Source organism: Brassica napus, chromosome C4, assembly GCF_020379485.1.
Source record: "Brassica napus cultivar Da-Ae chromosome C4, Da-Ae, whole genome shotgun sequence".
Classification (NCBI taxonomy): Eukaryota; Viridiplantae; Streptophyta; class Magnoliopsida; order Brassicales; family Brassicaceae; genus Brassica; species Brassica napus.
This window is the reverse complement of record NC_063447.1, coordinates 42391349-42462421: the sequence shown is the minus strand read 5'-3', so window position 1 is coordinate 42462421 and position 71073 is coordinate 42391349. Positions and strand designations below refer to the sequence as shown.

Here is a 71073-nt window from a genome sequence, read left to right as displayed (position 1 = left end):
GGCTATAAAATCTGTGATTGAAAATGTCACACCAATATTAAATAAACTTTGTTTTGTTTAGAGAAATTGCAATGTATAACCATAAAAAATTATAATTCAACATATAACCATAGCAAGCACATGGCTAGAATATGCAATGTATATTTGTGTAATATTACTATGTAATAATGTGGGTTAATTTGCCTACTAGCCATATCTAGAGGAAATATTAACTAAATGACCATGTAATAACATGAGTGAAGGATAAGACAATTTGACACAAAATTGGATAAAATTTTCCTTCTCTGCGAGTGGGTTTGTGTTTTATGAAACATACAAATTGCATACTACACTGTATTTAATACCCAAATAGTATAGTTTAATAAATTTATATAATACGATGTGTATTATTCATTTTCTCCGTCTTGTTTTAATACTGCAAAAGATAATAAGAACAAGAAGGTCAAAGAAGAGAGTAAAGAAGATGAGATATAACAGGAAAAAGAAGAAAAAAAAAAGAAATAGAAAGAGCATGAAAAGGAGGAAAAAAAATAAGGAAAAAAAGAAGGGCAAATCTCCAAAATATCACATTTCTAAGTTTATATCACAAAAATAGCACTCAAAAACTAAAATGACCAAAATAGCACCTTTCTAAGTTTATCATTTGAAAATTTTAATTTTTTTTATTTTTCAAAATTTGAAATCTTATCCCCAAAACCTCATTTCTCAACTCTAAACCCTAAACCCTAAACTCTAAACCCTAAACCATAAACCCTAAACCATAAACCCTAAACCCTAAACTCTGAACTCTAAACCCTAAACTCTAAACCCTAAACCCTAAAATCTAAACCCTAAACCCTAAAATCTAAACCCTAAACCCTAAACTCTAAACCCTAAACCCTAAACCATAAATCCTAAACCACCCTTTAACTCTAAACCCTAAACCCTAAACCATAAATCCTAAACCACCCTTTAACTCTAAACCCTAAGTTTGTGACTTTTGATAAAACATTAAGTGCTATTTTTGTGACTTTTGACCTTGAGTGCTAGTTTGGGAACATAAACTTGATTTAGTGCTATTTTTGTCTTTTTCTCAAAATAGAATGAGGATAAAGTCAAGAAATAAACTGGAAGATGGGGAGAGGGTAAGGAGAAGATGGAGAAGTATGAGGAGGAAAATGAGAAAAAAAAAGATGAAATCAAAGAGAAGAAGGAAAATGTTATGATATACTATATTATTTTTATAAAACAAAATATTATACCATAATGTTAGTTAGAGAATTCTATGCAATGCACATGTGTAATAAAAAAGATGATAAACAAACAAAAAATAGTATTACAAATGCAAATAGACAAAATAGTGTAATATATAGATGAAATATGGTGCAAATTCTTTAACAACAATATAATTCTGAAAATACAATTACACATGTCCAAGACTATTAGATCAATATCTTCTACCCAAAATAATATTGGACACACATAAGAAAACTATACTATTCTATAACACAAATAGTATAGAATGTCCTAAACTCAATGGTTTTCTCCAATGCGTCTGTGATGTTTTCTTAAACTTTGAACACAACATACATTGATCTCAATGTCTTTTTTCTTTCAGTATCACGTCGTCCACCTCAAACTACCACCACTGTACCCTTGATTTTTCAGAAAAAAAATCGAACAAAACCTTCCTCGTAAACATTCGATCTGAACAATGTCGTGCAAATACCGTCATATACAATTTCTTTTACATCATTATTTTTCTATTCTTATTTTCCGTACTATTTCTCTTCATCAGGTTTGTTGTTTTTCTGATAGCACGTGTCTAGAGTCAAAGGCAAATTGGTCTCTTTCTTCAACTAATTCCTTATATATTAATCATGGAGTATTACAACATGTTTTCGTAGCCACATGTCATCACAAGAATGATTCTTAGAATTTTTAGAAAAATAAGTTAGCATATATAAACATATACTATGTTTTTATTAAACTAACTATAAAATTAATTGATAGTATGCAAAAGAATATTTTTTCTTTCCTTAAATAAAAGTTACGGAATTACCTAATATGGACATATATATGATAATTAATGATTATGAATAATACATATTTTATAAAAAAATTTGTGTCCTCTCTCTTTTTTTTGTTTAATTTTATATTATTGAAAGAAATTAAACAATTACATTAAAGATATAATAAAAAAAATATTTTTTCTTATATGTTATATTTTGAATTTTTTAAAACGACTATAAATTACTAAAAATGGTAAAAGTTGTACATTAAATTTTTTGTAATCAATGGTTTAACTTTTTTATTGTTTAAGCAAGATATAAATGATCATATATCATAGAGACGGGCGTTTGGATACACCTTCGGGTTCATATCGGGTATTTAGGAGTTTTGGGTATTTCAGTATAAAGGTATAGAACCCGTTCGGGTATTTTTACAGTTCGAGTTGGGTTCAAGTATTTTATGTTCGGGTTTGGATATTTTGGGTCGGTTCGAATATTTAAATTTTGAAGAAAAAATAAATAAATTATTCATTGTTTATGTTTTTTGTATTTAAAATATATATTTAACTTAATTGGTTTTCTAATTTTTAAAAAGATTTAACTTTTAATAGGTTTGAAGATAAAACTTTAAAAATAGAAAGCCACTAATTTAGTTGCTGTTTTGAAATTTTAGATGCAACTTTTGTCAATGTAAGAAACAAGAGCTTAATATGTATTTTAAGTGAGCACTAAATGATTTTGTACATAATTATATGTATATTATCTTATTTTGAGAAATGTGCATCATAAGTATAAATTATTTTGAATAAAATGAGAAAAGTAAACTAGAAAAATTGGGTTAAGTATACTTATGTTTGGTTATCTTTGGATATCCATTCGGGTTCGGATATTACCCGTTCGGGTTCTGATATTACATGTTTTGGTTCAGATATCCAATCTCTCTGAATTCAATAACCGTTCGGGTATTTTGCTACTTTAGTTCGGATCGGATTCAAATACGGGTTCAGATATCGGATAAAATGCTCATCCCTAATAAATTGTATGAATATGAAGTCCCATTAATAGATATTCATATTATATATATATATATATATATATATATATATATATATATCATTTGAAATAAATTATATACTATATAAAAATATGTCAATTTCAAAATTTGCAGTGAAAAATTATTGAGATCTGAATATTTTAATTTTGAAATTTGTATTGAAAATCTCACGTTAAAATTTTTGTGATTAACGGTTTAAATTTTTCTTACAGCAAATATACAAATGTTAAAAAATAATATGAGTAGGAAGTGTCAATAATAAATAGTTATATTAAAATATATTATATATCTATGTCAATATTAATAAATTTTAATTCATACCATATAAAGTAAATACAATGATTAATTTGATTTATTTACCAAAAACGTGATTGTAAATTAACAAAAGGTATTGGTTTTGATTTGTGTGCTTACTCTAATGTATATACTTTTATGTATACAAATTTATTTTTTAAATAGGTGGTTTCTGATATCTTATTTAATCATAAATATACTCTTATGTCAGCCGCAAAACTTAATTTTTTTTTGTGTATATGAAATCTTAAAAATAACTAAAATAAGATGTAATACATTAACTCTTCAACAACGATGATATATTTAAGAGACCAACATTTGTATTCGTCATTTTAAAATCGATAAAAATTGCAGTGTTACAAAATGTTAAAATCATTTAATGAACAAACATTATTATAATTAAAAACTCGTTCAGTGCATACGCCCGGGTTATGTATTACATCATAGCACTTGCACCGTATGGTTATTTGTTGAATTATAAAAACAATTATGGCTATAGAGTCCAATTTCTTTTTCTCTTCGTTTAACTGATGTCAAAACAAAATAAAACCATGTTATAAAATAACTTATAATTTTATAGTATTGAGGAATTTAAATAAAAGCAAAATTTTATATCCGCAGGAAGAAGATAACACTGATAATAAGAGAGAATGTGTTATAAGAAAAAAGAGAGATGAAGTGTTTACAATTGATCGAAACGATCGTTTATATAAAAATGAAAAAAGTAGGATTTACTGTGCGTGCATAGTGAAGGTGGACTCCATTCAAATTTCTTTCACACGATCATTTCAATGATCGGTGCAGCTTTTGTTGACATCTTCTTTTTCACGTTTTACAACACTCCCTCTTGGAGACCAGTGTCGCTATTATATCTTGCTTAACGTGTTTGTTGCCCAATTAAAAACCTTTCTAGAAAAACTCAATGGGAAAAACCATAGTAAGGTAAAAAGAGTACAACTACGTAAGCTCCCCCTCGAATGAGCAGTCATAGATCCTTCTGATGACGCATTCCAATGTTATGGATATGTTGTCTGAATATCGAAGTCGGAAGTGATTTTGTGAAGAGGTCAGTTGCATTGTCGCATGATCAGACATATGTTACTTCAATCTCTTTCTTCTTCACGAGCTCTTGAGAGTATGAGAAGAACTTCAGATGAATATGCTTTGTTCTATCGCTTTTGATATATCCGTCCTTTGTTTGAGCAACACATGCTGCTTTATCTTCATATAGAATAGTTGGCTCCGTATTTTCGTCAATCCCGCTGCTTGAACAGATGTGCCGGCTTATTGATCTTAGCCATACACATTCTCTACTTGCTTCATGGAGTGCAATGATCTCAACATGATTTGAAGAAGTAGCCACAAGCGTTTGTTTCTGAGAACGCCAAGATATAGCAGTGCCTCCGATCGTGAAAACGTATCATATTTGCGATCGGGCTTTGTGTTGATCTGAAAGATATCTTGTATCTGCAAAACCAACCATCTGACCTTTTGAACTTTTAGGATAAAACAAGCCTAAATCAATGGTCCCTTGGAGGTAACGAAAAACATGTTTAATCCCATTCCAATGTCTTCGAGTTGGAGATGAGCTGAATCTTGCCAAAAGATTCATATCAAATGATATATCAGGCCGTGTACAATTTTCAAGGTACATCAGCGCTCCAATTGCACTTAGATATGGTACTTCCGGACCAAGTATCTCTTCTTTCTCCTCAGGTGGTCGAAATGGATCACTTTCAATATTAAGTGACCTAACGACCATCGGGGCACTAAGAGGAGTTGATTTATCCATGTTAAATCGTTTCAACACTCTTTTAGTGTATGTGGATTGGTGCACAAATATACCATTTTGTGAATGTTCTATTTGTAGGCCAAGACAATACTGTGTATGTCCAAGATCTTTCATCTCAAATTCTACTTTGAGATAGTCTGATGTCTTTTGTATTTCCTTTTGAGTTCCGATAATGTTAAGATCATCAACATATACCGCGATTATTACAAATCCGGATATTGTTTTCTTGATGAAAACACATGGGCATATAGGATCATTCACATATCCTTTTTTTTTTGTTAAATGATCACCGAGACGATTATACCACATACGTCCAGATTGCTTTAACTCATATAGTGATCTTTGCAATTTTATTGCACATAACTCTTTAGGCTTGGAACTTAATGCTTCTGGCATTTTAAATCAATCAGGAACTTTCATGTAGATATCAGTATCTAATGATCCATATAGATAAGCCGTAACAACATCCATGAGACGCATCTCTAGATTTTTATCAGCTGCTAGACTCATCAGGAATCTAAACGTGATTGCATCCATAACTGGAGAATACGTTTCTTCATAATCGATTCCAGGTCTTTGAGAAAAACCTTGAGCCACTAGACGAGCTTTGTATCTCGTAACCTCATTTTTCTCATTTCGCTTTCGAACGAAAACCCATTTGTACCCAACTGGTCTCACATCTGCAGGTGTGAGTACAATAGATCCAAATACTTCTCGTTTATTAAGTGAATCAAGTTTGGCTTGTATTGCATCTTTCCATTGTTCCCAATCATGTCTCTTTTGACATTCATAGACAGATTTTGGTTCTGGATCATCGATTTCTTCATTTATTTCACTTGACACAATATATGAGAAAGCATCATCAAGATCATCTTGTTCATTTCTATTCCATATCTTCTTATTATGGATGTAGTTGATAGAAATTTCATGATTACTTTCCGACTCATGATGCTCAACTTTCTCAGTATCCTCATTATTTGTTTCTTCCAAAATACTTTATGCTATTTTGGATGTGTCATTAATCTTGACATCCTTCTGTTTTCTAGGATTTTTATTCTTAGAACCAGCAGGTCTGCCACGCTGCAAGCGTGTTTTAGACTCTCGTGTATCGTCTGCTTTTCCTTGCTCATTTGATATTTTGATACAAGCAGGAGCATTCACGGCTGGTATATGAGATTTAGTTACCGTCTTGGTATCCGCAAATGCATCAGGTAGCTGATTAGCTATACTCTGTAAATGCATGATTCGTCGAACTTCTAGTTTAGACTCTTTAGTAGGAGGATCAAGATATAGTACCGAAGGTACACTCCATTTGATATCATTTTCTACATTTTTGTTTTCTCCCCTAGAACTGGGAATACTTTTTCATCAAAATGACAATTGGCGAAACGTGCCGTAAAAATGTCACAAATCTGTGGTTCTAAATATTGTATAATTGATGGAGAATCACAACCAACATATATTCCCAATATTCTTTGTGGTCCCATCTTTGTACGTTGTGGTGGTGCTACAAGCACATATACCGCAAAACCAAAAATTCTAAAGTGTGAAATGTTTGGTTCTCGACCAAACGCTAACTGTAGTGGGGAATATTTATGTTATGCACTCGGTCTGATCCGAATGAGTGCTTCTGCATGCAAAATGGCATGTCCCCATACAGAGGTTGGAAGTTTTGATCTCATGATCAATGGTCTTGCGATCAATTGCAGACGCTTAATTAAAGATTCAGCCAAACAATTTTGCGTATGAACATGAGCAACCGAATGTTCAACTTCAATTCCCATTACCATACAATAGTCATTGAATGCTTGGGATGTGAATTCACCAGCGTTGTCTAGTCTAAATCTTTTAATAGTATAATCAGGAAACTGTGCTCGCAGTTTGATTATCTGAGTTAGAAATCTCGGAAATGCCACATTTCGAGATGATAATAGACAAACGTGTGATCATCTACTGGATGCGTCAATTAATACCATAAAATAGTGTAAAGATCCACAAGGTGGGTGTATAGGTCCACATATATCGCCTTGAATCCTTTCAAGGAACTTTGGTGATTCTTTATCGATTTTGGTTGGCGATGGCCTTACGACCAATTTTCCTAGAGAACATGCAACACATGTCATTTTATTCCCTTGAGAAATCTCTTGGATTTTCAGTGAATGACCATGTGAACTTTCTATGATTTTACGCATCATTGTAGTGCCTGGGTGGCCGAGGCGATCATGCCATAATGTGAACTCTTCTGGGTTCTGTTTTACTACAAGGTTTGATTCGATCTCATCGATATAAGTATGATGTAGTCCCGAAGGAAGTTCTGGAAACTTTTCCAATATGTGTTTTCTGCCACATTTCTCAGAAGTTACATACATGTATTTCTTTCCATCCTCAGTTGCAGACTGAGTATCATATCCGTGAAGATACATGTCTTTAAAACTCAACAAATTTCTTTTAGAACTTGGAGAATATAGAGCATTATTTATGGAAAATTTTGTTCCATTCGGCAACGTAAAGTTTGCTTTACCAGTCCCTTGAATCACGTCTGCAGGACCTGATATTGTATTGACGACAATTCTTGTCGGTTTTATATCGGAGAAATATCTCTTTTGTCTCAAAATAGTGTGTGTTGTTCCACTATCTGGTATGCATATTTCATGAATCCGTTTCTTGGATTTTGCTCCATTAGCATTCTGATCCATTTCTGAAATTGTCATAAATATTAATAAAAGAAAACATAAAATTCATTCATATAAGGAAAAACACAATAATTATACATTAAGGTGATGTTAAAACGTCATTATTTGTTTAAAACATGAAATGTAATAATTATACATGAAAATATTGAAAACTATTCAATAGTCTTATTATAAGCATTTTGGCTCTCTTCAGGAGTAATCTAGTCCAGCTCATTAGCGAAGTCGGAAGCATCGAGGTACGATGTCCCTTCAAAGTTTTCAGTGAGGTTCACTTCTTTAGCTTTACCTTTCGTGGACTCTTGATATAACTTACAGAGATGTGGAGGAGTACGACAGGTACTAGACCAATGTCCTTTACAACCACATCTGTAACACACTGTCTCACGCTTCTGGGTGGTATCCTCTTGAGTTTCTTTACCCTTAGAAACTTGTCCGGATCTAACCCACTTGTTAGATCCTTTCCATTTGGGATTGTAAGTTTTTCCACGTTTGTTGTTGAAACGGCGAGCATGACCTCGATTGGTCTGGTTTCTCCTTTCCGAATTTTCTATCGCCGTAGCATTCACTTCAGGAAATGCTTTGGCTCCCGTAGGTCGGGAATTGTGGTTTTTGATCAGGAGCTCATTGTTCTTTTCAGCCAACATGAGCGCAACCATCAATTCAGAAAATCTCGTGTACCCGCATTTTCTGTAAATTTCGGGCAAGAAGTGAAGCTGTTTGTGGAAAGTATTGTATGTTTTATTCATCATTTCTGTCTCAGAGACAGGGTTACCACAATACTTCAGGAGTGAGACTATCCTCAGGACAGCAGAATTGTAATCCTCAACCTTTTGAAAATCTTGAAACCTCAGACTTTTCCACTCTTCTAGAGCGTGAGGGAGGTTGATTTGTCTCTGGTTATCGAACCTTTCTTTAAAACCTTGCCACAGTTCAGCTGGGTCTTCTATGCTTGCATAGTCGTGCGCTAGATTTTCATCTAAATGCTTCTTCAGAAAGATTATCGCTTCGGCTATATGCTCGGGTGGCGATTTGTTACCGATAACAATTGTTTCGGTTATCTTTTTCATCACTATATATGGTTTCACGTTTGTGACCCATCCGACGTAATTTTCGCCAGTTATTTTCAGAGCCAGGAACTGGAGTTTCTCGATGTTTGCCATTTGTATTTCTAAAACACAAAATAATATATTTTATTAGAATTTTGTAATTTTAAAATGAACCATTTATATTAATAATACATGCAATTACAAGGAGAAACAATGCATAGAAAAGTAAACCGACATTAAGCGTAAATTCTTCAGGAGCAAATTCTCCAATAAAAAGACCGTACATAGAAGCAAAAATAAAAATTGCACATAAGACCAAAAATATGCGAATCATCTTTCTTGCAATGAAAAACCGGAATGGAGCGATTTGAAAATATTTGAGAGAAGATGAAATGTTTTGGATGAAGTAAATGAGTAAAGTATGAGTGTATTTATAGATAAAAAATACTGTTCATAGCTGTTTGAAAAGGGGAAGATTTTTGAAATTTTTCTTTGTGACCGTTAGGATTAAATCGAGTGCACCAAAAATCAGTCTGAAAATATCATATTAAACAGTCAATCAAATCTATAAAATTTGATAAAAATTAATAAATGTAAAAATTATGGCAATAGAATATTTATCATATGACAACAAATCATGCGACGGCTCTGCCAGTCAATGCAGAGTAATAAATAAATTATACGGCGGTTCGGCCGACCAATTAACAATAAATAGAATATAAGGCGGCTCGGCCGACCAATTAACAATAAATAGAATATAAGGCAGCTCGGCCGATCAATAAATTAATTAAATTACTAATAAATAATATAGGTAATATTCCGGCCATTATAATATGATACAAATAATAGTAGAGGCGGTATACCGACCATTATAGCAGGGTATAAATGATACAAATAAATTTTATCGAATCGCAGAGTGATCGTGCTGATAACGTGTTATAAAATAACTTATAATTTTATAGTATTGAGGAATTTAAATAAAAGTAAAATTTTATACTCGTAGGAAAAAGATAACACTGATAATAAAAGAGAATGGGTTATAAGAAGAAAGAGACATGTTGTGTTTACAATTGAGCGAAACATCGTTTATATGGAAAGAAAAAAAAAAAGGTAGAATTTACTATGCATACACAGTGACTGTGTACTCCATTCAAATTTCTTTCAGGCTATCATTTCAATGATCGTGCAGCTTTTGTTGACATCTTCTTTTTCACGTTTTACAACAAACCAAAGTAAAGAAAAAGATGTAAAAGACAAAAGAAGATGAAACAAATTAGTATTCAAATAGTGAGATGTAGTTGGGTGCCGGGAAGTCTTCTTTAAATGCTCCACCGTTCTATGAGATTTTCTCTCACTCTCAGTCTTCACAGCTCAAGATTTTCTTTCTTATCTTCTGAAACTGATAAGAGTTGCAAGAAATGGCCGCTCAATTGCTTCTGCCTCGTCCAAACCCATTCACCAAGTCAGCCTCAGCTAAACTTTTCTTCACAGGTAATTGTACATTTGTACTTTTAATATGAACTCGTTTGTCAAAAGGATTTCTTGTTGTTTTTATGGGACTAGATTGTTGTTGAATCTCAACTTCAAAGTTCATCTTCTGATATATAGGGATATTTTGATTTGATTTGATTAGGTGATGACTCAACTCTGAAAAGAAAGTCAAAACACCCAACAAGAGTTTCAAATGGATTTAGCTTAAGAGCAAACGCAGCTTTTAGATCTAACCATAGCTCATCTGTTGAAATTCCAAGTCAATGGTACAATATTGTTTCTGATCTCTCTGTTAAGCCTCCTCCACCATTGCATCCCAAGACTTTCGAACCCATTAAACCAGAGGATTTAGCTCATCTTTTCCCTAATGAGATAATTAAACAAGAAGCAACACTAGAGAGGTTTATCGATATACCCGAGGAAGTTCTTGAAATCTATAAGCTTTGGCGTCCAACTCCTCTAATCAGGTTCTTGATCCCTTTTTCTTCTTCTTTTGCTTTTGATTATACTTGAATGTGATATATGAATAAATTAGAATAGTATAAGGATGGAAACAAATACAGAGGATTTGTTCCTCTTTTTTTTTATAATTTAAAAAATCTGAGTCTATCAGTTTAGATGACGTTTCTTCCTTTAATTTTAGAGCAAAGAGATTGGAGAAGCTTCTCCAGACACCTGCAAGGATATACTTCAAGTATGAAGGTGGTAGCCCAGCTGGTTCACACAAACCAAACTCAGCAGTTCCACAAGCTTATTACAATGCTAAAGAAGGTGTCAAGAACCTTGTAACGGAAACCGGTGCTGGCCAGTGGGGCAGTTCTTTAGCCTTTGCTTCTAGTCTATTTGGACTTAATTGTGAAGTAAAAAAAAATATTTGATTCTTGCCGTGATATCTTGAAAATTTAGTCCTACTTGTTAAGTACTTGTTTCTTTTACGCTATAGGTGTGGCAGGTGGCCAATTCATACCATCAAAAGCCATATCGCAGGCTAATGATGCAAACTTGGGGGGCAAAGGTTCATCCGTCACCATCGGATCTCACTGAAGCAGGTAGAAGAATCCTTCAGGTCGATCCATCAAGCCCGGGAAGTTTAGGCATTGCAATATCAGAAGCTGTTGAAGTGGCAGCAAGAAACGAGGATACAAAATACTGCTTAGGGAGTGTATTGAACCATGTGTTGTTACACCAGACGGTTATTGGAGAAGAATGCATAAAGCAGATGGAAGATTTTGGCGAAACGCCTGATGTGATCATAGGATGTACTGGTGGAGGATCAAATTTTGCTGGTTTGAGTTTTCCGTATATCCGGGAGAAACTCAAAGGCAAAATCAACCCTGTTATAAGAGCTGTTGAGCCCTCAGCTTGTCCTTCCTTGACCAAAGGAGTTTATGCTTATGATTTTGGCGATACTGCTGGATTGACTCCTTTGATGAAGATGCATACTTTAGGGCATGACTTCATTCCTGATCCTATCCATTCTGGTAACAAATAAACCTTAAAATCCAAAATCTTAGACATACTGAAGTGGAAGGCTTCTCCAGCTCACTGATTCTTGATTTCTTGAATTCTTGATTCTTGGTCTTACTTTCGGCTAATTTGTTATCTATGGTTTTTAACAGGTGGATTACGGTACCATGGGATGGCCCCATTGATCTCACATGTTTATGAACAAGGTTTCATGGAAGCAATCTCAATTCCTCAAACTGAGTGTTTCCAAGGTAGTTCTTAGTCTAACCACAATTTCTCAATTTAGGTTTACTAACTTACTCCCTTTTATATTTTGCAATGAAATGTAAATCCCAACTTTACCGTTGAATTTTCTTGCAGGGGCTATTCAGTTCGCGAGAACAGAAGGGATAATACCTGCGCCAGAACCGACTCATGCCATTGCTGCAACCATAAGAGAAGCTCTCCGATGCAAAGAAACAGGAGAAGCAAAAGTGATACTAATGGCGATGTGTGGACATGGCCACTTTGACCTTACTTCTTACGACAAGTATTTAAGAGGCGAATTGATAGATTTATCATTTAGCGAAGAGAGGATTCGAGAGTCTTTGTCTAAGGTTCCTCATGTTGTTTAGCTCCAAATTATGCCCCATGTTCCGAAACAGACGTGAAATAAGTTGGGCCAATTTCATGGCCTTTCGAATAAAGAGTGAAACAGGAATTTTAATAATGGACACAGTCTTTTCTTTTCTTTTTCATCACCGGACAGACCACAAATTACCACACACTTTTAAGATGATGATTGTCCAATATACCTTTGAATCACTACACTTTTGATGAAGATTTTGGAGCAACCATGGCTTGTTTTCAGGCTGGTCTTAATAGAGACATTCAAGATCGTCTAGAAATGCAGAATTATGATGACATGGATGAATTGCTACACAAAAATATCCTTATTGATCAGCAGAATGAAAGAAAAATGTTTCCTCGAAACCCATACGTTCATCCTCTAAGCCATCCTACGCAAAAGAAGAAAATAACTTTGCCAAACCGAAAGAAGAACCAAAAACTTACGGAGTTGGCAGAGATAAAAAAGGCTAGGACCAGTGAATCGGTCTAGAGATATGAAGTGTTTTGAGTGTCACGGAATTTGCCACTATGCCAATGAATGTTCGAACAAGAAGGTGATGATCTTGCTTGAGAATTTGGAGATAGAATCAGAAGAAGAACGACCATTAGCAGAAAGATATAAGGAAGAGATGGACAATCCGGTTCATGGAGAGTTACTTGTTTCTTGGAGGTTCACTACAAGAAAACACGCCGAATTCCGACGGAGGTTCCGACGGACATCAATGTCGTCGGACATTTGTGACGGATTACTGACCAATTTTCGACCAAATCCAAAAAAATGAAGTCGTCGGAATTCCGTCGGCCATTTCCGACGGAATTCCGACGACACAAGGGTCGTCGGAATTTTCCGACGACACAAGGGTCGTCGGAATTTTCCGACGACTTTTCGACGACATTCCGATAAAAAATGTAACCGTTGTAGTCGTCGGAAGTTCGTCGGTATATTCCGACGAATTTCCGACGACATTCCGATTAACAGTAAAGTCGTCGGAATTCCGTCGGAATTTTCCGACGAATTTCCGACGAACCATGTGACCGTTGCCGACAAATATATATGACCGTTGTATAGCCGTTTGAGATTGAACAATACCGACGGAATTCCGACGGACTGCTTTATATCCGTCGGAATTTCGTCGGAAAATCGTCGGAGGACCGTAAGCAATTTCCTATAAATACAACCCTCCTCATTCAACTCATTCACACTTCATTCTCTCTTCATTCTCTTTAGTCATAACAATTCCGTGAAAATCATGTCTTCAGAAGTTTATTATCGTTCGTGGATGGATAAACCTCATTTGGATCCGAACACCAATTTGCTTACGGAAGAATACGTTCAAGGGATTTGAGAATTCATGAGGCTTGTTCAACAGCAACCAGATGCAAAAAGTGGTATGTTAAGATGTCTCTGCTCTTCTTGCAATAATAATAAGGTTATAAAAGAATTTGATGTTTGGACTCATTTGTATATGAAAGGGTTTTCACGTAATTATAAAGTTTGGTACCTTCATGGGGAAACTGGTTATGAATATGGTAGTACTAGCGAACCTCAGCCTGTTAGTGAACTTCAGCCTGATATTAGGTTAGAAGAATCTAGAACGGATATAGATTATGGTGTAGGTACTGAGCAGATGGTACATGATCATTATAGAGGGGAAGAACCAAATCCCGAATCTAGGAGATTTTTTGACATGTTGGATGCAGGAAAACAACCCTTGTATCAAAATTGTAGAGATGGTCATTCAGTCTTATCATCTGCAACTAGATTAATGGGTATTAAGACAGACTATAATTTGGCTGAAGAATGTATGAATGCGATTACTGATTTTGTCAAAGGTATTCTACCTGAGGATAACCTTGCACCGGGTTCATACTACGAGGTTCAGAAACTTGTTGCAGGTCTTCAACTACCGTATGAAGTGATAGATGTATGTATTGACAACTGCATGATCTACTGGAGAGCGGATGAGACACGGAATGTATGCAAATTTTGTGGGAAACCTCGTTATCAGGAGACGAGGGGAAGAGTTCCGATCCCATTCAAAAGAATGTGGTATTTGCCTTTGACGGAAAGATTGAAGAGGTTGTATCAGTGTGAGCGCACAGCAAAAGCAATGAGATGGCATGCAGAGCATTCCACAAATGGTGAGATTAGACATCCTTCAGATGCAAAGGCTTGGAAACATTTCCAGTCAACATATCCAGAATTTGCGGAAGAGAGAAGAAATGTTTATCTTGGATTATCTACTGATGGTTTCAGCCCATTTGGAAAGCATGGAAGACAGTATTCTCTATGACCAGTTATTGTGACACCGTACAACTTACGGCCGAGCTTGTGCATGCGACGAGAGTTTTTGTTTCTCTCAATTCTTGTCCCCGGGCCAGATCATCCTAAAAGATCACTAGATGTGTTTCTTCAACCACTAATATATGAGTTGCAACAACTATGGGCGCATGGTTTTGAGACATATGATGTTTCGTGCAAAGAAAACTTTCAGATGCGGGCAGTACTTATGTGGACAATAAGTGACTTTCCAGCATATGGTATGTTATCTGGATGGACAACACATGGGAAGCTATCATGTCCATATTGTCAAGATGACACAGATGCTTTCCAACTAAAGAACGGAAGGAAAATGTGTTGGTTTGACTGTCACAGACGATTTCTACCACCTGATCATCCATACTGCAGGAGTAAGACTTCGTTTACGAAGAACAAGCAGGTGTTTGATGGTCCACCTGAGGAAGTTACTGGGAAAGATTTGTTGAAGCAGTTTAGGTATTTTGATGCAGAAATGACGCCAGATGTAGGTGGACATGAAAACATTCGAGTCAATGCGGTTGAAGAGCTACATAACTGGCACAAAAAGAGTATTTTCTGGGATCTGCCATATTGGGAGAGTCATCTATTGCAGCATAATTTAGATGTCATGCATATTGAGAAGAACTTCTTCGATAATCTGATGAACACAGTCCTTAACATCCAAGGTAAAACGAAGGATAATTTGAAGTCAAGGTTGGATTTAGTCGATATTTGTGATCGTTCTGAACTTCACGTTGATGAGAACGGTACAGCCCCTTTTCCCATTTATCGGCTGGATGGTGCTAAAAAAGAAGAGTTCTTTGATTGAATTACAGATAAAGTGAAATTTCCTGACGGATATGCATCAAATTTGGGAACTGCGTTGATATAAGCAAAGGAAAGTTTACTGGCTTGAAGAGTCATGATTGTCATGTAATTATGCAGCGCCTCCTTCCGTTTGCTTTTTCAGCATTATTGCCACGTAATGTTCATGAAGCAATTGCAGGTATATTATATTTTTACAATTTAATTTATTTTTATATTTAACAATTATGCTTATAAAAACTTAATACTTACGAAAATTATGTCTTTTATCTATGTAGGGATTAGTGTTTTCTTCCGCGACTTATGCAGCAGAGTAATGACTGAAGAGGGTATTAATAATTTGAAGACAAACGCACCAGTCAGCATGTGCAACCTTGAGAAGATATTTCCTCCATCATTCTTTGATGTAATGGAACATCTTGCTATTCATCTCGCAAGAGAATTGGAACTTGGTGGTCCTGTGCAGTACAGATGGATGTATATTTTTGAGCGTTATATGCATCATCTGAAGAAGATGGTCAAAAATCAAAGCAGGGTGGAAGGATCTATAGTGGCACAGGTGATCAATGAAGAAACTGCAATCTTTGCTGAAAATTATTTTCCACCAGAAGTGCATACAAAACACCGAAGACCTGCTCGGCATGATGATAGAGGGGAGAGAGCAACATATCATGTTACTGTCCCAAGCATGTTCAAGGAAATAGGACGACTTAGTGGAAAATTCACGAAGCGGAGACTTACGGACACTGAGCACGCTCATTTGCAAACATATTTGCTCACCAACTGTGAAGATGTTCTACAATATGAGAGGTAAGAATATTTATTCATTTATTGTTAGATTAATATTCAATAAATTTATTTCATATTGATAATATTTTTGTATATAGTGCATATATGGCGAAGTTGCGTATGACTCACAGGCATGCAACAGAAGATGAGCTTCGACAACTTAGAGATAACGAATTTGCTGCGTGGCTTCGTAGTTATGTGAGTCATATATCATATTACCCTATGCAAATGATTAGTTTAAATTTAATATATATAAACTAATTAACTTTTCAATCATATATGTTTTTAATTTATAGGTGAATGATGGTTTGACCAGAGGTTTTGTGTTCGATGATTGGATACGCGAATTTGTGCAGGGACCAAACTATGTGGTCAAATCATATCCTAAATTTTGTACGCGAGGATATGCATTCACAAGGAAAGGTCATTCTAAGACAACATATGATGCTGGTGTTTCATCTTCTTCTGGTGACGATGTCTACTACGGCAACATAAAAGAAATATTGGAAATCCAATTTCCTGGAATGGTTGGATTGCGTTGTGTAGTATTCTATTGTGATTGGTATGACACCACCCCAGATAGAGGAGTGAAGATTGATGCGTTTGGTGTTACATCAGTTCATTCGCGGCGGAAACTTCAATATTATGATCCCTTCATTCTTGGTTCGCAAGCTGATCAGGTATGTCAATCTATTCATAATTTTTTACCAATATAATTAATTAATGTTATATATTTTACTAATACTTGTATAATTGATATGTATAGGTGTGCTACATCAGTTACCCTCGGGTGACGTACAGAGACGATCCATGGGTTACTGTAACGCAAATCAACCCAAGAGGACGAGTGGATGGAACTTCTGATGATGATGAACCATTGCAACCAGAGTCTACCAGCAACGCCCAGACAGTTGAAGATTTGGAAAATGTTCAACTCGTTGAGAATTTGACTGTGTTTGGACATGATGCTGTCGTACATTCAGAGCCAGAAGCCGAGGTTGGGGAGTTTGATGAAGATTCAGAAGATTCTGATTAGTTTTTTTTTTTTTTTTTTTTTTTATTGGTCCGTCGGAAATCCCTCGCAATATACCGACGACATAGCGACGACATTGGGTTTCATTGAAATTTGGAAAGGTCGTCGGTAATTCGTCGGAATATATCAACGACATTCCGACGAACTGGACAAGTTCGTCGGAATGTCGTCGGTATATTCCGACGAATTACCGACGACATGTGTTTCTATAAAATTTCAATCATAAAAATCTATAAATTTAGATGCCAAAACTATGAAAATAACACATAATAAGTGTTTAGTATAGTATTAGATCGCAACCGTTCAAATATAACAACTCATTAAAATATTTATGTATGCATTTCATTGTTTTCAGAACATCTCATCTTAACATTATATACTTATACAATCATATTCATATAAGCTTACACTACAAAAAATGTTGTTGTGTAAAATCGTGTTATAAAACATTTTTATTGTTAAATCTTTATGCAAATACTATATATATTATCAAAGATTTGGATTTTGCATTTATAAACTTGAAATCAACACCCTAAACATTAAGTCGTCGGAATTCCGTCGGAATATACTGACGGACACATTCCATCGGAATATACTGACGGACACATTCCGTCGGAAATTCAATTTGCCCGGGAGAACCAAACCGCTTGAAAATTTTCGCGAATCGGCATTTGGTATATTTTAATTATACCGACGGAATACCGACGAACCCGTGTCTGTCGGAATCTTCAGATATAATAACCCTCCTTCTTCCTTCTTCGTTATCTCCGCCTCTCTCTCAAAACCAACTCTCTCCGGCGATTTCTCCATCTCTCCGGCGATTCCGGCCCTTCTCCACCTCTCTTCACCGGCGAATCCTCTTCTCACCCTCATATCTCTTCCCCAAGCCCCAAATCATGTAAGAATCATCCCAAACCTTCTTTTATATCAATTGTTTAGGGTTTTGGAAGTTAGATCTCGGATTTTAGGTTGTTTGATTGAAAATTTTAGGATTAAATGGATAGTTTAGGATATATAAGTTAGGATTGTTGTTTGGATTGTTGTTTTACTTTTTTTTGGAACATTTTTTGATTTTTAAAAACATTTTTTGATTTTTAAAAACGTTTTTTGATTTTTTAAAACGTTTTTTATTTATTTTTAAAAACGTTTTTCAAGTTTCCAGTAATGAAATATATATAATAAAACGTTTTTAAAATTTTTTAAAAATATTTAACATCATTTTTCTATATTTATAAATTTTTTATAATTTTGTATACATATATATATATATATATATCATGTATAATAAAAATTTTAAAATTTTTTATAATTTTTTATAAGCTTCCACTAATAAACTATGTATAATAAAACGTTTTTTTAAAAAAAATTATAAATATTTAACAACATTTTTCTTCATTTATAAATTTTGTATAATTGTGTATACATATATATATATATATATATATATCATGTATAATAAAAAAATTTAAAATTTTTTATTAGTTTTTATAAGTTTCTAGTAATAAACTATGTATAATAAAAGGTTTAATAGTTTTTTTTAAAACGTTTATTAAACCTTTTGTAAATATATAAATGAAAACATTAAAAATAGAAATGATTTGAAATTATGTTTGATGTATTAATTTTTTTTTTAGGGCCGAGGATGAACTCCGCCCCGCAGCCCGTCTTCGACGTAGTTCGGTGAGCAGTTCCCGTGCATCGGGATCGTCTCATGACTCGGTTCCCGCATACATTCCCGCTCCAGCTCCCGCTGCCCCTCACGCTGCTGCTCAACAGGATCCGGGGGTCATGCCGGTTCATCTATTGGTTCAACAACCAGGTCGAGAGCATCTCCCGGTTCTCCAACCCAACCCACGACGAGGCCATAGCACTTGGTTAGTATTTTTTTTATTTGTACCGTTATGTTTTTTCCTTTAATTAACTTGCTAACTTGTATTTTTTTTAAAGGTTCACCAAGTCGAAAAATGGCATTAGCCGGAGCATCAACCAGATGATGTACTCCATGTAGAGGTGTCAAATGGGCGGGCCGTCCAATGGTTGCCCATGTCCATATACAAACGGGCTTAATATGGACTAACCCATTTTTCCCATTGGTTTTTATTGGACAAAATGTGGAAGACCATTAAGAAAATGGTCTTTGTTGGTTTTGGGCTTTATGGACGTGGACTGTCCAATGGTCACAAAACCTAAGGTTTCTAAAACTTAAGTTTTTCTGCTAAAATCGTAAAATCGATTTTTTCGCTTAAATTTTGATATCAAATTTTTCCGCCAGAACCAGAAAATCGAGATTTTCCGTCAGAACCGCAAAATTGAGGTTTTCTTCAAAACGCAAAATCGAATTTTCCCGCCAAAACCAGAAAATCGAATTTTCCCGCCAAAACCAGAAAATCGAATTTTCCTGCCAAAACCGCAAAATCGATTTTTCTCGCCAAAACCGAAATTGTTGTACTTATGAATTTATGGATGAATTTTAATTTTATGAACTTGTATATGTAATTGTAGGCTTATAAATTAAAATTTTCTTATATGGTCATTATGAACCCCATGGCAAAACCGAAAAATCGAGTTTCTCTGCCAAAATCAGAAAATCTAGTTTTCTGCCAAAACTGCAAAAATGAGTTTTTCCGCCAAAACTGCAAAATCGAGTTTTCCCATCAAAACTGCAAAATTAAGTTTTTCCGCCAAAACTGTAAAATTGATTTTTTCCGCCAAAACCGCAAAATCAATTTTTTCCGCCAAGACCGGAATTGTTGTACTTATGAACTTATGTATTGTTGTACTTTTAAATTTATGGATGAATTTTAATTTTATAAACTTGTTTATATAATTGTAGGCTTAAAAGTTAAAATTTAAAATTTCTTATATGGTCATTATGGACCCCATGGCAGCCCATGAAAATATGGGTGTTAGTGGGTATGGTTCTTAATGAACATGGTTACTCTCTGTCCGCAAACAATAAATGGACAAATGGATATGGGCTAATGGACATGGGCTAGCCCAGTTTACAGCTCTAACTCCATGCTCCGTTTTGGATATCCAAAGTGGAGTGTGATCCCTTCCGACGAACGAGAGTTGTTGTTTCGTCAGTTTGCGGTATAGTAACTCTTTATTTTTTTAAAGTTTTTACATTTTTTTAATATATTTACTTATTAAATTGTGTTTGTTTTGTAGCAAGAGTTCAACTGGCACTCCGATCTTACGGAAACAGTCCGTAAGAAATTCAACGAAAAGGCCATGGACTCTTATACAAAGCAGATAAACGCGTGGAAGACAGTTTGGCAGGAGAACAAGAGGCCACGGTTCATCAACGGGGCGGCGTGGGAGCAGTTTATAGCTCATTGGGAGAAGGAAGAAACTGCAGAGACGTCTTCTAGGAACTCCAAGAACCGGAAGAGCGATCGTGGCGGGAAAGGTATGTATGTGCACAACCTCGGCGCTTGCTCTATGTCTACTAAGGAGGATGAACTTGTAAGTTTTTTATTATTATTTATCTTTATATTTTTTAAATAAATATTTTATATATTTCTTGGCTAATAATGGCGGTTTTTTTAGATCGAAGCAAATGACGGTAATCCCGTTGATCTTCTCCAACTCATTAAGGTGGCTCACACTAACAAGACGACGGGTCAAATTCAGGACCCCGTGATCAAAGGTGTCGTTGATTTGGTGGAAGCTGAAATAGTTTCTCAATCTCAGCCTCTCTCTGATGACGGCGACTCTACGGGAGCTTCAACCAACTTGTCTCTATTGCAAATAAATGAGATGGTTGAAAAGGTAATTTTTTTTATTAATATATTTTTTTTATAATGTCGATTACTAACTTGTCCCTATTTACTTACTTTAAATATTTTTGTAGGCGGTTCCTAAAAGGAAAGGAGGCCGTTTAGTTGGGTTGGCCCGCCGTGCTTCTTCGTATCCGGCATCTTCTTCGCAAGCTCCGTATGCCGATCCCATGATTCTCGAGGAGCTACATGACAAAGATGAACGGATTGAGGCATTAGAGGAGCAGAACACCACTATCCTTTCGGAGAATGCCACTATCCGTTCGGAGAATGCCACTATCCTTGCTGAGTTGGCATCCCAGAAGAAGTTCAACACCGAGATAATGCAGAAGCTAGATCGCTTGATGTCTTCGAGTTCTTCTTAGTTTTTTTCGGCTTTTTTAAACTTTCGGAATGTTTTTTTTTTCTATTTCAGTTTGTATGAATTTTAAACTTTCTGAATGTTTTTTTTCTATTTCGGTTTGTATGAATTTAAATTATATAATATTATTAGTTTTCAATTTCTGATTTTTTTAATTTATTAATATAAAAAATATATAAAAATGCAAAATTAATTCGTTTTAAAAATTTATATAATTCGGTACATTCCGACGGACAATGGTCGTCGGAATATACCGACGGACAAATATCCGTCGGAATGTGCCGACGAACCAATTTTCCTCGGAATATACCGACGAACAAATATCCGTCGTTATATTCCGACGACCATTGTCCGTCGGTATATTCCGACGCCCAAGGTTCGTCGGAATACACCGAGGAATCCACTACGTCGGAATTGTCCGAGGAACGTTCTCCGTCGGTACATAATTTTTCCAATGAACTCTGGTCTCGTGTGTCCGCATCGTAATATCGTCGGAAGTTCGTCAGAATGACATTTCTCGGTATTCGTCAGAAAGTCGTCGGAAGTTCTGATGAAATTCCGACGATTTTTTTTTTTCCGACAAAATGATACCGACGGACAGGTTCGTCGGAAATTCGTCGGAATCGGTCTATTCCGACGAATTTCCGACGATTTCGGCCATCATAATCCCCCTGTTTTCTTGTAGTGGTTGTTAAGTGTTCAATCCAAACCAGAGGAGAAATATAATCGTGTGAATCTATTCCACACATGATGTCAAATGCATGATAAGTTTTGTAGTTTGATTATTAATGGAAGGAGTTGCACCAATGTGGCGAGTATGTCACTGGTCGAGAAACTCAACCTTAAGGTCCTGAAACACCCAAAGCCATATTCTCTTCAGTGGAGGAGAAATAAGGGTCAATGATCAAGTAAGGGTTCCTATCACCATTGGAAGATACGGTGATGAAGTCTTTTGTGATATTCTACCAATGGAAGTTGGAAACATTATGTTGGGTTGACATTGGCAATTGGACCGTAAGGTGATATATGATAGGTTTACAAACAAACACTAGTTTGAGCACCAAGAAAAGACGATCACTCTCGTACCTTTGTCTCTACATGAGGTACACCTCGACCAGGTTCACCACATGAGGTACACCTCAATTTTGGTCGAACCGTCTAACAATGCTACCATGGTCGAACCAGATGAGTATACAACCTTGGATGAGCCATTCAATGTCTTGTTTGAACTAGCCGTTAATGCCAACATAGACGACCCACTTGACGATGGAGCATTGGACGAGATGGGCAAGCCCGAATGGACGAAAGAAGGAGTTGGACAAGGGACAACTGGATACGATTTTGAAATGGACATAAATGGAACTAATGCTCAAGCAAACATGCATAAGAAACATTTCAAACAAGTTGGAAGTGATGTGGATCGGGTCAAAAACAAAGATGGTCGATTCAACCCAATATCTGCCCAAAAAAAAATCATTGATCAGATTGAAAAACCATTTGGTTTCTCTATTGGGCCAATGACAAGAGCAAAGACCAAATAGGTTAAGGAACCTATTTTCTGGCAGATCCATTCGGTTGAAGGCGAGGAGATGGTCTTTGGTCGAAATAAAGAAACCAAGTCAATCTTCAACATCTCGTTCTACTAACTTGCCTAGTATTTAGCTTAAGTCTTTGCCTAGTTTTCTACAATTCTTCTAAATGTTTGCATGTGTTTCTTTCTTCTACATATATTTTTGTACGAATTCTGTTTAAATTCAATCATCATTTTTATCAATCTTTCTCTTAACAAATTTGGTGTTCATTTTTTTTTGCGAATAACTTGACTGTGAACATCTATGAATCCAGAAAAATCAACAACCACTCAAGTCGGCTTGGTGTGTCATATCCACGAACAAGAAAGTTGGTGAAACAAGGACAATCCACAATCTTTGTGTGACCTAATCGATCATTCTATAAACCTAGAAGAAGCTAGTAGCTATCCGGTCATATATCTATAATCATTTGACCATCAGTCTATTAGACCATTTATTTATTTTGAATTAACCAAAAATAGAATAGCCTTTTCTAGAGAGGACTGCCTCAGTGGTAGGGCTGGTAAAAAAACTCTGAATCCTAAGAACTTAACCAAACCAAATCCTAAAAAATAGTATTGAATCCGTACTGAAATGGATTAAATATCCGTGTGGTTTCAAAATTTTTGTATCTAAAAAACCAAAACCAAATCCGACCCGAATCGAAATATATCGGATACCCGAATTTATCCGAAATAGATTTATATACCTAAATATTTTAATGACTTTTTAGATTTAATGTATATTAAAAACATCCAAAATATATAAAATACTTTTAAGTTATCCAAAATACTTGAATATATATATATATATATATATATAAATAGTCAAAATAAATGACTAAAATATACTCAAAATACTTGAAATATCTATTGATTCTCTATCTAAATATTCAAACCAAACCGATTTATATGTTAAGTTTAGGTATTTTGACATATGTTATTCATATTTATATGTAATACTCCCTCTGCTTCATATTAAATGTCATTTTAACATTTTGTTTTTGCTACAAAAAGAGTGTCATTTTAGAATTTTAATGCAACTTCCAACTTAATGTTAATTACAAATGCATTGATTTTATAAATAATTTCATTTATCTCAAATACTATTGGTTGAATATGTGTAATTAATAAGAACTTAAATGCATTTCAATCATTTTCTTAATTTGTGTGAAAAATGTTAAAGTGACATTCTTTATGAAATGAAGGAAGTATATTATTTTGTTTATATATTTTTAAAATTTTAAAGTATATAATAAATTTAAAATTTTTAAAAATAATTTAAATGAGTTATCCAAATCCGAACCGAACCCACAAAGATCCGAACCGAACCCAGACCAAAATTTCAAAATACCCGAATATGGCTGAAATCTTTGACCCCGAAAATCCGAAACCCGAATAAATCCGAACCGAACCCGGATGGGTACCCGAACGCCCACCTCTTTAGTGGTATTAGAAATGCTCTAAAACATGTGCAAAGTGTTTTTCTGGAGGTCGGTTTTTGATCATTTTAATCTATTTTTCTTACAACAAGATATTCACAGACTCATATTGACTCTGTAAACCAAATCCGTAACTCCGCATCCATGTGAACGACGTAAGACTGATCATTTTAATCTATATTATTAAAACTAAATTACTTTTTGTTACTGTTTGTAAACATAAATAACAATATAAATGAGAATTGTTTGGAAACATGAATAACATCATAAAAAAGTATAGTGTCTTTTTAATAATTTTATTAATATAATTACATTAATTGTATTTCCGCACTTCACTTAGTTTAATAATTTTATTAATTATATTAGCTTAACATTACACACATCATTAGTTATATATTACCATCATAATAATAGTGCATATTTTTATTTATTAATTAATCAACGTTAACTTTGTGTAAATTATAAAATAAAAATGTAAAATAACTGGGTTTTGCATATGGTTAAACGTTTGGTTTATTTTATTTTACTAATTTTTTTTTATTTTAGTTTTAGTCAGTGGAAAATTATGTAGCCAAAAACATAATTCAAATACATATTTTTTATGATTAAAATAATAACTTAAATCAAAATAATAAAATGTATAATATTTATTGTCACTTAATTTTTCACTTCATATAATTATTTTACTAAATATTTTTTTTTTTATATTTCACTTAATTTAGCTAAACACATAGAAAAAGTTATTTTATTAGTTTATAAAATTAATTAGCCATGAACATTGGCTATCCATTTAGGTACGGACTGTTCTTTTTGGGTACTGGTTTTTCTGTTTTAAATTAGATTTCGCTTGGATATTATAAATTTATGTGTGGATTTTGAGTTTGGTCCTTTTAGGTCTGGATGAGTTCAGTTCTGATGTATAAAAAATCTAAAAATATCTAAATAACAAATGTATCTGAAATGTGTTCGGATATTTGTATCAAAAATAATCATATTACATGATTCGGTTAAGGTCTTTGAATACAATTAGTTATATTACGACATATCTAAAATATATAATACTAATTATAAAAATAAATATTAATATATAAATATGTAAAAACCAATACTGATGGATTAATTTCTGGTTTTTATTAAAACTAGAGTGTCTACCACACTACTTCAAAACCTTATAGTTGTCTAACTAAAAATAAAATTAAATCAATCATCATCGAAACTTTTGATTTGGAAAATGAATACCCTTCTTTTATTAGAAGAGCCGTGTACCACGTCATTGTTAATCCAGCAAAAAATACAGTATATTCAAGAATTATAAACAGAGAGCAAATTTAGGAGCAAACATGCGCACAAAGTTTCAAATATCACCATGATTAGTGTGCAGAGCACATGTACACCACCATTCACAAATTCTTCTTAGAACTTTACCATGATTTTTTTACCTTTTTATTACAATATAAAAATTGTTAAAGAGTTCGGATAACTGATCTGGTAATTCAGAATCTATACGAATAAAATATAATAATTATATATAAGCATTTCTTATCAGTTCATATGCGCAAGAGCATTATCGAACCCCGGGGTTCATAATAGTTTTTTAATATTTTTTGGTGGATCCATGAATAGTTATGAACCTGTATATATTGAATCTGAAGACAGAGTTCATAGGAATAAAATAATAATATTTATATTTTTTTTAAAAAAAATCAAATTATTGAGAATACAGAAATAAAATATTAAAATATATTATAAATATTTTAAAACTTTTTATTCAATACACTAAGAGTAGATTACATAAATCGAGAACATACAAACATTATTCATCTTCATTACCAAACTTTTGCTATATATTTTCCATTAAATCAACTTTCAATCGATCATGCTTCTCTGTATCTCGAACTTCTCTGCGAATGCCTGACATATCACCGACATGGATATTTTCTCTCCTTTTCACCTTCGAACTTCTGCTTGACTCTCCTGGCTCAAACTCAGATGTATCAATTTGAGCGTATCCGTGTCGTTCGTTCTCTACTATCATATTGTGCAATATGACACAAGTTCTCATTATCTTTCCTATCTTTTCCTTGTCCCATAGTAGAGCTGGGTTTTTAACAATTGCAAACCTCGATTGCAATACTCCAAAAGCCCGTTCGACATCTTTACTGATGGATTCTTGACGTTCAGCAAATAGCTCTGCTTTAGGACCTTGAGGAAGTGGGATGGATTGGATAAATGTTGCCCAATTCGGATAAATTCCGTCTGTAAGGTAGTAGGCCATACGATAAGTGTGGTTGTTGACCTTGAACTTAACTTTAGGTGCTCGACCTTGTAAGATGTCATCAAAAACTGGTGACCGATCAAGAGCATTGATATCGTTGAGGGTACCTGGTAATCCGAAAAATGCGTGCCATATCCAAAGATCCTGTGATGCCACGACTTCTAAGACAATTGTCGGCTTTCCCGAACCACGTGTGTACTGACCTTTCCAAGCCGTTGGACAGTTTTTCCACTCCCAATGCATACAATCGATGCTTCCTATCATCCTTATAAACCCGCGTACCTCTCCAACATTGAGTAATCGTTGAAGATCGTTGAAGATCCTCAGATGTAGGTCTTCGTAGATACTCATCTCCAAACAATTGTATTATTGCATTAGTGAAATTTTGCAAACATAAACGTGATGTACTGTCACCAAGTCGGAGATATTCGTCATATGTATCTTCCGATTGACCATATGCGAGCATACGTATAGCTGCCGTACATTTTTGAAGTGCAGATAGCCCGTTCCTTCCGCAAGCATTTCGTATTTGCTGAAAGTATGGAACTTCATTACTTATACGTTCGACAATGCGAAGGAACAATGGCTTGTTCATTCGAAAACGCCTCCTAAACATTTCCGATGGGTATGTGGGATTTTCCTTGAAATAATCGTTCCATAGTTGATTGTGTCCTTGTTCTCGATCTCTCTCGATATAAGCTCGTCTCCTCGGCTTGTTGGGGTGAGGATGAATCACTGAGTCGATGAAATTATCAACTACTTGGTCGACCATTTCTTCTAAAGCTTCATCAACTTCATCACTTGATGAGGAAGACATTGGGTGGTTTTTTTTTTTTTCCTAAAATGACAAAAAGAGATTTGTAACTAAAATTTAATTAATTGTACATATTTCTATAATTCAATTATATTTTTTCATAATTTTTTTTTTCATTAGTGTATCATTTTTTATCAAAATCTATTTTTTTCCATTATTCTATCATCTTTTTTCATAATCTAAATTTTTTCACATTATATCATCTTTTATCAAATTGTAATTTTTTTTTCATTCTTCTATCATATTTTTTCATAAGCTATATTTTTTTTTTCATTCTTCTATCATATTTTTTCATAAGCTATATTTTTTTTCATTATTCTATCCTCTTTTTTCATAATCTTAATTTTTTTTTCACATTATATCATCTTTTATCATAATCTTAATTTTTTTTTTCACATTATATCATCTTTTTTCATAATCTATATTTTTTTTCACATTATATCATCTTTTATCATAATCTAATTTTTTTTTGCATTATTCTTTCATATTTTTTCATAAGCTATATTTTTTTTTCTCATTAGTGTATCATTTTGTATCAAAATCTATATTTTTTCCTTTATTCTATCATCTTTTTTCATTATCACTTACCTTGATTTGGAGCTTGAAGTTTGTTGTTGAATTCGCTACTACAAGAGAGAAGTTTGAAGCTTCAAGTTTGATGTTTGAGCACCACGATCAGCTTGCTTGAAGGGAGAGATTAGGTTTTGGATATGTGATTGTTGACAAGAGAAGAGAGGAGAGACACAAGAGAAGAGAAGAGACAAGAGAAGAGAGGTGACATTGTTTTACATCCGTGAGATTGTTTTACAAAGTGAAAGACAAAGTGAAAGACATAGTTTATATAAAGACATAGTTATATCTGTGAATCAACAGCCAAAAGACATCAAGTCCTACACATAGTACATCCGCAATAAACATATAGAAACAAACAAAATCCTTCACCTGCAACACCCCGCAACCTTCCAACCCGTGACCTGCAACACCCCGCAACCTTCCAACCCGTGACCTGCAACACAAAAGAGAACAGAATCAACAAACAAGCCAATACACTAACCAAATACACTGCTACTACTCAAAGAAAGGAAAACAGATTGAATAAACAAAAACAAGCTAATACACTAACCAAATCAAAGCATTTCAGAGATTAGCTTATTCTTAAGAGCCACTTCATGATCAGAAAGTGTGTCTATGTTTTTGGCTAAGAGGCGATCTAGGATCTTTTGTTTGGATAAGGTGTTTTTCTGAGCTAGGATGGTTTGTATTCGATCAAAAGCTGCTTCGTTTGGCTTCTTGCGTTTGGCAGCTTTGCTAGCTTTAACACCCGGAGGCCTAACCTCTTCCTCGCCAGCCACCACTTGCGGACCACCTTCCTTACTTTTCTCCTTCGGCTGAGAGCGTGATCTCCATTTCTGATCGAACCGAAGTTCCCTCCAGCAATGTTCAAGAGTGAACTTGACATTATAGTCATTGAAGAAGATGTCATGTGCAGCCTTCATGACATCATTCTCTGTTTGGCCACTCGATTGCTCCTTCAACGCACTTTCATGGCATCCCACAAACTTGCAGACCTCCGCATTCACCCTTCCCCACCTATGCTTACATTGACTCCAGTGTCTTGGAAGGGAGCCAACGAGGTGATGACTCGAATTGAAATACTCCCCTATTCTCTTCCAAAAGGATCCTAACTTCTGTTCATTACTGACAATGGGATCCTTGCTGGTGTTCAACCAAGCACTGATCAACACAATGTTTTCTTTGGTTGACCACTTTCTCCTTTCCACTGGTTTAACTAACCCGGGAGAGGTAACAGGTGCCTCAGCAGAGTCTACGTCTAGTGGTGGACTGCTCTGTGAGGCTAACAGGTTAACAAACCTGGGAGAGTGTAGGGAAAAAGAGTCCATTTTCTGTTTTGGTTTTCTTTGATGTTTAGAGGTTTTAGTGATTTTTAAGGGTGGATTGTTTGTGTTTTTATAAGTGGATTCCCTATGTTTTAAACTAGTTTCGCTTAGATTAATTACACAGCAACAACCACAGTTAATTACACAACAACTAAATTTTAATACACAACAACTTATTCACAGTTAGCATTCATTACACATCAAATCATTTTTATTTAACTAGAACAATTTTTAAACTTTAACCAACAAACACAACAATGAATGATAAAGCAAATTCAAGTACGAGTTATACTCTAGCTAGTCCAGATCATTTAAAGCTCTACTCAACCTACTTCAGTTCTAGTTAACGTCTAGCTACGAAGCAACCAAAACGCATTGTTCTAGTTCAGTTAAGATGGAGTCTAACCTTTGGTGGTTATTCGAAGCAAAGCTTCTCCAGGTCAGCTACTTGCACCGTGAGGTTATAAACCTCCGCAGTGAGGCGATCAACCTGCCGAGTGAGCCCTTTAGCCTGTGCCTGCACATGGAAACAACAATGAAAATGTCTTATTCACATAATAAGTTATTAAAAAAAATATGTAGAGAAAAATGTGACACAAAAAAAAATTTCTTTACTAACCTCTAGTGTCTCAATCTGGTTTTTCAGACTCGGTACGAACTTCATCACCTCCTCAGCCTCCTCCAAACGCTTAGTCAAGCTTTCGATCTGCTCCTGGATACCAATCACCCAAGGCTGACGATAGTGAAACCCATCAGCCTTGTTAAGAACCAAAAATATTTCAGCATACATATGTTTATAAACATAATGAATGAAAATGTTCTTCAGAGTCTTACCTCGTAGTTGGCGCAGGTGAAGAAACGCTTCCCAGGAAGAGTGTCGTACTCCTGCTTCACTCGAACCTCGTCGATGATTCTCCCACCACAGGAACACCTTCTCGGAATCCCGTATTCTGAATCGCAAGTGTATGAAAGCATGTTGATGTAGTCCTTTTGCCTCTTTGAATGCTTTCTCTCTTCTGAGAAATCCATCTGTAAAACAAATCGAATCTATTTTAGAACATTAAAATCCAAACAATATAATAAACAACCCCTATATTGAACCCTCTTGAGGATTTACAATTATTAAACGAAACCCCCGAATCAATTTAGAACCCTAACTCGAAATCCCTCTATCGATTTGAAATCTCAGAGAAACGAACCCTAAATGAAACGACCATGACGATTTACAGCAATTATTCGAAACCCAGATATCGATTTACATCCCAAACTCGAAAGCCCCAAATTGATTTGAAATCCGAGAAAACGGTTTCGAGTTTCGACCACAAAATCGACCCAATTCAACCCTCAATCTACTCGATACTCACCTGAGCAAGTGGAGAAGACACTCCATCGTCGATTAGAACGAGAAAACCTCCGGGAGACGGCGTCGCACGAGAATCGCCTCTCACAACGAAACCCTAGCTTTTTGGCCGAGAAGAGCAAATGAGTCGATACACGGGGAAGCCCAACTTTCCTCCTCCTCTACGCGCTTTCTTCAACAAATCACCACACGACGCGTGGCTTGAACCCGCTTCATACGATATCACTCGTAAGGCCCGGTTCATCAAAACGAACCCATTTTTTATTTTCTTTTATTCATCGGCCCCTTAGAACTCGAGCCCATGAACCCATATAAAACCCGTGCTGCGCATGGTCTTATATTGTTTTTTGCATAGAACCAAGAAGATATATTTTTAGTTTATTGTTCCTTTTCTACCCAACTACTTTTCTAGACTTCTACTGTTGAAGTTATTCTTCTCGAAAATAGTAACTCTTTTATTCAAACTTTGTTCTTTTTTTTTCAAAATAAACTTTGTTCTTTTAAATACAAAAAACTTTTTCTAGGAAATTAAAATGAGAATGTAATACGCGTCATACTTAGTGGGCTATGATGTGGGAATAATTTGGTTAAATGAGATGTGGAGGAAAAATATCTAAAGTCAATGAGGAAAAAGACGAACAAAAAAAATGCTATGATGAGATGAAAGAAGAGCCCTTAAAGAAAAAAAAAACCTATTTCGCAGCACATGTCTGGCCCTCTCTCTCTCTCAACACTCTGTCAAAATAAACGGAGCGGAGACAGAGTTGCCTCCACGTTTGTCCAGCCAAGAATCACGCTCCTTCGCTTTCACCACATTCCTTTCTGTCTTCCCCACATTCTTCACTACCTTTCCTTTCCTTTCTTCTTCTTTATGCTTCTCGATTCGTCCTCCACTGTTTGCTCTGAATTTCGCTTTTAGCTTCATCTGGATTCTTTTGGGCTCAGCTGTGAAATTCTAGGGCAGATCACTGTAGATTTTGGGATTTTTGATTTATTTTTAGGAGGTTTGACTTCAAAGTAGATAAAAAATGATCTGATAAGAAGAGAAGAGAGTTAATTGTTTTCCGATTCGTATTGGGAGAATGAGTTTGGTTCCTCCTCTGCCGATTCTAACTCCACCCTCCTCAAACTCTTCAACCACATCACCTCCTCCCTCATCCTCCCCTCCCACTACTCCCTCAGTTCCACCTCCCGTCACACCACCTCCTGCTCCGCCTGTACCACCATCGTCACCACCACCATCACCTGTTATTTCATCGCCTCCACCGTCTTCTTCTCCTCCACCACCAGTCGTCTCCTCCCCTCCTCCCGCCGCAGCTTCTTCTCCTCCTCCTCCTCCTGTGGTGGCTGCTTCCCCTCCTCCCTCAACACCACCACCAGCTCCTCCTCAAGATTCCTCTCCCCCTCCGCCTCCTGAGTCTTCTCCTTCACCTCCGGCACCAACAACAACAACCTCCTCTCCTCCGCCGCCATCAAACACACCTTCTCCCCCTAAACCATCTCCTTCTCCGCCCTCAGATACACGTTCTCCACCACCTCCGCCGTCAGACAAACCATCCCCGCCTCCTCCGGCTTCAGATCCCACAGATCCGGCTGCTCTAGCTCCTCCTCCAACTCCATTACCTATTGTTCCAAGAGAGAAACCAACTCCACCAGCTTCCACCAATGGAAACGGAAACAACACTTCCTCCTCTCCATCTCCCAGTGGTGGTGGTGGTGGTGGTGTTGGCGCTGGAGGTATCGCAGCCATTGGAGTGATCGTTGGATTGCTTCTCCTCAGCCTCTTTGTCTTGGCTCTGTGGTTCACTCGCAAACGCAAGCGAAAGGACCACCCTGGAGCCTTTGTTGGTTACACTATGCCTCCTTCCGGTTACTCCTCCCCTCAAGGCTCAGATGCAGTGCTCTTCAACACCAATTCTTCAGCTCCTAATAATAAGATGAGGAGCCACTCTGGTAACGACTACATGTACTCCTCCTCTGATTCAGGGATGGTCAGCAACCAGAGATCATGGTTTTCGTACGACGAGTTAGCTCAAGTTACTAACGGCTTCTCCCAAAAGAATCTTCTCGGCCAAGGAGGCTTTGGTTGTGTTTACAAAGGCGTTCTTGCCGACGGGAGAGAAATTGCGGTTAAACAGTTGAAGATCGGTGGAAGCCAGGGAGAAAGAGAGTTCAAAGCTGAGGTTGAAATCATCTCTCGTGTTCATCACCGACATTTGGTTACGCTTGTTGGCTATTGCATCTCGGAGCAGCATAGGTTGCTTGTGTATGATTATGTGCCAAACAACACTCTCCATTTCCATCTCCATGGTACGTTTACATTCTTTAAAACCATGAAGTTATCCTTTTTATGACTAGTTAAACTTCAAAGCATTGTGTCTTGGCAGCTCCGGGAAGACCGGTTATGACGTGGGAAACTCGGGTTAAGGTTGCTGCTGGTGCAGCTCGTGGAATTGCCTACTTACATGAAGACTGTAAGTTAACTGCTGCTTTGTTGGTTTCATTTACGATAATGTAGTTTCCTTCTTATGTTATGTTTGTGCAGGTCATCCTCGGATTATTCACCGTGACATCAAATCTTCAAACATACTCTTAGACAACAGCTTTGAAGCCTTGGTAACATCATATTAGCTTTACTCTTTACTCATTGTAACGGATCTTGATTCAACCACACTGAACTCTTTAAGAAAGTTGTTTCCATAGGTTGCGGATTTCGGGCTAGCTAAAATAGCGCAGGAACTGGATTTAAACACACATGTTTCGACCCGTGTGATGGGAACCTTTGGGTATAAGCTCTTTGCTGTAATTGTGTGCCTTACAGAAGGAGGAATCGATTATTAACTGTCATCTTTTGGTTAGGTACATGGCTCCTGAGTATGCAACTAGTGGAAAGCTGTCTGAAAAAGCAGATGTTTATTCGTATGGTGTAATTCTCCTGGAGCTTATCACTGGTCGGAAACCTGTAGATACGTCTCAGCCACTTGGGGACGAAAGCCTTGTTGAATGGGTAAGTGCGAGTAGTTGCGTTAACATTAGTTTCTTGAAAGTCCTCGAGTGTTCTTTAATCTCCTTTGATTCGAAACTCTTTTCAGGCAAAGCCCTTGTTGAGTCAAGCAATCGAAAATGAAGAGTTCGGCGAGCTAGTTGATCCGAGGTTAGGGGGCAACTTCATCGCTGCGGAGATGTTTCGAATGGTCGAAGCTGCGGCTGCATGCGTGCGCCACTCAGCTGCAAGAAGACCAAAGATGAGCCAAGTGGTGAGAGCACTGGACACGCTTGAAGAAGCGTCGGATATTACAAACGGGATGAGACCAGGACAGAGCCAAGTGTATGACTCGAGACAACAATCTGCTCAGATAAGGATGTTTCAGAGAATGGCGTTTGGGAGTCAAGATTATAGTTCTGACTTCTTTGATCGGTCACAGTCACATAGTAGCTGGGGAAGTCGTGACACTCGTGACCAGTCCAAATTTGTACCTTAGTAGTTTTTTTTTACTACCTTAGTAGTTAATACTGTTTTTTGCTACTCTCTTCTTTCCCTTAAACATATTTTGTATATTGTTTGCATGATTTACAGTTTACATACTTATAAATTTGGTAGCCTTTGGAAGAAAAATTACATAAAATTATGGTCCTAGGTTTATATGGTAAACTAAGTAATAATTTCATAACTAGGTAGAGAGACCTGTGCCATTATCATAAAAATTATATAATTTACTTTATATTGTTGTGCCTATGTTGCCTAATGGAACATTGAAAACATGGTAATTATCATATGTGACAATAAAAAATTACGAATATAAAATTGGCAGATCAACAAAGACTTAAATTAGTAAGAGCCTAAATTTTAATTTTGCAGATTCGAGTATCAAATATAAGTGTTATTGATCAAGAGAGCTGAGACTACAACATGTTGGTTATGAAACTATTGTTCTAGCGGCTTAACTCTATAATCGAAACTTTGAATACTCGATCCCTTGTTATATGGTCTGGGTCCCCTTTTTAGTTTATTGTGTTTAGTCAAGAATTGGGTTAAATCATTCGATATCTTGAAATATAGAAAGATCTCCTTTTATTAGAAGTTTTCTATTTTACACGGGGACATGAGAAAAACTCGCCTCTAAAACCGAAAATCGTTTAGGTTCGTTTAAGTAGCATCCAGCTCATAAACAAGAGGAATAACTTTATAGATTAATTATCCCCAACAATCTAAATACCTAAAATTAAAAAAAATATACTCATTATTTTGTGTATTTATAGATAAAATAGTTTGGATACAATTTACCAAAACCAAATTGGATAAAAAAAATGAACCCAATTGGATAGTTTAGTTACTTGATAAAAATACATGAACCAGCATCAGATGTAACTGTTATCTTGTTAATGTCTGATTTCTATACATCAAACTCGAATCCCACCTAGACATAGAAGGATTTGACTCTAATGCCGATCCGATTTTTTGTAATATTCGAATGAGACCTTTATTTAAAAGTCGACAAATCGATATCCGAAAGAATCGATCCAGATCCCAACTGTTACTCGAATGCCCCAACTTATTAGTAAAAGATGTATTCAAGAAAGGTCAATAGAATTAACATTGTTAAAGAGAATATATCTTTTATTAATAGAGAATCGGTGCATAAGAGGATCGACATCCATAAGAACTACTACATAACTCTCTTAACAATATTATTTTAATCTATTAATTACATTTTATTTATTTTTGATAAATGGAATCATTATACAAAAAGACATGTCTCATTTGTGTTTCTTAAAAATTGGGTAGAGTTTCTTCTTTGAGATACCATTTCTCCTCTCTTTTTCTTACATTTTTCTTAATTTTTTTATTACTAAGAGATTCTATGAGAAACTCCCAGTAATGATGGCCTGGGAGCTTTGACAAAGGAATGGAATATGCGGATAACGATAATAGTTACAAGTGCGTAATCATATATATTGCGTGAAAGATTACCCAAGATTAAGTGTACTTAGCGTATGGATTATGCGGACAAGGAAATAAACTAAAAATTATAGAAAGTGGAAGATCCGGCGGTTTAGGATCTCTCCTCCTCTCAACTATATATCTCATTTTCCAAGGTAACATCAGTTTCTATAAGCAAATCAGATCTGATCTGAAAGCTACTGTTTAACCATGGACAAAGGCATAGGTCTTTACCCACTTCATCGTTGCAAAACCATTCACCTGGTTCGTATAAACTTATCCATAGAAGATATGTGTGGTTCAGGTTCTCTCTGCCAAGTTTCTGATGCATTTTTGTTTATATATAGGTGAGACATGCTCAGGGGATTCATAATGTTGCTGGAGAAAAAGACCATAGTGCTTACTCTTCTGAGGACTATTTTGATGCTCAGGTCACCCCTCTTGGTTGGCAACAGGTATATCTCTGTTCTGGTTTGGATTTAATGCTCTAGCAACGATGCTGATCTATATCTATGGCAGGTGGATCATCTACGGAACCATGTTCTAGAAACTCAACTCTTAAACAAAGTTGAACTTGTCATTGTCTCTCCCTTGCTTAGGTAAAACGTTTATTATGTGCCTCACATGTTCAACCACAACCACCTTTTTAATATTTTAATTGCTAATTGTTAATTGTTAATTGTAACCACCAAAAGCAAATGAAACGAAGGAGAATATCCATTCCATTTACATTATGCTAACATACTATATGAAAATAAAACGATTGTTTTCTTGTTGGTTCTTTTAAGATGTGATTTTTTCTTGTTAGTTTTCATGAATCTAGCCTTTGAAACAATTGTATTTTAAAACCATTAAATGCAGAACTATACAAACAGCTGTCGGTGCTTTTGGAGGTGGAGAAGATACTAATGGAGCTGATGCAACACCGCTAATGGTGGCCAACGCAGGGAGCAGCGACCGTCATGCCATTTCAAGCTTAAATAGCCCACCTTTCCTTGCTGTTGAGCTATGCAGAGAAACTATGGTACAAAACTAGTTTAGGATATTAGTAGTGAGCTAAGATTGATCAATATTTGAAGGCTTTTTTTATGAACGCAGGGTGATCATCCCTGTGACAGGCGAAGAAGCGTTACAGAGTACAAGGCTATGTTTCCTGCAATCGATTTTTCAACTGTAAGAACATCATATTGGTTACTAGTCAACATCTCTACTTGATTGTCGCCTAAATATTGTTGGAATGATTCTTATGCTTATGCTTATAGATTGAAAGCGACAAGGATGTTTTGTGGAAGCCTAGTCCAAGAGAGACCGCAGATGAAGTTGCAGCTAGAGGTGTAGAGTTCATTAACTGGTGAGCTCCATGGATACTGACTACATTCTTGTTTTTATTTTAGTTACTAATTATTTTCCTGTTGATTTGAAAATATATATATATATGTCATTCTCTTTGTGAAGGCTATGGACGAGGAAAGAAAAGGAGATTGCAATTGTATCTCACAGTGGCTTCTTGCACGGCCTTTTGAGCTCTTTCGGGAAGGATTGTGTCGACGACATAAAGAAAGAGTTGTCTATACAGTAAGAGATCTTCACGCACAAAACCTCAAGAAATTCATAAACTGTTTACTAATGAAACTCTGTAACATGTCTCAGCTTCAAGAACTGTGAGCTTCGTTCAATGGTTATCGTGGATCAAGGGTAGGCAAATTGGTAAAAAGTTGTGGTAGAATAGAGATTCAATACTATAGAAATAAGACTTGAGACTTAAAGAGTGTATGTGGTTTGCAGGAACTTGGGGACTGATTCTACAGAGACCACAAACTATTCTGGCAAGGTTCCTCAAGGACTTGATCATCCAAGCGACTAATCGATGACGAGTAAGAGATATAAATAACAAGGAAACACATGATGGCTCCATTGGAATATTATTTTGACATTTTCAGCTCGTATTGTATTTGATAAACATAAGTTAAATTTTAGTATTTCTGTCAGCTACTACATGATTTACTGATTATGCTGGTTGATTGAGGAAAATGAATAAATTTCAGAAGGTTCATTCATCAATGTTGTGGCTAAACAAATTTGGTGGAAGAGGTGTAAAGTATTCTCGTAAATTAGGGGGATTTTTCGTTGCATGTTCCTCATGAATGCACTAGAATTTTGGCATTGCATAGACTTGAAAAGAATGGAATCACCAATTGTAGATTTTGGAATTGTCGTTGATTCTATTGATTGTATGTAAGATATATATATATACATACAAATACTTACATCAGATCTTTGTATAGTTTAACAATAAAAGCTAGAATTTTCTCAATAGATGGAAGCCAAACAACCATACAAGCAAACCACAAAGCAGAGTCAAAGATATCCATTTAAATACATTTCTTGTTCGTAGCTTCATGCAAGTTACCAAAGAAACTCTTCTCAATCGAACATTTCATAAGGACACTCAACAAATACAAGTTCACATGTGGTTGAAGCTCGGGAAGAAAACGCCAACTCCTTGATCATGTTAAGGTGTGGAACAGAGTATTGTACTATATCAGCAAAGATTGTTACCTTCTCTAGGCAACAAGCGTTTTTCAAGATGTAAACCGCAATATCTCTTTCTTGTGCTCTCCCAAAGTACCCTGACCAGTTGAAAATTTGTAGACTCGACAACAGACATTGAGGAACTTGGCTAGGTTGTTTCCAGCAAACCTATCAGTATCCTCAACAAACCCATGAATCTGAGAACAAGCCAAACACGATAGAGAGACTACCAACAAAAAGGTTTTTTACTGGAAGAAACTTACTCCTGTGTGAAAGACGTCTAGTACTCGTAAGTTTGGAGAATCTTTGAGTAATTGGCCAAGAAGATCCGATGAATGATCTTTGCACACACATAGCTTCAGATGTTCAAGCTGGTTGAAATTTGAAAACAAAGCCACCACCATACACTTCATCCTCCCAACCTCTTTTTGGGATCTGGATCCGTTAAGATTATTAGTAAAAAATTCTACAGATGAGAGCAATGAAAGCAAATTACCTCTGAACATATTGTAAGATGCTTGACAGATGTGATGGATCCAATGACACTCTTGAGAACAAAGAACACAACATCCACATATGCTTCCCTCAGCTCAGGCATGTCTTTAATCTCAACGTCGTGTATCGAATTGTACCAGTCCTCGAGTTTGAAATACTTCAAAGAAGGAGTATCAATCACATACCCATCTATATAACAACACCAGCTAACAGAGAGTGATAGCCTCTGTAAAGTTGGGACGATAACAGTGATCTCTCCCATACTGCATTCACCACGTAATAGCACCGATAGGTCTTCGAGAACAGGACATATATCAAGAAGCCCTTGAAGGGACTCATCATCTTCGAACATAAGACAATGAAGACCCAAAGTTTTGAGAGAGGGGGAGACAAGCCGTAGAGGGAACATCCATGAGAACCATGCTACTGAGTTTCAAGATCACGAGCGAGTCACACGTATAAAAGCTGCTCGGAAATATATTTTGATCCATTGTACTATGATAAATATCCAAGTCATGTACATAGCGAGAAACTGCAATTTCAACCCACCGTTTGATATATTCAGGTTCAACGCTTAAATCGAGGGAGAAGCGTTCTATAACCGGAGCTCTATGTAACGGCAGATACTTATCGATAAATTCCCTAGGTGCAGAAGACTCTGAATAGTAACGTAAACTGCTGTACTCAAGTTTAGGCAACCACATCCAAAGAAACTGCCATTGCTTGGACAAGATGCTGGTAGAGACAGCAACTTTTGTCGGAAGAAAAGACAATATCTTAATCAGCAATTCATCAGACAGGTCATTGATACTTCTGGTTATATCTTTACAAACAGGAACTGATCGTCGACAAAGCTTGGATCTTTTTGCCTTCCTTTTTCTGATTCGGACATAATAACCAAAGAAACCCATCTGGACATGCAAACGATTTAGAAAACAAAACTAAGACTTGGCCATCAGTTCATAAAAAATAACATGTTCGAGCTTACAAGTCTAAGAGCATCATTATCGGTGAAACCCCTTTTTGGGTTTTTAATTTTTTTTTTTTTTTTTTTTTTGTTTCAGCTGATTTAAAAAAAAAAAAAAAAAAATTTAAAAAATGAACCAATCGCGGGCCGCCACGTGTCGGTGGGGCCCGCAAACAGTTGACAAAACCCACCACGATCGTTTCTTCATTCACGCTTTTTGCAACCGGTTTTCAAGTTTTGTGGGACCCAAAACCTTTAAAACCCCTTTTGGAACCTGCAGTAATGCTGCTTTAAGACCTTTAACTAATGAGGTTTTCGTACACGAAGTTAAAGAGCCGATTAGCTAAGAAATGTACTCCCTTTCCAAATGTAACTAGTTCTACCAAAAAGAGTTGTTTCACAATATAAGTAGTTTACATATTTCAATGCATCTTTTCATTTATTGGGTATTGTGTGACCAATGAAATAATGTTAAGTTTTTTATAATTGGTTGAATTAATTGATTAAATGATATATTTTTTTTTCAAATTACATCTTCCTAAATATTTGTGCTTTTAAGCAAAACTACTTCATATTCATTTTTTACCTTTTTGGAGCGTTCTCTTTGCAGAGATTTGAAATAAGAATGGAATCTTCAATTAAATCTTATATATTAAAATAGAAGTCACAACGTTGATTCATATGTGATTTTTTAAAAAATGGACTTAATAGACCTATTCCTATAAAGTCATGTTACATTTAATCTCTAGTCTTATCATTTAAATTTTAGGCCTAACATAAATTTTTATTGGGCTATCAATAATCGGATTTAAATAATAGATGATCCATTGGATTTATAGAAGATATAAATTAAATAGATATAATTTAATGTTGTAATATTATATCTCCATATGTTAATTATTTAAAAATTTGTCAATGTTAACTTTTAAAATTATAAAGATTTTTTTTTAAAAACAAAAATCATATTATCTAACAATGACTAATCTTTACTACCTTAAACCAATGAAAACAAATTTTAAACTATATAGTTTATTTTAAAAATAAACAAAAACTAAATGTTTAGTTATTTACTCGATAATATAAATCTATGAAGCGAAAAGTTTAATTTAAAAAAAACTTTCTAATTTTGTGAAATGTTACAATATCTTTGAATATGACAACAAAACAATATTTTACTAATCTTTATATATATAGTTACAATTTTAATAATGAAATAATAATCCGAAAATATATATATAGAAGAAGATACAAATACATGTGAAAGTTTGAAACAATCTATTCAATGAAAAATATACCGTAAACTTATTATGTTTTAAAAATTGATAGACACATATATATTATAATATATATCAATCTAGAATTGAAAACAAACTATTTATATAAAAATAAATGAAAATAAAAATTCGCGCCGTTGCGCGGATCAAGATCTAGTCAAATATCAAGGGAGAAGAAGAGACGAGTAGAGTCAGAGTGAGGAATATTAGGATTTTCTTTTTAATTATGAAAAATTACTTTCAATTAAAATGCTGAAAAAATAGAGAAATTGTGCCTCGTATAGCCAATTCCCCCATAAACTAACTGATCAGTGCTTATTCACACACGAACTTTTTCACCATGCTAAAACCCCCACGAATAACTCAAATATTTGAATTACATACAAACTAACGATTTTAAACCAATTGACACAGAACCGTAAACGGTGTTATCAAGTCATTAAGATGTTTACTTAACTATTTAATTTCGGTTAAATAAAGAGAAGGACGACGTCGTTTTGCTCTTATTCCTCACTTTGGGATAAAATCAAAATTAGGGTTACGAGTGGTGGATTACGAAGAGGCAAAGGTAGAGAATGAGATAAACCAACATTTTTTCTCTGTGAAATTCTCAGAATTAGGTTTTTTAGTATCGTTTTGATGGTCTCTGCTTTTATTTTCCAGCGACGAACATGATACACCGATTAATTTCGGTTGTTACTTTGGTGGAAAGTTTGAGATGGTTGAATGGAAACACATGTATGTTGGAGGTTGTTATCGGGTCATACAAGGTCGAGCTATTAAGTTATTCCATGAGCTAATGAATCAGCTACCGATCAACATCTATGGGAAAAGAGTCTCGTTTAAACTCCCATATGAAACAATAGAGGAGCGTAGGTTATTGGCTAACGATGGTACTAACTTTAATAGAATGTGTGGAGCTTCAATGTGGAGTAGCACAATCGAGATATTTGTGGAGTGCGAGACAGAGAGAGCCGGGGCAAAGATGGAGGAAAATGAAAAAAATGCAACCCATGATAATGAACCAAATGATACAGAGAGATATGAATATGAGAGAGAGCCGAGGCCTCCATGTGATGAAGAAGCAAGAGTTGAGAGAATTGTGAGGGATTTTGTAGATGAAGAGGTTGATGAGTTTGCTACACCGGTCGGCTCAGATGATGATCAAGATGGTAACGAGGGAGATGGCTACCTCACATACAATAAAGGTAGTGGTGAGCTTCAGTTAAGATAAGCCTTTGATAGTCTAGAAGCTTTTAAACATGCGATGGTTATGTGTTAAAAATGGTTGGAATGTGAAGTATGTCCGTTGGGATAAAGACAAATCTGAAGTGAAATGTGCTAGTGAAGCAGAAGAAGGAGAGGAAGATTGTATCTGGAGAATATACTGCTAATTGCAAAGTTGTTTGTAGACGATATTAGAAACGATCCCAACATAAAGCCAAAGGAGACTATGGAAGATATTCAGAAGCGTTGGAAATTGACTGCGACCATGGATCAGTGTAGACATGCAAAGAAAAGGGCTTTAGAAATAATCAAAGAGTAGCATGATCAACAATTCTCAAGGCTTAGAGATTACCGGCTGGAGTTGTTAGAGTACGTGTGTCATGTTTTGTTTTTTTTAAGCATGTTGTTATGTGTTCTAAAACATATATATATTACAAGTGGTCATCACCAAAGTACATCATGAAAACACCAAAATAGCTTCGAATAGCCATAGCCGCCTAATATTACACAAAATATCATTTTCTTCAACACCTACATTACAAACTTATAGAACAAAACAAGTACAACAACACAAACTATCATGTTCTTTATCCCTTTCACCTCCATCTTGGAATCTTGAAGTTCCTTCTCAAAACCTCGTAACTCTTTCTCTAAACCAGTCACAACTGATTCACAAGCACAAGTGTCCATTATAAGAATCTCCAACTCCGAATTAAAGTTCTTATTATCCTTTACTAAGCTGCGTGAAGCTCTTTCAAGATTAAAAAATTTCATCTTCATATCCTCAATCTCTTCAAGAGCTGATCCATCCGCCCACTTGAACAAGTGAAACCGATTGTTCTACATCAAACAAACAACAATTTCAATTATATATTCATTTTTATATGACAAACAAACAATAATTTCAATTGTATCCAGCACAACAAAAGCATACGATTTTGTTAACAAACATGCAAGAACACTATTTTGTTCTCAAAATAGTAAATAAATATTAAAAATTTGAAAATAATTTCCAAAAGTATTTTCGAATTACAAAAAGAAAATTAAAAAAAAACACTTCGGAAAAAACAAAAAAAAAGTAAAATTAAAAAACTTCGAATTTGAAAACATATAAACTAAAACTATTAAAAAAAAATTCTTCTTTTTCTCAAATTTTTATTTTTAAAATTTTTATTTTATTTTATTTTTTAATTTTTTTAATTCTTTTTTTATTTTTCTTTTAAGTTTTTTTTTTCATTTTACCTATCAAATGAAACATTTTGGTAATTTTCCTCTTCGTGATCTATTTTTTTTATCAGAGCTTGAAAAAAGTCTATTAATGAGAATTGCCCAAATTAAAAATGAGATAAAACATTTATGATCAATTTTGGTCAAAACATTTTGGTCCAAAAACATTTATAAATTAACTTTACAAGAAAAACCTTCGTTTAAGAGAAAAATATGACCATTACTCCAACCTTTTCACTTATATCACAAATTGTTTTTATTTTTTAATACAACCCAACTTAAAACAAGATAACGAGGATCAATTGAAACAAGTTTAACAATTTACAAAAGTGTTAAAATACCCTTCTTTGTCGCCCTCACCGAGGCTTGCCATAATGATCTGAACCGTGACATTCTTCTAAATATTTTTTTTTAAACGATAAGTATAAAATATACTAAAACTTTATTTGTGATAAGTTGTTTTCCCGTGACTTTACAGAAAATAGTATATAGATATATTATAAACACCTTCCAAAAAAATTTTCATCCAGAAATTTCTATCGGGATCACACATAAAAGAAAAAGAGGACGCCCACTCGGAGCACGCAACAAACCCAAAGGTGTGTCATTACTCTGAAGATATATTATTTTCTACTCCACAAGCATACTATTTTAAATTATGAATATATTTTGTAGTCAATCAGATATGTGATCTACCGACGTTCAAACCCAAATATTATGATTGTAAGTTTAAATAGATTATAATAATATATTCTTCATCAGTATCTATTGATAAATTAATTGAGTTTTCTAATTTAATCGTACAGGTGGCTGTGATAAATGTGACATTTATGGTATATAATCTTTTCAGCCTGAAAACATTATTATTCCTCAATGTCTTATGCTTATATTCTCTTAAATGGATCGCTTACAATTTAACCAGTGAGACATAAAAACGTACGAACGATGAGAAAAACCATCTTGCTATCCAAACAAACGTGATCCCTGCCACAACGTAAATATCTCTGTCAACCATAAAACACTTTAGAAATGATTACAAAAACTTATACGTCTCATCTGCATATGTTATACGCATAGGTATACATGCTCCACGAGAATCCCATGGCTTACACCCAACAAGAACTGCGAAGAAATGTACATATTTCAAACTAAATATTTTAAATCAGTGTCGAGAATGAGCACGATAATTTAGAAGCCAATTCGAATAAATGTTAGGTAATCCAGATGATAAATTTTGGTTGCTAATAACCTTCAATGCGGATTTCTAAAATCATAAAAGAATTTTTCCTTTATGAGTTTTCAAAATTATTTGTTCTGTGGCCATATAAATTATACGTGCTTCTGGTCCTACATATTACATGCAATCAAATTTATATTATAGCTCTTAGCAGATATTAAACGCGTTAAACTATAAAATATTCAACACACCATGTGTTAACAAATTGAAACACGTTTAAACACATATAAACGCTCCACATCTAAAGCCGAAGAAAACCCAATCGTAGAATGCACAAAATGTGGTGCATTAATGTGGACTTCGGAGAGCACTGGTAAAGACTCCAGAACAGGTGAACTAACATTCACAATTTGCTGTAACCATGGCCAAATAAAGCTTCCACCGATCAATTAACCCCCACCCCTGTTAGAAGAACTTCTTCAGTATAGGTGGTTTCGAGATACCATCCGAGTCTATAATTCTGTACTGGCTTTCACCTCCATTGGAATGAAGATGGATTATAGTGTGGTGAATGCTCCCGGACGTTATACTATACGGATCCAAGGTCAAACCCACCATAGAATTGACTCGCTTATACCGAGACAAGGCCGTCCCCCCGAATATCTCCAGATTTATATATTTGATACGGGCAACGAAGTCAGAAACCGTTTAAATGCGATGGGCCAAACCTCAACAGAAGGTAACCTTGACGAGACAACCTTAGCGCGCCTCATCGAGATGATTGACGAAAATAACTGTTTAGCTAAGCTTTTTCGACGGGCGCGCGACTACTACAAAGGCAGCGGGCAAGAGTTTAATATTAGGTTGCTCTCAGATAAAGGAAAAGGGAAAGAATACGATCTTCCGAGTACGAGTGAAGTCGCAGGCCTTATCGTAGGGGATATGTCATCAACAATTGGAGTACGAGATATAGTGGTCCAATTTCAATCTGACACTTTGCAGCAGATACGTGACTATCACTCTCTATACATGAGTCTCCAATATCCTCTTCTCTTTCCATATGGTGAGTATGGATTTCACCCCGAGATACCATTACATCTTGAGACAGGCACATCGAGAACAAGGCAATTCCTGACCATACACTGCTCAGATACATACACGTCTTAACCAAGGGATGACATTGGTTAAAGGCGGTCGTCTCCTCCATCAATATGCTGTGGACGTTTTTACGGCAATCGAAGAAGATCAGCTAAGATGGGCGAGGAATAATCAAGATGTTTTGAGAGTCGAGCTCTACAATAATGTACTCGATGCTGTTAGCAAGGGTGACACCGATGCTAAAATTATTGGTCAAAGGTTCATACTGCCGCCAAGTTTCACCGGCGGGCCCCGGTACTTAGTTGAGAAATACCATGATGCGATGGCTATTTGCAGAGAATATGGAAATCCAGATTTGTTTATCACAATGACGGCCAATCCTAACTGGAGAGAGATTAAAGAACATCTTGATAGATACGGTGGAGACTCCCCAAATGATAAACCAGACATTGAATGTCGGGTATTTAAGATGAAGCTAGATGAGCTACTCAAGGATTTCAAAAAAGGAACTTTCTTCAAGCCATACACAACAGCTCTCCACAGAATAGAGTTTCAAAAAAGAGGCCTCCGTCATGCACATATATTATTGTGGTTTGGAAACTCTTCCAGAACACCAAGTTCAGAGGAAGTAGATGAGATTATTTCAGCAGAGCTCCCAAACAAAAAACAAGACCCAGAAGCTTACAATTTAGTGACAAAACACATGATCCATGGTCCATGTGGTGTCATTAATCCGAAGTCACCGTGTATGGAAAATAATGTGTGCACAAAAAAGTATCCACGGCCGTATAATGGGAGTACTTCGATTGACAAATCAGGGTATGTATTATATCGTCGCCGCTGAAATGAAACTGAGCATGTGGTAAAAAATGGGGCAATCCTAAACAACACGTTCATTGTACCTCATAACATTAAGCTCCTAAAGAAGTACGAAGCTCATATTAATATGGAATGGTGTAATCGTACAAGTGCAGTGAAGTACTTATTCAAGTACATAACCAAGGGTGTTGACAGAGTATCCGTAGTTATAGAAAAAGGAAATCCGGCAACTACCTCTGACACAGTGGCATCTGGGGAACCAAAAGAAAGAGTGATGAAGCAACGGAATGAGATCCAAGACTACATCGATGCTTGATATTTATCAGCTTGCGAGTCTATGTGGCGGAATTTCGCATTCCACATACACAAAAGAAAGCCATCAGTTGAGAAGCTTATCATTCACCTAGAAGGCGAACATATGATCACAATTAAAGCAATTGATAACCTCGGCCGTGTAATCCGTAAGCCAGGTATTGAGAAGACAATGTTGACTGAATGGATGGTCTTATGCAGAAGGTCAGAGTTCGCACGGACGCTAACCTATGTGAAAATACCAGAATATTTCGTATGGAACAACAATACCAAAGTCTGGTCTGAACGTAAGAAAGGAAAAACCATTGGATGAATCGTCGTTGTCCATCCATAAGCAGGAGATCGATATTATTTGAGGATCCTCATTAATAAGATCAAGGGTCCTAGGAGTTATGACGAGCTGAAAATGTTTAACGATGTGAAATACCCTGACTTTAAATCATTTTGCCACGCCCGAGGCTATTTGGACGATGATGTTGAATGGCTCGAAGTATGTCGGAGGTGCTAGAACAGCCACCCCATACCAACTCCGAGATATGTTTGTTACATTCCTAACCAACTGCTTCGTTGCAAGCCCTAAAGACCTATGGGAACACTCATGGAAATCAATGAGCGAGGACATACTTCACAAGAGACAAAGGATCTTGGGTCACACAAATCTGGAACTGGATGATGAGACCCTTGAGCAATACACGTTAATCGAAGTCGAAAAGTTGATGCGAATGCATGACCGCTCATTAAATGATATTAAAGATATGCCAAAGATCAAACCTGTTTTGCTAAAAGAATTGAGGAACAGTTTGTGGAACCAAGAAATGGATTACGATGTTGCCGAGGAAACACTAAGACATGACCGGCAGTACAACTTACTTAACGCCGAGCAGCGTACGATTTATGAATCAGTTTTAGACTCTGTTGATAAAAAGGATGGGAAACTATTCTTTGTATATGGTGCAGGTGGCACAGGAAAAACATTCTTATACCAAACCATTATATCCAGACTTCGCTCGAGAAAACAAATCGTTCTCCCGGTTGCTTCTTCAGGAATAGCCGCATTGCTACTACCAAACGGGAGAACAGCTCATTATCGCTTTAATATTCCTTTGAAGCTCGATGAAAATAAGCTCTGCAACATCAAACCAAATACAATGATGGCTGAACTAATCGAGAAAATGGACCTCATAATTTGGGATGAGGCACCTATGACACACAAGCATGCTTTCGAAGCACTAGACAAAAGTTTGAAAGACATAATGTCTATAAAAAATCCACCCGCAAAAGATCAAACTTTTCGCGGCAAAGCAGTTTTGTTAGGTGGTGCTTTTAGACAGATCCTACCAGTAATTCCATAAGGTAGTAGAGCTGATACTGTCTTAGCTTTGATAAGTCATTCATATCTATGGAATAGCTGCCACAAGTTCTCTTTAAAAACAAATATGCGAGTCAATCAGGACGAGAAAGAGTTCTCTGAGTGGCTTCTCAAGGTCGGGGAAAGTCGTCCAGAATCAGGACAAGAAGATGAGGGTGATGGCTACCATGACCAAATGATAACCGTCGAAAACTCATTGGTACAAGAGACTAAGGATGAGTCATTAAAACAAGTTGTCGATGCTGCGTATGGTGATGTCAACCAAATAGAGGCCTCCCAAAGTTCCTACACTGATAAAGCTATACTTACACCGCGAAATGATACAGTCGATGAAATTAATGCATATACAATCTCCAAAACCGGCTGGGAGTCAAAAGACTACTACATTTACGATAGCTTTGAGGTTTTAGAAACTCAATCTAACCAAAATGATACATTATACGCCATTGAGTATCTCAACTCCATGGAGTTTCCAGGCTTGCCATCCCATAAACTCACTCTCAAAGTTGGGGCCCCGATTATGCTTCTGCGAAACATAAATCAAACAAAAGGATTATGTAATGGTACCCGTATGATCCTGATCCACATAGGCGAAAGAGTGCTTAAGGCAAATATAATTACTGGTTCACACATTAGAAAAGAAGTTTTGATCCCAATAATTGTCCTCTTGCATGAGGATACAAAGCTACCGTTCACTTTACGTCGACGAAAATTCCCTATCAGATTGTGTTATGCAATGACAATCAACAAAAGCCAGGGGCAGAGCTTAAAAGATGTTATCCTATATCTACCTAGACCGGTCTTCGCACATGGTCAGCTCTACGTGGCCCTCTCACGTGTAACAAGCAAAGAAGGACTAAAATTCATCAAAGGCGAAGACTCACACAAACAAAAAGTGAAGAACATAGTCTACAAAGAAATCTTCAACCGTCTTCTTCCCATGAGAGTAAGTGATATTGAAAACTCAGAATCTCATTGAAGGTTCCTACAGTGGTTATATATCTAATAATTCACATTTATCTACTACGCAGTATTCGAGCTACCCCCAGAAATGATTCAGAATTAAAACTCCTTCTCTGGTGATGGATACCTCGCTACTTCCAAGTACGTCACCCTACTCTATTAACTAATTAAATTGATTCCTATTACTAAGCTATGTTTACTGATTTTTTTCAAAATAATTTCCAGGCTCTCAACTCAAGAAAATCCCATCACATCTGCCACCCTCTTCGTAAAAAATTCACCACTTTATTTATGATTTTTGCTTCTTTGTTTTACTAACTCAGCATCTGCTCTTAATAATGATACTGACTATTCTGCTTCTAAACATAATTCATAACAAACTTAAATTTTCAAGAGATTCAGGTTATTATTTATGTATGATTTTGTGGGTTGCGTTTTTGGTTTATATTTGCAAGAGTTGAGGTTCTACAGAGAATACATATAACTGATCGATTGTACTTTGGACAACCAAAAAAGTTTGACAAATCAAACAAATAAAAGCTAAAACATCATCACTTATGCGTTTGGGATTAAAATAATATAAAATAACTCCAAATTATCGAAGATTATACCATAAAATAAATAAGTTAAAAGCATTTTCCGCACCTAAAAAATCTCAACCCACATATAAAAATATACAAAAAATAAAAGATGGGCAATACAAAATAATTCTCATTCTCATGTGTGCAGGACACGCAGCCGAAGATCATAAAAACCAAAGCGACAACTTCGGACCACAACCAATAATCGTTAGGATGTGACCTATCACAAACCACAAAAACAAAAACGATTTCCTACGAACAGCTTTCATTTGTCTTGACATCCAGATTTGTGTAAATAATACCATATTTTTTTTACTCCAACTACTTTTGAAATGATTGCTTTTAACCACTAAACAGGAACAAAAAATGGAAGGGAGAGTGCCTTTTTCTCCGTCTGACAAAATATACCAACGGTTCAAGGAAGGGGAAATTTATCACATTAGATATTTTAATCTTCTTCCCAATAACCAACGGTACAAGCTTACCGTTCATCCATACATAATCAATATCAATGCGACAACAATTATTACACAAATTTGAGAAAGCATTCCACCAATTCCTTCATACATATTCTCTCCCCAACACTACACCCAGTTGAACAGCTTAGCAAGTGCCACCAATTTCCTCCCAGGTAAAAAAAAAAAAACCTCTCACATACCAATAAATTCTCTATTTTTGTAACTTAAAAAAATTGGTCCCACAGATCTTGTTGGCCGAATATGCCTCATCCAAGGAAGCGATATATAAAACCACAACACAAATACAAAGATCATCATTGGATTGCGTTTAGGCAGGTACTAACATTTAATTAAATAAGATTTGTTTTTACCAGAAAATATATAATACAATAAATTTTTACAGATCCAAAGTGGTACGTTTAACTATATGGGACAACGAGGCAGCTAATTTCAGGGGGTTAAACCACATATCTACCCGGAAAAACCAAATCGTAATCATCACAAGTATCATTCCACGGTTACATGAAGGTAACAAACAAAACATAAAGTTTATGTCAAACTAAATGCTTATAAATATTTAACTTTTACAGGGAAACAATCACTCACAACTACATTAGGATCGCGCTTTTACTTTGACAGTGACATTGATATCATACAACGCTTCCAAAAGAGGAACAAACTGCGATCCTAAGTCTGATGGCATAACAAGACAGCAAACGACACAGTCAACTGTTTTTAAATTTACATTACTGCTTCCTACGTCAATTAAAATAATCATTGTATCAGTAAGTATTAATACTCATCGATATTACTTTTTCTATTTTTTTTATCATTCAATAATTATTTTACTCCTACGAATATTTTACATTTAACATAATTTAGACAACAAATGTCTTAATATAATATGATATTCTATTTTAACATTTTCATGGAAAATAACCAGGGCTAGCCCTAGTGATAATAAAATCTTAACAATGTTAACATTGATTACCAGAAAAAAAGGTATAGTTTAAAGAAAATGTCCAAACTTGTGATAGACCGGAACATTTTCTTGGTAAAGAATCAATTAATTGAGTGTCAATTGAATTCAGAACAATCAATCAAAGACAATAAAAAGAAAAGTATTTTTTTTTCTTTTTTTGTTTGAGCAAAAAAAGAAAACTATCTAAAAATAGGCCTGGAACTTTTATCTGAGATCCGGATTCGATCCGTGATCCGATCCGGATCCGACCAGAAAATCTGGATATCCGGAGAGGCCGAATCCGGATCCGGATAGTAAAATGTTAGATCTGTCAAAGCCGAATCCGGATCCGGATATCTTGATTTTTTAGTCCGGATATCCGGATCCGTAAATTTTATTAATAACTATTTCAAAAATAGTAATATCTATATATAAAAATTAATTTTATTTAATATATTTTCATTTTTATAATAGTATATATAAATTTTATGTAAATTTTGTAATATTATACATAGAAATAATTAAAAACATTATATATTTTTATTTTTAAATTATTGTTAATATTTTATATATATTAATATTATTTTTTATTTATTTTAAGGATCCAAATCCGGATCTGGATATCCGCTGGATATTATAATTTTAGAAAGATATACGACACTCGGATATCCGCGAACCCCAGATCTGGATAAATATAGTAAAATCATGGATCCGCTGGATAAGGATCCGGATCCGGATATCTTAAAATTGTCCCGATATCCGATCCGTCCCAGGCCTATCTAAAGGACCTATTAAACAATTAAAAATAAAAGCTTTAATTGTTTATAAAAGTATTAAATTTGTTTACTTATCGTTTTCTGACGAGATCACTTGGGCTGACCCCAACATCGCCGATCTAAAGAACAGAGACGGTGGTTTCGGTTTCGATTTGGTCGTAATATGGTGGTTCCGATGCTTGGTGGGTTTCCGATCTTCTTGGTGGTGAGAGTTCTGGGTTTCATCATTGCGGTTTTGGTTCTGACATGGACTGTTCACTACAGAGGAGGATTGGCTCTTTCCTCCGGTAACAAAGATCTCATCTTCAATGTAAATCTCTCTCTCTTTTGACTTTTCCTGAAAGCCCTAATCTTTATCACACACTATTGGTTTTGTAGTTGACCCTTTTTGTTGGATTCTAAAAAGTGGTGTTCTCGGTGGTGATGTATGTGTGTGCAGGTTCATCCAGTTTTGATGGTGATTGGGCTCATACTCTTCAATGGTGAAGGTAAAACAATCCCTTCACATGTTTCCTCCTGCTTTGTTCCTTGTAATCACGTTGACATTACTGATTTATGTTTCGTTTATTTGGATGTTTGGTTTTTGTTTATAGAAGGTTCATGTCTTAGCTCCATAGGTTCAATGAACAAGACATGAACTTTGTTGCATGTTTCATTCATTGTGCATGTATGAAACCATTAATGTGAAGAGGGGTTTAGGATTAATAGTATCGGTTTACATGTTCGATTACTAGATTCTTCATTAATCATTCATAGACAATCTTGTCTTTTCTCATATTTGGGTACATGGACGTTACGCAGCAATGTCAAGAAGTTTAGGGTTTGTAGTATATTACCAGTATACTTCATGTGTCAAAGAGACTGAGAACATGTTAATGGTTTCTTAACATTTTGTGTTACATTGAAAATTATGCAGCTATGTTAGCATACAAGTCAGTTCAAGGTACAAAGAACTTGAAGAAACTGGTTCATCTTACACTGCAATTCGCAGCTTTTATACTAAGTTTAGTCGGAGTATGGGCTGCTCTTAAGTTCCATATCGACAAAGGGATTGAAAATTTCTACAGTCTGCATTCATGGCTCGGCTTAGCTTGTCTCTTTCTCTTCGCCTTCCAGGTACATACATACACACACTTCTCTTAAAACAAACTATCCAAGAGAACTCAAATACCTATCACTATTATTGCAAACAGTGGGCTTCAGGGTTTGTGACTTACTGGTACCCGGGTGGTTCAAGAAACAGCCGAGCCAGCTTAATGCCTTGGCACGTGTTCTTAGGGGTTGCCATCTATGCATTGGCTTTGGTGACTGTAACCACAGGGATACTGGAGAAGCTGACGTTCCTGCAAGTGAACCAGGTGATAACTCGGTATTCAACAGAGGCCATGTTAGTTAACACGATGGGTGTTCTGATTCTTGTTCTTGGCGGTTTCGTGGTCCTCGGTGTGGTTACTCCACTCAACGCCAAAGACCAAGTCCTTACTCAATAGAGAACAAATACTTTTCTTACAATCGTAATTCTTCTTTCAACATTTGGACCTTTTTGAAACATCTGCCATAAAATCTTCTTACACATATTTTAATCAGAGACCTTATTAAGAACCAATCTAGTGCATCTTTCTTACAATCATAAAAATTTGTGATGAAACTGAGTTTATATGAAATGATTCTAAGAGTGACAATATGAGAACCAGACAAAAACACTCGTCAACCTTCATGAGAAGGGCAGGCAGAATAAGATAAGCTTTCACTCAATACAGCACACAAACAAACAAAAAAAAGCATCACTGATATGGATAAAATCTTTCTCGGAGAGGCGGTTGATGAATCGCACTCTTCACAGAGTCGAAAGTTTCTAAAAAGAAAAAAAAAGTCAAAAGCCAACAAAAATGACTCCACTACTCAACGATAAAGAAGCCGGTGAGGGAAAGCTCTATGCAGGTTTGTGACGAGAAGAGCCTGAGCTAGAGGAAGAGAATGGAGGGGAGGAGAGGCTTTCGGCAAAACTTTATAAAGCAGCGCTTAGACAAGCGAGTGTTCTTTCTGATACTCTCTCACAATGACAGGCACACTCGTGGGAGGTACCTGAAAAAACGATGTTGGCCAATGTTTGAGATGGAGAAAGTGTGATGCATGAAATATGTTCAGAGATGAGATTTCAGGACCCGATGTTCTTACAGATAATAAAGTTAGAGAATATGTTATGTTTCTAAGAGAGTGAGTGATTCATCTTACCATGCCATAGTCTGTGATTATCATGGAAATGTAATCTGACGGAGTAGCATCATACCTGCCAATTAGAAGCATGAGTAATGACAGAACATAAGTATCATTTGTTTTGGGGTTAAAGTCGCTTACATTAAGTTCAGAAACTGCAAGTTTGCGTTATTGGTCAAACCATCCAAGTAGTTTATGTCTTCTCTTCCACGAACTTTCGAAATAGCATTTGGATCACCTGAAGTGAAAAAAAGAAAACCAATTCAAAATAGGCAGTATAAGAAGATAAAATAGATTTTGCATACCGAGCTCATTGGAGCATATGGAATCAAGTTGCACCCTCTCATGGAACTTGTAAGCTTCGCAACACACAAGCACAGGAACGCGGAACGCACTTGCAACCATTGCAACGCTAGCAGTCCCGACCCTTGAGTAAACCGTTCCGTTTGACAAAACTGACGAAGCCCCCAAAAACACTTTGGTGACTTCGTGCATGATATACGAAACGGCGTTTATATGAGTGTATGTACAGTTGATGCCACGTTTGATCAATCTACGAAGCAGTAACTGTCCTTCGAGCTTCGGACGAGAATCCACCACCAAGACACGGAACTTCTTCTTGAGTTCATGCGCGTGTAACAACACCATCTCAACAGCAGTTGGAGATCCATAGGTCAGAAGCACATCACCGTCTCTTATCTTAGTGACAGCGTGTTTGACTATCACCGTATCTGCCATTACGATCTTCTCGTTGATGAACCGTTCGATATCTGACTGAAGAGCAGCTTTTGCTTCGGATTCAGAAAGTGTTATAGGCAGCTTCGCGATCCTGTTCTTCACGAATCGGATGGCGTTTCCCATACTAACGGAAAGCGGGCGGCACTCTATGAGGAAAGAGACGTAGCTACTTATCTTCGCCGTCATGTCTCTGTTAAGAGTCTTCTCAGAGGGTGTCGAATAATCTTTGACGACCTCTTGGAATGCTTGGAGCATCGCAATGCATCTGGCGTTGCCACCAGATATATCCCCGGAGAGATATTGAAGACCAACCTGATGATAACCACAACAACTGATACTCATTCAGTAGCAAAAGGGACACAACCATATGAAGAGTGAACATTTGTACCTTGTAGACAGCAGGATGCATAGGGTCAAGCTGGAAGAACTTGGTCTCGAGATCAGGAAGTTGAGTGCCATGCTCATACTGAGGCAAATGCCTAAACAGCTCAACCCTGTTTTTAGCTTCGGTCTGTTTGACAACGGCACGTCTTTTCGCCTTGACGACTCTGCTCTCGTCATCGTATTGCATGCGGGGATGTGGAGCATCTTTCTTTCGATCTTTCTCAGCTTGGCCTCCCTTCTTCTCAGATGGTCCAGCAGCAACAGCAGCTACGTCGTTCTTCTGAGAAGAGGGCTTTGCTGGTTTAGTAACTTTAACATTTGTCGAAGCCACAGAGCCTGAGCTCACTAGTGGCGCCTTCCCACCTTCAGCTGATATAAGCAAGTTCAGTTCATCAGAGTTGTACATGCAAATTCATTCATTCATTCAAGCAACGATGTTATAGATTAAAAAAAAAGGCACCTTTTGCAGCAGCTTTGGCAGCTCTTTGAGCTTCCTGAAGAGCTCGTCTCTCAGCTTTGGTGGTTTTCTCTTTCAAAGGCTTAGAGTTCTTCTTCTGGTCACTCTCCTTCTCTGCAATTTGATAAACTAAACATTGTGAATCAAGAAGAACCAAATCAACAACTTTAAAGCAAGTGACAGTACCAGAGAGTCCAGGAGGCATATTCACGACGGAGACAGTGGTCAATCCACTAGCTGGAACGCTGCTAGATTTAGCCGCCGCCATAGAATCCATCCCGACGCCGGGAAGCGAGGAAGACGGTTTCGAGAAACTCGCCCTGGAAACGCGTCCAGGAGACGCCGTCATCGAGCCGTCAGGGAAATCGCGGCGGGTGGAGTAGGAGAAGGAGGAAGGAGAGACGGCTGATGCGGCGGCGGCGGCGCGAAGGGGGAAAGTATCGGAGGAGTTGTGGCGAGGCGGGGGAATCATGACGGGGGAGAGGGAGTTGCCGGAGGGAGAAATGCTGGAGACGACGGGATGAGATTCGGAGGCGATCGGGTCGGGTTGGTAAGTCGAATCGGGTTGGGAAGATGTGAAGAAACCGACTTGCCGGACCTTCGGATCGACAACGGCGCGAGGGTTCCGACGAGACTCCATTGCTGAGTGAAGGTTAGCGTTACTGTAGCTCTATGGCTTTTTCTCGGAGGAAAACGGAATATCAGGAAACTTTCTCGGGAAATTTTGGTTTTGGGATCGAATTTTATTTTATTTTTTTAATTTTAATTTTGCCCCAGACGAATAATAGTGTTTTTATTATCTTTTTGTTTTACATTTTTTTGGTGTCAGATTAATCCGAACGGCTTGAGCTGATCTTGACAGTCCAGTCACTAAACACTGAGGTCGCTGTTTCTCTTGCTGGAAACGGCAAGTATGACAGAAAAACGACACGTCTTTCTCTTTCTGGTGCATTAGCTGAGGTGGGCTAGGCCCATTGTAACTATCCGTGAGTGTCTTTTGTGCATGGATCAACGGCTCTTATTTTGACACATCAACAAAGCCCAAAACGCCACGCAGTATTAAAATGGAATGATGGATGGTGAAAGTTTGAAGCGACAGACCATGCTTCTGATACTCTGCATAAGCTATTTAGGGAAAGATAGATCAAACACTGGTAAAATAGATACTCCATTATAAATGGATGAGGAGATCCATTATAAAATAGATACTCCATTATAAATAGATGAGGAGATCTATAAAAGCTATTTTTAGGGAAAGATAGATCAAACACTTTTATGATCCAAGAGAGAGAGAGGAGAGGAGGAGATCTATTTATGAGAACAGAAGATTACAAAAAGTATTTTTTTTTTGCTTAAAATAGAAATTACAAAGGGATGTTAAAGGAAGAAGCTACGTTCATATATAAAACCTAATCCTGTTAAACATAGCCGGCTGTGAAATGTATGTGACCCCAAGCATTAATGAATAATTTGGCCAATTAAAAGAACTTATTATACCTAGAACAAACTTCAGTATGAGTTGTATAAAAGCTATTTTTCTTATAAACCAATCCAAATCTTTTTTTTTTTTTTTTTTTTTTTAGTTTCAAAAAAAGATTTGGATTGGTTTATAAGAAAAAAATGCAGCTACACCTAATATGAAAGCATGCATACAATGACCAAAGGCCTTGCCAAGTCTGGTTAAAAGGAAAAGGAAATGGAGTCGTACTTAAGAGCCAGAAAAAGAAGATGACTAATACACTACAAGAAAAATGAGTTTTATTAGCGGACAAAAAACGCTATATAACGATACGATAGCGGTTTTTGAAGCGCTGTATCATCGCCCGTGGTAGTAGATAAAGGACATTACATAGCGGTTTTTAACACTGCTATCTTTTCTTCCGCTACAATAGCGTTTTTCTATCTGCAATTAAATATTCTTTAATAGCGTATAATTTTTGTTATTATTACATTATTAAAAAAAATAATAATAAGAAAAAATAATTTAAAATTTTTTATATATCAATTTTTTTATACCGATACATGAAAGTAAACCAAACTAAACCAATTTTTTAAAGAAAAATTGAAAAGCTAAACCTAAAACTAAAACCTAGTCTACGTTCTTTCTCTGCCTCTCTTCTTCTTCTTCTCTTGCCCGCCTCTCTTCTCTTCTTGCTTGAATCTACCTTCATCACTACAGCTAGCTTACCCTTCCTCTTCCATTATGACTTCGTAGGCCTCTTTTTGTGCATCGCCCGTCATCTTCGTAACTCCCCGCCGTCTTCAACCTCTTTGTGCGTCGGCTGCCGCCTCTGTCTATGGATCATCATTACCTCCTCTATGTCATCATTATTCCACATCTGTAAACAAAAGCAATAGATTTTATTTTAAAAAGATGAAAAGAAGATGAACGCTTAAGTAAAGATAGACCAAGGGGAGGAGGCGAGGTGTCATGGTTTCCAGACTTGAGCAGAGGTGGTGAGCTTAAATCCGTGACGACAGACAGCAAGTTTGAGAGATCGTGAGATGAGGATTGAAGAGATGGTGAGAGCGGAGGAGACGAGAGATTGCTAGAGAAGACGAGACGAGAAATGCAAAAAAAAAATATTAAAGTGAATCACTTATGCCCCTTAGATCGAGTTAAATCTACGGTGGAGATCAAATATAGAAGCTATCCTCACCCTCCTGTTTTCACCAATGAAAAATTTTTCTCTTTGTTTTATTAACTGACCAATTAGAAAAAAAAGATAAAAAATTAACAAAAGAATGAGTTATAACGATTGGATTAAAACCAATCAAAAACTGTTTTATTGTGTAACTAATTTTATTAATATATAACCTAAATTATCATTTACGTTTATAAAGTTAATGAAGAACTATAGAATTTCAGATTTAAAGTATAAGATTTTAGAGCAAAAGTCTATGTGATAGAGTTCTAAGGTTAGATTTAAGGTTTGAAAAATTAAATTTGAAAAGATTATATTTTTATAAGTATTATCTTTCAGATTTTTGATAAAAAAGGTTAAGGTTTTGTGTTGAAATTCTGTGAGTATAGATATAATAAATTTACTTTAGTCTTAACGTGTATGTTTTATTATTGAAATTTTAGAACTATCAAATATGAAGTTTATGATTTTAGATTTAGAGATTATGTATGATATAGGGTTTGGATTTAATGTATATAGGTTTGGTGTTTAATTTTAAAATATTTAAGTTTATAGTTCTATATTTAAGATTTGGAGTTTAATTTCTAAAATATTATAAAGATTATAACTATATTAGTTAAATTTAGCATTTTAGAGTATAAGGTTCAGAAGTTTGTTTAGGGTTTAGGGATTCAAAAAGTATACTATTATAACGTTTATTATTTTATGTGCTATTAAATGAATACTATCATAGCGTTTCCAATTATGCCGCTCTATCATAGCGTTTCCAAAAATACAAATGCTATCTAAAACCACCGGATATGTCAACCATAGCAGAAAGCGAAAAAACGCTATCCTGGTCTGCTATTAAAACACATTTTTCTTGTAGTGATATGTAAGGTTGTTGTTATGTTTTCGTCAGACAAGTTTAAGATATCAATTTGTTCTTTGTTCGATATCTAACGATCTGATTCTAGTTAATTTGATGATGAATCGATAATCAAAACACACAAGAACAAAACACCGAGATTGTTTACCTAGTGTTCACCAATTTGGCTATTCATTGGAGGAGGGATATGTCTCCCTCAAGATCACTATAACTTCTCTTTCCTCAACATATACTCAACGGTATATAGCATCAGGCGGTGCAAATATCTGGTCACATGGTGTAAAGTGTCCCTCCTAACATGAATCGAAATAGGATTATAATAGATCTAACTGCGCTAAATCACTAGCCCAGTGCACCAGTTGATAATACTATAGAGATTTGCCAAGTTATGAAGTAAAAACTTAATCGATTGTGGATGCTCTTGCCAGTACTTTTTCCATGTTGCTGTGGTGGGGAAAGATTCCCCATGCCATATATTGTTATTTTCTCTCTAATGCATGAATTGTAGTTTCTTCTGGTAAACGTGAATAGTAGTTTGGAAGACATACTTTTTTAAAGCTAAAATAAAATGTTGCAAAAATTTGGATCATTTCTAGATTTGTGCGTCAGTGCGTGTCATCTTTGCGCAGAGGGAGATGTCATGCTAATCTTCTATGTATGGTTCCAATTTTATCGGAGGGACGAAAAGTATGATGATTGATGATCAAGAGTTGTTTACAATTATTTTAAGTTTTACTAAGCAGGTCAGATCAATATCTGAACTTTTAATAAGTGCTGAACATGGTGGTACATGGATACCAACAATATTTGAGTAAATCCATTCTGTGATCATTGATCATCCCTACTTGTATGAAAATACAAAACCTTTAGAGCAAAAGAGGTGGAACACGCTTTTAGTTTTTATTCGATTTGAGACCATTGCCGGTACGGTTACTGATCCGAAGGTCTTTAAAAGCCTCAAGTCTAAACGGTCAATGCAAGATTAAAGTAAACACCAAATGGAGCAAATACCATATAAGATCAATGGTGACAATGATGCAAACAAACCATGGAAAGATAAATAGTTAGGTGGTAGCTTCAGTCGAATGCAAGCTGGCAGGTAGGTGAACGTCTGATGGACCATGTCAACTCCTTGATCATCTCAAGTTTCTTGTTGCAGTCATTCGATTTGGAGGATATAGCCACCTTCTTCAAACAGCTTCCGTTTCTGAACATAAATCCCACCACTTCTTTCTCTTCTTCTGTCCCTTCATAGTTTACCCATTCAAGGGTTTCAAGACTCGATAACAAACATACAGGAACTGAACTCGGTTCGTTCCAGGAAGCACGCAGGTGATGAGCCGGAAGGCCATGATACTGACGTAAAAACGTACAGAAGACAATGAGTGAATAGGAAGATATATATTGCATGTATGGTCAAAGACACCTATAATGAACTTGGGTTACCTGCTCAAGTTTGAGAGCTCGTAAGCTAGGGGAATCTCTGAGCATGCTCACAAGTAGATTCAACCACTCTGTCTCACATGTGCATAGCGTTAGATGTACAAGACGGTGGAATAAAGTATCATCGGGATACAAGTCCTGCATACAAGAGAGATCAATAGAGACTATAATTAAAAAAAAAAGCAAGAGTTGCAGATGGCATGATGATGAAAAAAACAAGAAACTACCTTGGAGTTTGATAAACATAAATAGAGACGCTTGACTGAAGTAATAGAGCCCAAAATCATCCTAGGATGACTATGCGTAACGTCAACATATGCCTCAACAACATTAGGCATGTCATTCTCAATGACACAAAACCCACCCTTATGATCAATAATGTTGAAGTATTCCAAACAAGGAGCGTTTATCACAAACCCATCTGAGTCATCCCTATCTCTGTTCTCTGAGGTATGCAAGACTAGCCTCTTTAGAGAAGGCACTCTCACGGTGAATAAAGTCACATTGTCGTCTCTACATTTTTCAACTTTCAAGCTTTCAAGAACATGGCAATAAGATAAAAGACTGCTGGCAAATTCTTCATCAGGATACTTAACGGATATATAAGAGGCTCAACGTTTTGAGAGATGGGAAAAACATGGGTGATGAGAAGTCGGCAAGAATCACGCTGTTGAGCTTCAGTGTCACAAGCATTGTACATTCTGTGTATAAAAATTTTGGAAGTATGACCGGAGAAGCGCAAGAAGAGCTGTCGATTTCGATAATCATCTCATCCACAGTGAAGTTATTTGCAGCTCTCATCCAAACTATAATATCTTGAGCAGCATATGTTCTACTAAGTTTGAAATGCAGAGTTTCAATATCCGAAGCGTCATTCACAATCAAGTACCTGTCTACGAACCGCTAGAACTTCCCATACTCAATGTCTTGATCATCAAACACAAGTCTTGGCACAGACAACCAAAGAAACTCCCATCTTTTTGACAAAACCATTGTGGCCACGACATCTTTAGCACTAGGCAGTAAAGACAATACTCTCAAGAGTAGAGTATCAGGCAGATCACTTATCCTATCCATAAGAAACATCTCCTCTGAAAAAAAACAACATCATTGAAAGTGACCATAAAAGCAACAAGGGTCAAAACCCTAAACCCTAGCAGAGAGAAACATAAGCAAAAAGAAATCCAAACTTGAGAAGAATAAAGAGAACTCATGAACTAACTTAAACAACAATCGAAACAAAGTAAGATAGGAATTGTGGAATGCTTGATTTTCCATATAAAGGAAACTCATTCTCGTGGGTGGGAAAAAGACGATCCGGCAAAGTTAAATGCAAACTGGATAGATCAGTGGCGAATGAAGAATGGCACGCTTTATTTACCCATACTGTTGTGGAATTCTTACAACTATGGGGATCAGACCATAGACCGGTCCTAGCACGGATTCAATCCTATGCTCGAAGGACAAAGAAGAGTTTCAGATTTGACAAGAGGTGGATTGGAAAACCAGGTTTCAAAGAAGCGGTAAGCTCTGGATGGGGACAATTTGATGAAATTCCAGTCCGGAATTTTCATCAAAAAGTTACCTCATGTCGGAGAGAGATTAGTACTTGGAAGAAGAATAATCCGACAAACTCCGCTGTATTGATTGAAGAATTAAAAAATAAAATAGACTTTGCTTAAGATGATGACAATTATTCTACAGAAGAGGTGGAGGAATTGAGAAGACAATTGATTTCGGCCTTTCGAGAAGAAAATACTTTTTGGGAACAAAAAAGTAGGGACCAGTGGCACAAAGATGGGGACAGAAACACAAAATTCCATCATGCTACTACAAAACAACGAAGAGCTCAGAATCAGATCATCAGTATAAAAGACAAACATGGGAAGTTGGTAGAGAGTGAAATCGAGGTGGAGAACGTGGCTGTTCAATACTTTCGAGATCTCTTCTCTACCTCCTCGCCGACAGAGCTAGACGCCTCCCTCCGCTTCATCTCAGAAAAGGTGTCATATGCCGATAATAGGTTACTTTTAGAGGAACCGTCGGAACATGAAATTAGGAGAGCTCTCTTTGACATCAACCCAGATAAAGCACCCGGCCCGGATGGCATGACTAGTAAATTGTTTCAAAAATTTTGGCGTGAGATGCGTCAAGATATTATTAGACTTGTACAAGATTTCTTTGCGACAGGCAGTTTCGACCCATTATTGAACCAGACTAATATCTGCCTCATTCCTAAAAAGAAGAAACCTCGGGACATGACTGAGTTCAGACCTATTAGTCTTTGTAATGTTAGCTACAAGATTATATCTAAGCTACTATGCAAGAGACTTAAGAGGGTTATTCCGCGATTGATCTCAGAGACACAATCCACTTTTGTAACAAAAAGATTGATTACTGATAACATCCTGGTAGCACAAGAAAACTTTCACGCCCTACGGACGAACCAGAGATGTAGAGAAGATTTTATGGCTATTAAAACAGATATGAGCAAAGCTTACGATAGAGTGGAATGGAGCTTTATAGCAGCCTTGATGTTGAAGATGGGCTTTGATGAGAGACTGGTTGACCTCATTATGTGTTGTGTCACGTCGGTCACATATCAAGTCTTAGTTAATGGACAACCAAGAGGGCAAATCTTACCGAGGAGAGGCTTGAGACAGGGAGACCCCCTTTCTCCTTTTTTGTTCATCTTGTGTACGGAGGCGTTGATCTCGCTCTTAAACGGAGCAGAAGCGGAGAAGAAGATTGTAGGCCTCCGTGTTGCTAGGGCGAGCCCGAGAATCTCTCATCTTCTTTTCGCAGATGATAATCTTTTCTTTTGCAATGCGGAATTAAGCCAATGCAAAGAGATCATGGACATTCTAGACATATATGGGAAGGCATCAGGACAAAGACTAAATGCGTCTAAATCTTCGATGTTTTTTGGAAACCGAGTAGAGTATTCTCGGAAACAAGATATAAAAGATGTCTTAGGCTTCTCCTCTGAAGGAGGCATGGGAATGTACCTTGGATTACCTGAACAAATATGTGGCTCGAAGATGAAAGTGTTCTCCTTTGTTCAAGATCGGCTTAATGGACGAACCAACACTTGGTCATCGAGACTCCTCTCCAAAGGAGGAAAAGAAGTTCAAATTAAATCGGTGGCTCAAGCAGTTCCGACATTTGTAATGTCGAGTTACTTGCTTCCACAAGGCATTATTGATAAACTAAAGAGCATAACTTCCAACTTTTGGTGGAGTTCAAAACAAAACAGCAGAGGTTTACATTGGATAGCATGGGACGAGATCTGTACCCCCAAAGATTCGGGGGGACTAGGTTTTCGAGATCTCCATGACTTCAATATAGCGCTTCTTGCAAAGCAATTATGGAGACTTATCCATTACCCGAACTCCTTACTGGCACGTGTTTTAAAAGGAAGGTACTACAATCACTCATCCCCCTTGGAAGATCGACGAACATACTCACCATCTTATGGGTGGCGTAGTATTATGGCAGCCAAACCTCTACTCACTTCGGGTTTACGAAAAACAATCGGCACAGGTCGAGATACGAGAGTTTGGAGTGAGCCTTGGGTTCCAGACTCAGTGGCTCGACCACCTAGACCTGCTGTATACAAACTTCCCCAGCTTCTTGTTCAGTCCTTTATTAGGAATGATACCAAGGAGTGGGATATCCAGCTTTTACGAGAATTCTTCCAGCCAGACGATATTCCATTGATACTGGGGTTAAAACCCTCTCGTTCTTTTGCTCTGGATGGATATGTTTGGAACTACACAAAATCAGGAGTGTATTCAGTTAAAACCGGTTACGACCTACTCCGATCGACCAAGCTGAGTCTTACTCATGAAAGGACTATAGAACCGAGTATCACGAGCCTTCAGAGCCATGTGTGGAAGATAAAGGCCCCGAGTAAGATGAAGCATTTCTTGTGGCAAGCTATCTCGGGATGTGTGGCGACAGCAGAGAGGCTCACTTATAGACACATGGGCACCGATAGGAGTTGTCCTAGATGTGATGGCCCAGTGAAGTCGATTAATCATCTTCTTTTTGAATGTCCCCCAGCCCTGCAGGTCTGGGCTTTATCGGACTATCCGTCCCTTCCGGGTTACTTCCCAAGTACATCTATATACCAAAACATGAACTTTTTGTTTTGGAGGAGAAAAGAGGTGGCTCCATCGAGACCACAATTCGATACCTTCCCATGGATCTGTTGGTACATTTGGAAGGCAAGGAACGACAAACTCTTTAATGGGAAAGTCGTATCCCCGATTGACACTCTCCAACACGCGTCCCTCGAAGCCGAATGTTGGAGGAATGCTAATGAGAAGGAGGAAGCTAACAAAGATCATGGCGAGCCTCCTACTATGGAGGATTCCCCAGTGCCCCCTTGGATGCCCCGAATCCCTACATGTCAAATTGATGCGTCATGGATCAGTAATGGCAATGTTAGTGGCTTAGGGTGGAGTCTTAAGGATCAAATGGGTTCTGAGTACTTTGGACTGCGGACATGCAGTAGGAGCCTCTCAGCTTTGCATGCTGAGATGGAAGGTTTACTTTGGGCAACCTCATGTATGAGAGACATGAGGATAACCTCGATACGGTTCGAGACAGACTGCTCGGATCTAGTGGACATGACTACTAACCCGATGGACTGACCTACATTCGCGACAGAGATTGAGATGTACCAAAGATTACAGGAAGACTTCGAGGATGTGAACATGTTTCATATTCTTCGGAGTATGAATGGTCGGGCAGACGCACTAGCAAAGGAAGCAAGGAACAGATGCTATATTTTCTCCCATATAGATCAGACCCGGTCAGACGGAGGTGCTCTTCGGAGGATCGGCTTGTCTGCCTCCACTTGATCTAGCTTACATGGGTAGCTGACAAAAAAAAAAAAAAAAAAAATTCTTCTTCATCATCATCCCAGTCATCTTCAGAGAAGAACTTTGATCCATCAAACCTAGACATAAGATAGAGAGAGGATCAATCAGTAATGGGGACTCTTTAAGTAAGGCCTTCCCGCTGCTTCTGCAGCGTGAGTGAGATGATAGCTTTGTATATATTAGGGTTTGTTTGAATATTGCTTTTCTTTTTTTTCTTTTCTTTTCGGCCATCTGATATTTTTGTCATAAGGCTAAAACACAAAGCCCAATCCAGATAGTGAAGCAGACACTCCAAGGCCTAGGACCACCAAAAAGTACATGCTATATACAGCACTAAAATTATGACCCGGTTTGAGAAAATAAATTGACAGTAACAACAAATGTTTGCCATTGTACGATGGCATACATCCACAATCTTGCAGATGAATTTCATGTTTGTGTCCAACTATCTAGCCAAAAATCTTACATAATCGATAAACGAAAAAATCAAACAATCTGCTGACTATGAAGATAAGTTTATGAATTTTGATTCTACCTGCTAGAGCTCTGAGACATAGGGTAAGAACATGAACAATTCAAACATATCAAAGATTCAGATGACACACCAAAGAGATCTTTCTCAAGCATGACAGTAAGTGGGCTGCTTGTCCTTTTGTCACTGCTAAATCCCAAGTCCACTAGTATTATAAGTGTAAAAAACTCTAATTTTCTTCCTTTGGTTCTACATTAATAATTACTGATAGTAGTACACATGTAGCCGATATAGGGGGTTTTGAACTTTTTTATACATGGGCTGATTATACAGAGTTGATATACAGGAGCAAAATGACAAATGCCGTTGATCTAAACAACGTTGCCATAATATATGCTTTGTCCATATTCACGATACAGAGTTGGTGGAGACATTAGAGATGAGTCTTACGTCATAGAGATTCTCACTTTCTCCTTTACCTTCAAAACGGAAAAAATGAAGAAGCAAACTTTATGATTCAGAAATTCAATTTAAGATAGAAATATACTAAACAAACGTGGAAATGGAGAATTTGGGAACTATAACTACTTACCGACTTCTGCAGTGATGTTTGGTCCAAAGAAAGGAAGAGAATTTCGCCTACCAAAATACAAATATGTTTTTAGACTATTTTTTTAATGTTCTTGTACTTTCTTAGAGAGTACATTTGTGGAAACAAAATCTCTAACTCTTACCTGTCTTTGCTCAAAATCTGACAACTTGAGAGCTTTGGCCTCATATACAAGGACCAGGAAGTAACAACCATCGGTCAGGACCTGCATATACGAAAAAATAATCCGGGTAAGTTTTAGTTTTATTGGTCAATGTCAATGTCAAATGCAAGTTAAAAACAAGATTTATTTGATATGAATGATGTATAGTCTCATGGATAATAAGAGCTTTAACTCTTCCCTTATCATCGTTAAGATAGGCGCACTACGTCTTGGTATTCCTCCACCCTAATGCCAAAAAAAAAAAACAAATCAAAAGAGGATGTACAAAAGTGTGTTTGTATATAAGAATATTAGCTTACCAGTCCATATTGGAAGATACGTTTTAGTGCTTTTTCCAAATGTTTTTTTTTGAAAAAAAAAAAAAAAAAAACATTTGTTCATCTCCATAACGGTATCTCGTGACATCATTTCTAACCTAATGGAAGCAAAGACTCTTCAAAACCACATAGACTGGGGGGGGGGGGGGGAATAATCAGTTCTAACCCAAGCAGGCAATAGGGAAATTAAGCTCAACTTTTGTGTAAGTAAGACACAGAACACTGCAGTTGAGCTAGCTGTTAGATTGTATTTCCAAATACTAATGATGCAAACAATCACTTTTACAAAAAAAAAAAAAAACCAACAAACACCTTCTTCCTCTGATTATGTGTGTTTCAGTTCTATAAAATTTTGAGCAGCTGCAAACAGAAACCTAAATATATGAATTAGAAAATTTATGTAATAGAGAAGATATTAAAAACTGATCTACAATCAGAATGAAAGTACTCTGCTAAGTAAGTACCTGGGTTAAAATAGGACTAGCAGAGCTTTCTCTAAGCTTCACCGCATCTGCGTAGCTCAAGCAAGGCACTGGTTTGAGTTCTGCGTACTGCAAAGGAACCAAATGAAGAAATGACCATAACTCTAACACACAAGCCATCTTGAGTGAAGGATGGGGTGGTCATACGTACCTTGAGTGCCATTCCGATTATAGCAAGAGGAAACCCATATGTTAGCATAATAGCAGACCACTCAGAGCCAGGAAGGATGTTAAAAGTAAGCCCCAAAACCATACCTGCAAGATTTAAGACAGTCCATAAAAGCGTTTACTATAGCAACAAAGAAGTCACGAGACTGTTACGTTAATGATGAGGAATCAGTTATATTGGAAGCTTAAACCACGTCGAGATTAACAATTGGGTTATATGGCATTTTAGTTAAACGGCCGTTTAAATATTACTCAATGGTTTACGGTTATTGAAAACCAGTTATCAGTTGTAACTACCCTTGCATAATATAAAAGCAAGACTGTGTGTTGTACACTAAGGAGGTTAGTGTCTTGTCTTACCAGGCCTAGGGACGTAGCCCCACCGGCGAACTCTGGGTCATCAAATAAATTATGTATTGAGGTTTGGTCAAGACGACCGGACTTGTTCAAGTTGGGCTACGTCCCTAGGCCTGGTAAGACAAGTCACGCGCGTATGAACTATGGGCCTAGTCGACAAAGCCCATTAGGTCAAGTTCTGATTATATCAGATGGAAATGTCACGACAGATGATCAAACACAAGATAGACACAAGGGAAACAAAGAGGAGAGGCGCGGAAGAGTGGGAGCTCGAGACCAGGGTTTGGGTCTGAAGAGAGAGAGCTAGAGAGAACTAGCTTCTCGGTAGGATAGCTAGGCTCTTCCATATATACTTGTATCTCTAGGTGATTGTAACAGAGATCAAGAGAGGTTGACAGGAACTGTAACCTCTGGATATTGTACTCTCGTGTTTGATATAATGGAAGGTTGAGAGACCGATTTGTCTCTCCGGTGAGTATAGCTCCTTCTTCACATCAGGGAAGGGAGGTGAACACCGGGTTAACAAAAGTGTCTTGTGTTTCTTCCTTTCTTGCTTGATTCGTATTCCGCGTACTTGATTGGATGACTAGGTTTACGATAAGAACTATGGTAAGCTTTCAGGGAACAGACAAATCCTCAACAAGTGGAATAAGAGCTTTTGGATTTCCCAACAAGTTTCTCAGATTTTTCCCTAACAGAGACTTAAAAAAACCCCGAGACCTAGCCTAATAACACCAAACGAAATCTGCAAAATGCAAATTACAAATGCTGTCAGTGTTGAAAAGGTTCCAACACACATTCTCTACACTTGTGTTTATGTTACACCAAACTATATACCTAAGGATCTAAGGATTTTAAACCTTGGCTAGAGTGAATTCACCATCGGGGATTAAGCTTTTATCACCGGAAGCCACCGAAGGAGAAGAATCAACAGCTTTTGCGACGAAATTGATCTCTAGAGTCTCTCTTCTCAACCTCGTCTCGGGGACGTAGAGAAAGAACAGATTCTCATGGTGATGACCATAGAGACCTAGTCTCCGGCTGTTCTGGCGATGGAGATTGGAGGATAACATGGTGGTTCCCAGAGCTGCCGATATGGATACCATTTCTCCTCCTATGTGAAAGTGTTGAGCCGCCAAAATTACGGCCATGATTTCTCTGCATTTTGGTTTCGGTTTACGAAAACCGTTCAACCTAATTAACATATATATTTTACAAAATGTGCCTAGTACTAAGTAATGGATCAGCTGATGGTATATAATTAGGCCCTATTCGTTTGTACTTCTGGAAGATGCATCCAAATGGTCCATCTAGATGCTTTTATCTAGATGCTTTTATCTAGATGCTCCATCTGGGTGTTGTTCGTTTCTTCATTTCTTCTATGCATCCAGATGAATTATTTGAATGCAACTATGTTCGTTTATTTTTTTTTATTTTTTTTTATCTTGCATTTGCATCCAATGGACTTGTTAATGAAATAACTAAAATATATTTTAAAATTTTGTGCGGGAAAATAGCATTTTTAAGGTTTTGGCGGAAAATATTTTTTTGCGGCTTTTGCGGAAAAAAATTATTTTGACGAAAAAGTGCGTTTTTTGTGGTTTTGGCGGGAAAATACATATTTTTCGGTTTTGACGGGAAAATTGTGTTTTTGCGGTTTTGGCGGGAAATGCTTTTTGGCGGTTTTGGCGGAAAATGTGTGTTTGACGAAAGGTGCGTTTTTGGGAGTTTGACGGGAAAATGTTTTTTTCGCGATTTTGGTGGGGAAATGCATTTTTGCGTTTTTGGCGGAAAATATTTTTTTGCAGTTTTTGCGGAAAAATGTGTTTTGACGAAAAAGTGTGTTTTGTGGTTTTGGCTGGAAAATGTGTGTTTGCCGTGAACATGCGTTTTTGCGGGAAAATGCGTTTTCCAGTTTTGGAGGGAAAATACATTTTTCTAATTTTGGCGGGAATATGCGTTTTGCGCTTTTGGCGGAAAAATGCGTTTATTCTGGTTTTGGCGGAAAAATGCGTTTATTCTAGGTTTGGCGGAAAAATGCATGTTTCCGATTTTGGCGACAAAGTGTGTTTTTACAGTTTTGGCGTGAAAGTATGTTTTTGGTTTTTGTGCGGTTTTACTGGTTTGGCCGAAAAGTGTTTTTTTATGGAAATGTGCGTTTTTACATTTTTGCGGAAAAGCTCATTTTACGGTTTTGGCGGAAAATTTGTTATTCAGTTTTGGCGAGAAAATGCATTTTTTTGGTTATGGCGAAAAAATCTATATGGAAAAATATAAGATTTTTGGTTTGAAAATAATATTTTGATTTTGAAAAAATTATTTTGTCATTTATCATTTTGGACTGAATTAGATGCATATGCATTCAAGTGCACCATCAAGACTCGCCCTCATTTGGGTGAGAATTTGAGATCAGTATTTAAAATTTTAGCTGGGTGATCCATCTGGATGAAACATTATAATGTACAAAACGAACATCGATTTGCATCTTCACCCAGATGAATCACCTGGGTGAGCAAACGAAAAGCAATCGAGAATGGAATGAATCAGTTCTTATATTTGTGAATGTCAGCCACTCCATGTGTTTCATCAGCTCGGAGCGGTAGTCTCAAATATGATTTCTATTTGTTGCATCATGATCATGCATTCTATAGCCCACAGGAATGAAAGCTGTTTGTGGTGTAGAGATAGGTGAAGAGTGCAGGCGAGAATTCCTCTCATACCAAAGCTTATATATGGTAGCATGAATCACCAAGAGACAAAGGGTAGTCTTGGACATATGTTGTCTTTGATGTCTGGCCAG

The 71073-nt window shown here is 36.6% G+C and overlaps 8 protein-coding genes and 3 pseudogenes across 8 annotated transcripts; 6 read left to right on the top strand and 5 right to left on the bottom strand.

The window, feature by feature from the left end:
• The first annotated feature begins 10090 nt into the window (after window positions 1–10090).
• On the top strand, window positions 10091–12537 carry LOC106407385 (tryptophan synthase beta chain 2). The gene is made up of 6 exons (XM_013848240.2): window positions 10091–10361; window positions 10504–10828; window positions 11005–11221; window positions 11305–11842; window positions 11981–12079; window positions 12189–12537. The coding sequence occupies exons 1-6, from the start codon at window positions 10289–10291 to the stop codon at window positions 12440–12442; spliced, it is 1506 nt and encodes a 501-aa protein (XP_013703694.1). The 5' UTR covers window positions 10091–10288; the 3' UTR covers window positions 12443–12537.
• Window positions 12538–28754: 16217 nt separating this feature from the next.
• LOC111205753 (glutathione S-transferase T3-like) lies at window positions 28755–29528 on the bottom strand. The gene has a single exon (XM_022701943.2). The coding sequence runs from the start codon at window positions 29526–29528 to the stop codon at window positions 28755–28757; it is 774 nt and encodes a 257-aa protein (XP_022557664.2).
• A 1985-nt stretch (window positions 29529–31513) lies between these two features.
• On the top strand, window positions 31514–34501 carry LOC125585521 (proline-rich receptor-like protein kinase PERK8). Its single transcript, XM_048754759.1, has 6 exons — window positions 31514–33195; window positions 33273–33359; window positions 33431–33501; window positions 33589–33671; window positions 33745–33892; window positions 33978–34501. Exons 1-6 carry the CDS (start codon window positions 31968–31970, stop codon window positions 34365–34367), a joined length of 2007 nt encoding a protein of 668 aa, XP_048610716.1. The 5' UTR covers window positions 31514–31967; the 3' UTR covers window positions 34368–34501.
• Window positions 34502–35831: 1330 nt separating this feature from the next.
• On the top strand, window positions 35832–37884 carry LOC106407048 (phosphoglycerate mutase-like protein). The gene is made up of 9 exons (XM_013847826.3): window positions 35832–36091; window positions 36175–36282; window positions 36347–36426; window positions 36689–36851; window positions 36926–37000; window positions 37090–37178; window positions 37283–37402; window positions 37478–37522; window positions 37613–37884. The coding sequence occupies exons 1-9, from the start codon at window positions 36038–36040 to the stop codon at window positions 37689–37691; spliced, it is 813 nt and encodes a 270-aa protein (XP_013703280.2). The 5' UTR covers window positions 35832–36037; the 3' UTR covers window positions 37692–37884.
• Window positions 37885–38120: 236 nt separating this feature from the next.
• On the bottom strand, window positions 38121–39765 carry LOC106408564 (annotated as a pseudogene).
• A 7660-nt stretch (window positions 39766–47425) lies between these two features.
• LOC106408565 (ATP-dependent DNA helicase PIF2-like) lies at window positions 47426–48307 on the top strand. The gene has a single exon (XM_013849310.1). The coding sequence runs from the start codon at window positions 47426–47428 to the stop codon at window positions 48305–48307; it is 882 nt and encodes a 293-aa protein (XP_013704764.1).
• An 84-nt stretch (window positions 48308–48391) lies between these two features.
• Window positions 48392–49303, top strand: LOC106408566 (ATP-dependent DNA helicase pif1-like). Its single transcript, XM_013849311.1, has one exon. It carries the CDS (start codon window positions 48392–48394, stop codon window positions 49301–49303), a length of 912 nt encoding a protein of 303 aa, XP_013704765.1.
• A 2806-nt stretch (window positions 49304–52109) lies between these two features.
• Window positions 52110–53669, top strand: LOC106410662 (transmembrane ascorbate ferrireductase 2). The gene is made up of 4 exons (XM_013851214.3): window positions 52110–52373; window positions 52503–52551; window positions 52980–53179; window positions 53257–53669. The coding sequence occupies exons 1-4, from the start codon at window positions 52227–52229 to the stop codon at window positions 53551–53553; spliced, it is 693 nt and encodes a 230-aa protein (XP_013706668.1). The 5' UTR covers window positions 52110–52226; the 3' UTR covers window positions 53554–53669.
• Window positions 53670–53699: 30 nt separating this feature from the next.
• Window positions 53700–56618, bottom strand: LOC106410661 (translation initiation factor eIF-2B subunit delta). The gene is made up of 7 exons (XM_013851213.3): window positions 56046–56618; window positions 55863–55973; window positions 55407–55771; window positions 54586–55330; window positions 54422–54518; window positions 54299–54353; window positions 53700–54148 (listed from the first exon to the last, which is right to left on the bottom strand). The coding sequence occupies exons 1-7, from the start codon at window positions 56497–56499 to the stop codon at window positions 54086–54088; spliced, it is 1890 nt and encodes a 629-aa protein (XP_013706667.1). The 5' UTR covers window positions 56500–56618; the 3' UTR covers window positions 53700–54085.
• Window positions 56619–57822: 1204 nt separating this feature from the next.
• Window positions 57823–61901, bottom strand: LOC106410147 (annotated as a pseudogene).
• A 3389-nt stretch (window positions 61902–65290) lies between these two features.
• Window positions 65291–70542, bottom strand: LOC106408568 (annotated as a pseudogene).
• Window positions 70543–71073: the final 531 nt, after the last annotated feature.

Excerpts from the sequence above, each read along its gene's own strand:
- LOC106407385 (XM_013848240.2), top strand. The coding sequence starts at position 10,289 with ATGGCCGCTCAATTGCTTCTGCCTCGTCCAAACCCATTCACCAAGTCA. Across the intron at positions 10,362-10,503 it reads AGCTAAACTTTTCTTCACAG|GTGATGACTCAACTCTGAAA; the intron begins GTAATTGTACAT and ends TGATTTGATTAG. Across the intron at positions 11,843-11,980 it reads TCCTGATCCTATCCATTCTG|GTGGATTACGGTACCATGGG; the intron begins GTAACAAATAAA and ends GGTTTTTAACAG.
- LOC111205753 (XM_022701943.2), bottom strand. The coding sequence starts at position 29,528 with ATGGACTCTTTTTCCCTACACTCTCCCAGGTTTGTTAACCTGTTAGCC.
- LOC125585521 (XM_048754759.1), top strand. The coding sequence starts at position 31,968 with ATGAGTTTGGTTCCTCCTCTGCCGATTCTAACTCCACCCTCCTCAAAC. Across the intron at positions 33,196-33,272 it reads TCTCCATTTCCATCTCCATG|CTCCGGGAAGACCGGTTATG; the intron begins GTACGTTTACAT and ends GTGTCTTGGCAG. Across the intron at positions 33,360-33,430 it reads TGCCTACTTACATGAAGACT|GTCATCCTCGGATTATTCAC; the intron begins GTAAGTTAACTG and ends ATGTTTGTGCAG.
- LOC106407048 (XM_013847826.3), top strand. The coding sequence starts at position 36,038 with ATGGACAAAGGCATAGGTCTTTACCCACTTCATCGTTGCAAAACCATT. Across the intron at positions 37,001-37,089 it reads CTGCAATCGATTTTTCAACT|ATTGAAAGCGACAAGGATGT; the intron begins GTAAGAACATCA and ends TTATGCTTATAG. Across the intron at positions 37,523-37,612 it reads ATGGTTATCGTGGATCAAGG|GAACTTGGGGACTGATTCTA; the intron begins GTAGGCAAATTG and ends TGTGGTTTGCAG.
- LOC106408565 (XM_013849310.1), top strand. The coding sequence starts at position 47,426 with ATGATGTTGAATGGCTCGAAGTATGTCGGAGGTGCTAGAACAGCCACC.
- LOC106408566 (XM_013849311.1), top strand. The coding sequence starts at position 48,392 with ATGCGAGTCAATCAGGACGAGAAAGAGTTCTCTGAGTGGCTTCTCAAG.
- LOC106410662 (XM_013851214.3), top strand. The coding sequence starts at position 52,227 with ATGGTGGTTCCGATGCTTGGTGGGTTTCCGATCTTCTTGGTGGTGAGA. Across the intron at positions 52,552-52,979 it reads CATACTCTTCAATGGTGAAG|CTATGTTAGCATACAAGTCA; the intron begins GTAAAACAATCC and ends AAAATTATGCAG. Across the intron at positions 53,180-53,256 it reads TCTTTCTCTTCGCCTTCCAG|TGGGCTTCAGGGTTTGTGAC; the intron begins GTACATACATAC and ends TATTGCAAACAG.
- LOC106410661 (XM_013851213.3), bottom strand. The coding sequence starts at position 56,499 with ATGGAGTCTCGTCGGAACCCTCGCGCCGTTGTCGATCCGAAGGTCCGG. Across the intron at positions 54,519-54,585 it reads CATATGCTCCAATGAGCTCG|GTGATCCAAATGCTATTTCG; the intron begins GTATGCAAAATC and ends TTTTCACTTCAG. Across the intron at positions 54,149-54,298 it reads TAATCACAGACTATGGCATG|GTACCTCCCACGAGTGTGCC; the intron begins GTAAGATGAATC and ends TCGTTTTTTCAG.